General features: G+C 36.4%; 1 protein-coding gene across 4 annotated transcripts; it reads left to right on the forward strand.

The window, feature by feature from the left end:
• Nucleotides 1–21211: 21211 nt before the first annotated feature.
• LOC112624284 (UDP-glucuronosyltransferase 2B30) lies at nt 21212–36265 on the forward strand. Of its 4 annotated transcripts, XM_025384809.1 has the most exons (7): nt 21212–21562; nt 21914–21973; nt 24787–24935; nt 29291–29422; nt 32122–32209; nt 33373–33592; nt 35989–36265. In XM_025384809.1, exons 1-7 carry the CDS (start codon nt 21253–21255, stop codon nt 36263–36265), a joined length of 1236 nt encoding a protein of 411 aa, XP_025240594.1. In that variant the 5' UTR covers nt 21212–21252. The 4 variants fall into 4 exon arrangements, with proteins under 4 accessions (XP_025240594.1, XP_025240592.1, XP_025240593.1 ...); XM_025384807.1 differs by having other exon boundaries at nt 21212–21973; XM_025384808.1 differs by lacking the exon at nt 21914–21973 and having other exon boundaries at nt 21212–21721.
• Nucleotides 36266–72089: the final 35824 nt, after the last annotated feature.

The following is a 72089-nucleotide window of genomic DNA, read 5'->3' on the forward strand; positions in this document are numbered from 1 at the left end:
TGTGCTCAAATTTAGAGCTTCTATAGGTGGCCATCTTGAGTGAAGCTCTGGGAAACTTCCACCTCCACCTTCCTTTGTATCTGTGCCTATGACAGGACCAACAGACATAAAGACCTTTCTGGAAAGAGTAAAAAAATACAGTGCTGTCCATCTTCTTTAACTTGTGGCTCCAAGATTATTACTTTCAGATTTTAGAACAGTTTTACAAGAAATAATTAAGTAAGAAACTCTTTATTTTTAGCTTAAGCATCACAAAATAGAATAAAAAATGTCATATTTAGCATATCACATATATGTTTAGTATAGTAAGGTTTTATTTTAGAACATGTTGTAGCTCTTCTTGCTAAGGTGAGTATAATGTTTGTTTTAAGAGTTGAACAGCCAACTTTTCTGATACCAATAATAAACTGAAATATTCAGCATTAATACAGAGATTTAACTTGGTTGTTTCTTTAATTAGTCTACTGAGTACAACACAGAGCATTGAGAATTACTGATTGTTACTCTCAATTTTACTCCATTTCTATTAAAATAAGATGGTCACCATTCTTATATCTGTCATAAATTTTGGAAGAATTTTCAGATAATCCTTTCTTGATACTTTTATTATTGCTGGCTATATTGAAATATTTCCCAGGATGCTTTATACTTCTTGGGGGACTGCTAAACAAAAACTTTAGAAAATATTAGAAAACTCTAAAAGACTTTGGTTCTAGAGGAGCAAAATATAGTAGAATATTTACTTCACTGATGTACACATTTTTCTTCTTTATAATTATTTTCCAATTCAGGTGAAAATGATTTTGGTTTTCCCCACAGAACACATACATAACGGGAGAAAATTTTTGAAATCTATCCATCTGACAAAGGTCTAATAGTCACAATCTATAAGGAATTTAAAGCAATTATGAAGAAAAAACAAACAACTCCATTAGAAATTTGGCAAAGGACATGAACAGATATTTCTGTAATGAAGACATACAGCTAACAAAAATACGTTAAAAAGAAAGCCTTTGGGAGCCCAAGGCACCACTGCTCTTGCTCCTAACCTGAGGTCAGGAGTTCGAAACCAGCCTGGCCAACATGGTGAAACCCCATCTCTACTAAAAATACAAAAAATTGCCAGGCATGGTGGTGGGTACCTGTACTCCCAGCTACTCAGGGAGGCTGAGACACGAGAATCCCCTGAACCTAAGATGTGGGGGTAGCAGTGAGCCGAGATCACCCCACTGCACTCCAGCCTCGGTGACAGAACAAGACCCAATCTTAAATAAATACATAAATAAATAAGTAAATATGAACTGTCCACATCATTGACCATTAGGGAAATGCAAATCAAAACTACAATGAGACACCATCTCACACCAGTCAGAATGGCAATTATTAAAAAGTCAAAAAAACAGGAGTTGCTGGCAAGGGTGCAGAGAAAAAGGAACACTTCTACACTGCTGGTGGGAATGTAAATTAGTTCAACTCTTGTGGAAGACAGTAAGGCAATTCCTCAAAGACATGAAACCAGAAATACCACTTGACTCAGCATTTCCATTACTGGGTATATACCCAAAGGGATGCATATGATTTTATTACAAAGATACATGCCCATGTATGTTCACTGCAGTACTATTCATAATGGCGAAACATGGATGTTCATCAATGGTAGACTGCATAAAGAAAATGTAGTACATACACACCATGGAATACTGTGAAGCCATAAACAGGAACAAGATCATGTCATTTTCAGGGATATGGATGCAGCTGGAAGCCCTTACCCTCAGCAAACTAATGTTGGAACAGAAAACCAAACACCACATGTTCTCGCTTATGAATGGGAGTTGAATGATGAGAAGACATATACATATGGCGAGGAACAACACACACTGGGACCTGAAGGAGAAGCAGGGGGAGGGAGAGCATCAGAAAAAAAATAGCTAATGAATTCTGGGCTCAATACCTAGGTGATAGGTTGATCTGTGCAGCAAATCATCATGGCACATGTTTACCTATGTAACAAACCTGCACATAATGCACTTGTACCCCATGTTTTAAATTATCTCCAGTAATAATAGTGGTTTATTTGTTTGGTTCTTTTGTTTTTAATTTTTTAAATTCTTTCTATTTTCTTCTTTATTAGTCTAGCTAGTGGTGTATCTATTTTATTAGGTTTTTCAAAAAATGAGCTCCTGAATTCATTGAAGTTTGACGTGTGTTTTGATATCTGTATCTCCTTCAGTTCAGTTCTAACCTTAGTTATTTATTGTTTTTTGAGCGTTGGGGTTTGTTTTGCTTTTGGTTCTCCAGTTCTTTTAGTTGAGATGTTAGATTATGAACTTGAGATTTTTCTAGCTTTCTGGTGTGGGCATTTAGTGCTATAAATTTCCCTCTTCACACTGCTTTAGCTGTGTCCCAGATTCCGGTGCATTACCCCTTTGTTCTCATTAAAGAACTTACTAATTTCTGCCTTAATTTTATTGTTTACCAAAAAGTCATTCAGGAGCAGGTTCTTCAGTTTCCATATGTGGATGTGGCTTTTAGTGAATTTCCTAATATTTAGTTTTAATTTGTGTGTGCTGTGATCTAAGAGACTGTTTGTCATGAATTCAGTTTTTGTGTTTGCTGAGGATTGTTTTACTTCTGATTATGGATCAATTTTAGAGAAAGTGCCATGCGGTGATAAGAATGTATATTCTGTTAAATTTGGTAAAGAGTTCTGCAGATATCTATCAGGTTCACTTGATCCAAAGCTAAGTTAAGGCCCTTAATACATTTGTTAATTTTCTGTCCCAATGATCTTCTAATACTGTCAGTAGGGTGTTAAAGTGTCCTACTATTATCGTGTGGGAATCTGAGACTCTCTGTAGGTCTCTAAACACTTGCGTTATTAATCCGCGTGCTCCTATGTTGGATGAATATGTATTTAGGATAGATAGATCTTCTTGTTGAATTGAACCCTTCCCCATTAAGTAATGCCTTTCTTTTTCCTTAACGATCTTTGTTGGTGTAAACTAGAATTGTAACCCTTGCTTTTTTTCTGGTTTTCGTTTGTTTCTAGATTTTCTTCCATCCCTTTGCTTTAAGCTTATATGTGTCTTTGCATGTGAGATGTGTCTGTGGGTTTGGTTCAACATATGCAAATCAATAAATGTGATTCATCACATAAACAGAAATTAAGACAAAACCACATGTTTAACTGAATAAATCCAGAAAAGACCTTCACTAAATTTCAACACTTATTCATGTTAAAAACTTTCAATAAAACAAGTATTGAGGGAACCTTTCTCAAAATAAGAAGAGACATATATGACAAACCCACAGCCAACATCATACTGAATGGGTGAAAACTGGAAGTCTTTCCATTGAAAACCAGCACAAGACAAGGATGCCCTCTCTCACCATTCCTATACAACATAGTATTGGCAGTTCTGGCCACGGCAATCAGAGGATAGAAAGAAATAAAAGGTATTCCAATAGGAAGAGAGGAAGTCATATGTTTACACATGACATAATTCTATATCTATAAAACCCCATCATCGCAGCCCCAAAACTTCTTAAGCTGATGAGTAAATTCAGCAGTCTCAGGATATGAAATCAATGTGCAAAAATTGCTGGCATTCTTATACATCAACAGCAGGGAAGCAGAGAGTCACATTATTAATGAACTCCCATTCACAATTGCCACAAAAAAGAATAAAATACCTAGCAATATAGTTAACTAGGAGAGCAAAGGAACTCTTCAAGGAGAACTACAAACCACTGCTTCAAATAAATCAGAGAGGAAACAAACAAATAGAAAAACATTCCATGCTCATGGATAGGAAGAATCAGTATTTTGGAAAAGGCCATATTGCCCAAAGTAATTTAGAGATTCAATGCTATTTGCATTAAACTGTCATTTGTACTGTACACAGAACTAGAAAAAAACCTATTTTGAAATTTATATGAAAAGGAAAAAGAGACCAAAGCAATCTTAAGCCCAAAGAGCAAAGCTGGAGGCATCACACTACCTGACTTCAAACTATACTACAATGCTACAGTAACCAACACAGCATTGTACTGGTACAAGAACAGACACATAGACCAATAGAACAGAATAGAGAAGTCAGAAATAAGACTACACACCTACAACCAACTGATCTTCAACAAACTTGACAAAATAAAATAACAAAGAAGGGACTCCCTATTTAATAAGTGGTGTGGGGAGTGCTGGCTAGCCATAAGTAGAAAATTCAGACTGGACACCTTCTTTACATCATTTACAAAAATCAACTGAAGATGAATTAAAGATTTAAATATAAAACCCCAAATCGCAAAATCCCTAGAAGAAAATCTAGGGAATACCACTCAAGAAACAGGCACATGCAAAGATTTTATGGCCAAAACACCCAAAGCAATTGCAACAAAAGCAAAAACTGGCAAATGGAATCTAATTAAACTAAATATCTTTTGCACAGCAAAAGAAACTACCATCAGAGTGAACACACAACCTACAGAATGGGAGAAATTTTTTGCAACCTATCCCTCTGACAAAGGTCTAATATACAGATTCTACAAGGAACTTAAACAAATTTACAAGAAAAAATCAAACAACCCCAGTAAGAAGTGGGCAAAGAACATGAACAGACACTTTCAAAAGAAGATATATATAGGGCCAACAAACATGAAAAAAGATCAACTTCGCTAATCATTAAAGAAATACAAATTAAAACCACAATGAGACATCATTTCATACCAGTCCAAATGGCTACCATTTGAAATTCAAAACAAAACAAAAAACAAACCAACAAATAAACAAAAACAGATGCTGGTGAAGCTGCAGAGATAAAGAAATGGTTTTACACTGTTGAGTCAGCAATTTCCTTACTGGGTATATACATGTTAAGTAATAAAACAAATGTTAATGAATTTAAGATTGAAATCATATCAACCATGTTTTCTAGACATCTGGAATAAAACTCAAAGTCAATAGTGGAAACAAAAATAGAATAGTCAAACTTATTTAAAAAATTAACAACACACTGTGGAATAAGCAATACATAAAAGAGAAAGTGAAAAAGAAAATTAGATAAAAAATTTGAGACAAGTGAAAATAAAAATACAACCTACCAAAATGTACGGGATGCAGCAAAAGCACCCCTAAGAGGGAAGTTTATAGTAATCACGACTATATTAAAAAAGAATGTCCAAATTACCAGGCTAACATTACACATAAAAGAGCTAAGAAAGAACAAACTAAGCCCAACGTTCACAGAAAAAAAAAACAAAATATATTTGAGCTGAAATACATGTAATTAAGAATGGAAAAATGGAAAATAAATCAGCAAATCTAAGATATGAGTTTTTTTGAAAAGATAAATTGTCAAATAGCTAGACTAAAACTAAAAATAGAATAATCAAATAAAATAAAGAAATGAAAGTGGCATTGCAAGTAATGCCTCAGAATAGAAAAGATTATAAGAACCTACTATGAACAATTATTAACCAACAAATTGGACAACTTAGAAGAAATTTATAAATTCATAAGATCATAAAACCTACTAATATATTTTTAGAACCTAACAATAATGAATAAGGAGATCGAATTAGTAATCAAACTTCCCAATAAAGAAAAGCCAGCATCAGATGGCTTCATTACCAAACACTTGAAAAATAATTAATGCCTTTTCTTTACAATCCTTTCCAAAAATCTGAAAAGGAAAAGACACTTTCAAACTCATTTTATGAGGACAGCATTTTACTGATAACAAACCCAGACAAACACATGACAGAAATAGAAGAATAAGGAGAAGAAGAAGAAGAAGAAAAAAAAGTCCAATATTGTTAATAAACATAGATGAAAAATTCCTCAACAGAAAATTGGAAAGCTTAATTCCGCAGCATATTAAGAGGTTCATTCGTCATGACTAAACGAAATGTATCCCTAGAATGATGGATTGTTGAAATTACAAAAATCAACAAATGTGATACACAGTAACAGAATGATGAATGAAGACCACACCAACATCTCAGTAGATGCAGATAGAGCATTTGACACAGTTGAAAAATTGTTTATGAATAAAAGAGAAAAAAGTCTCTCAACGAAATAGAAATAGAAGTAAATTACCTTAAAATAAGAAATAACAGGCTGAGCGTGGTGGCTCACAGCTGTAATCCCAGCCCTTTAGGAAGCCTAGGCGGGTGGATCACCTCAGTTCAGGAGTTCAAGACCAGCCTGGCCAAGATGGTGAAACCCCATCTCTACTAAAACACAAAAATTAGCTGGCGTGGTGGCATGCACTTGTAATACCAGCTACTCGGGAGGGTAAAGGAGGAGAATTGCTTGAACCTGGGAGGCAGAGGTTGCAGTGAGCCAACCTAGTCCATGCCACTGCACACCAGCCTGGAAGACAGAGCAAGACTCGTTTCAAAAAAAATAAAAGAAACGAAAGAACACTTATGAAAAGCCCACAGCTTATCATATTCAATGGTAAACAATAACAACAAAAACAAACTGAAATGTTCTTATCAGGACAAGGCAAGGACCCCACTCTTGCTACTTCTATTCCACATAGTACTGGAGTACCAACTGAAACCATTAGACAATAAAAATAAATAAAAGTCTATAACACAGAGAGGAAAATCACCTCTGTTTGAAGATAACATGATACTGTATGTGAAAAACCCTAAATACTCCCCAAAATACTCTTAAAACTAATAATTCAGTAAATTTGCAGAATATGAAATCAACATACAAAATTCAGTTATCTTTCTGTATACTAACAAAAAACAATTAGAAAAAGAAATTGAGAAAACATATCCTATAGAGAAACAATACATGGAAATAAACAAGTAGGTGAAAGTGTTGTGTATCAAAAACTACAAAACATTGATGAATGCAATTAAAGAATACATTATTTTGGAAAGATATGTTGACTGAAAAACAATACTGTTTAAACACTTGTGCCATCTAAAGCAATTCATGGATTTAATATAATTCCTATTAAAGACCCATGACATTTTTTTATAAAAGTAGACATTATTTTTAAATTCATAATGAGCCATGAATGCTCATTAAAGACTCATGAAGGAGGCAAAACAATGTTGAGGAGAAAGTCTAACAAAGCTGGAGGCATCACATTTTCTTATTTCAGAATATATTAAACGCTACAGTAATTAAAATAGTCTGTTTTTAGAGCCCAAAAATAAAGCCACAAATATATAATCAACTGATCTTCAACAAGGGTGCCAAGTACATTCAATGAAGAAAAGTCAGCCTCTTAAATAAATGGTACTATGAACACTGGATATCCACAAACAGAAAAATAAAGTTTTATCCTTACTATTTACTACACAAAAAATCTACTCAAAATGGGTACAAGTCTTAATCATAGGACTTGAAACTATAGAATTCCCAGAAGAAAATATAAAGCAAAAGCTTCATAACATTGGTCTGGACAATATTTTTGAATATGACCTGAAAAGCACAGACAAGAAAGAAAATACAAGGAGTTGGAATTGTATGAAACAAACAAACAAAAATATTCTACACAGCAAAGAAAATAATCAATAGTGTATAAAGGTAATTATATGAAACAGGAGACATACTCTCAAGATATGTATCTGATAAGGGGTTAAAAACTAAAATATTTATGTAACTGTGAAAACTTAATAACAAGAAGCAAAAATATAAAATAAAATAAGATAAAGAAACTCTGATTACTAAATGAAAAAATAAATGGAAAAATACTTGAAAAAAACATTTCTCCAAAGAAGTTATACACATGGCCATCAGCTGTATGATGAAATGCTCAATATAATTAATCATCAGAAAAATCAGAACCATAATGATATGTCAATTCACAACTCTTAGGATGTATTTATTAGCACAGATGCACACAAGCAAACACACACACAGCAATTGTTGGCTTGGATGTGGAGAAATTGAAACTCTCGTACACTGTAGGTGAGAATATAAAATATTGCAGACACTATGGAAACAATGTAGAGGTTCTTAAGAAATTAAAAACAGAACTTCCACATGGTGAACCCCACCTCTACTAAAAATATACAAATTAGCCAGGCAGTAGTGGCATGAGCCTGTAATCCCAGCTACTCAGGCGGCTGAGACAGGAGAATCGTTTCAGCCTGGGAGACGGAGGTTGCGGTGAGCCGAGATCCTGGCACTGCATGGCAGTCTAGGAAAGAGTGAGACTCTGTCTCAAAAAATAATAATAATAATAAATTTATACACACGCACACACACACACACACACACACACACACACACACACATACATCTTCTGTATGACCTAACAATCCTGGCATATGTGACAACATAGAAAAACCTTTAGAAAATAATATGAAGTGAAATAACACAGAAGCAAACACTTCACACTTCCACTTCTGTAAGGCATCTAAAACAGTCAGATTCATAGAATCAGAGAGTAGCATGGTGGCTCCTAGAGACTAGGGAAAGAGAGAAATTGGGAGTTGCTGTTCAACGGGTATAAAGTTTTAATGAAACAAGATGCATAAGTTCTAGAGATCTGCTGCAGAGTGTTGTGGCTCTAGTTAACAGTATTGTATTTTACACTTAAAAATGTGTTTTTTATTTTAAGTTCAGGGGTGCATGTACAAGTTTATATAGGTAAACTTATGTCATGGGGGTTTGCTGTGCAGAATATTTTATCACTCAGGTGTTAAGCCTAGTGCTCTGTAGCTATTTCTTCTGATCTTCTCCTTCCTCCCACTCTTCAGCTTCAAATAGACCCCAGTGTCTTTTGTTCCCCTGTATGTGTCCATGTGTTCTCATCATTTAGCTCCTACTTACAAATAAGGACCTGCAGTATTTGGTTGTCTGTTCCTGTGTTAGTTTGCTAAGAATAATGACATCCAGCTCCATCCATGTCCCTGCAAAGGACATAATCTCATTCTTTTTTTTTCTGGCTTCATTGAATTCTATAGTGTATAGGTACTACATATTCTTTATCCAATCTATCACTGATGGGCATTTACATTGATTCCATGTCTTTGCTATTGTGAACAGTGCCGCAATGAACATATGTATGCATGTTTCTTTGTAATAGAATTGTTTACATTTCTTTGGCTATATACTTAGTAATGAGATTGCTGGGTCAAATGGTATTTCTGTATTTAGGCCTTTGAGGAATCACCACACTGTCTTCCATGATGACTGAATTAATTTATACTCCCCAAAGTATATAAGTGTTCCTTTTTCTCCCCAACCTCTCCAACATCTGTTTTTTAAATTTATTTTTTATTTTTTAATAATAGTCATTCTAACTGGTGTGAGATGGTATCTCATTGTGGTATAAATTTGCATTTGTCTAATAATCAGTGATGCTCAGCTATTTTTTCAAGTGACTGATGGATGCATGTATATCTTCTTTTGAAAAGTGCCTGTTTATATCCTTTGACCACTTTTTCATTTTTTTCCTTGTAAATTTGTTTAAGTATCTTATAGGTGATGAATGTTAGACTTTAGCCAGATGCATGGCTTGCAAAATAATTTTCTTCCACTCTGTAGGTTGTTTAATCTGTTGATATTTTCTTTTGCTGTGCAAAGGTTCTTTAGTTTAGTTAGATGTCATCTGTCAATTTTTGCTTTTATTGCAATTGCATTTGGCGTTTCGTCGTGAAATATTTGCCCATGTCTATGTTCTGAATGCTGTTGCAGAGTCTGTCTTCCAGGGTTTTGATAGTTTTGGGTTTTGCATTTAAGTCTTTAATGCATCTTGATTTTTGTATATGGTGTAAGGACGGGATCCAGTTCTAGTCTTCTGCATACGGCTTTGTACAGTATGGCCATCTTAACAAGATTGACTTCCTATTCATAAGCATGGAATGTTTTTCCATTTGTTTGTGTCATCTCTAATTTCTTTGGGCAGTAGTTGTTTTTTGTTTGTTTGTTTTTTTGCTTTTGGAGATCTTTCACCTATTTGTATTCCTTTGTATTTCATTCTTTTTATGGCAATTGTGAATAAGAGTTTGTTTCTGATTTGGATCTTGGCTTGGCTCTTGCTGGTGTATAGAAACGCGACTGATTTCTGCCCATTGAATTTTCATCCTGAGACTTTGCTCAAATTGTCACCTTAAGAAGCTTTTGCCCCGAGACGCTGGAGTTTTCTAGATATAGGATTATGTCATCTGCAAATAAAGATAATTTTATTTCCTCTCTTCCCATTTGAATGCACTTTATTTCTTTCTCCTGCCTGATAGCCCTGACCAGAACTTCCAATACTATGTTGGCTGGGAGTGATAAGAGGGCATCCTTGTCTTGTGTAGGTTTTCAAGGGAAATCTTTTCAGCTTTTGCCCATTCAGTAAGATGTTGACTGTGGGTTTGTCATAGATGTCTCTTATTTTGAAGTGTGTTCCTTCAATACCTAGTTCATTGAGAGTTTTTAGCAAAAATTAATGCTGAATTTTATCGAAGGCCTCTTCTGCATCTATTGAGATAATCATGTAGTTTTTGTATTTAGTTCTGTTTATATGAAGAGTCACATTTATTTATCTCCATAGGCTGAGCCAACCTTGTATCCTGGGGATAATGCCTACTTGATCAAGGTGGCTAAGCTTTTTGATATGCTGCTGCATTCAGTTTGTCAGTGTGTTGTTGAGGATATTTGCTTTGAGGTTTACCGAGGACATTGGCTTAAAGTTTTCATTTTTTGTCATATCTCTGACAGGTTTTGGTAGGATGATGCCAGCCTCATAAAATGACTTGGAGAGGAGTCCCTTTTCCACAATTCTTTGAAATAGGTTCAGTAGAAATAATACCAGGTCTTCTTTTTTATGTCAGGCACAATTTAGCTGTGAATCTATCTGGTCCCAGGATTTGTTTGGGTAGTAGGCTACTTATTACCGCCTCCATTTTAGAACTTGTTATGGGTCTGTTCAGCAATTCAATTTCTTCTGGGTTTAGTCTTGGGAGGGTGTAAAATTCCAAGAATCATTTCTTCTACAGTTTGTAGTTCTTGTGCATACAGGTGTTCATAATATTCTCTGATGGTTGTTTTTATTTATGTCAAGTCTGTAGTAATCTCCTCCTTGTCATTTCTGATTGTGTTTATTTGAATCTTCTCTCTCTTTTTTATTTATTATTCCAGCTAGGAGTCTATTTTATTTTTTCAAAAAAAAACACAAAACTCAGATTCTTGATTTATTGTTCTTTTGAATGTTTTTATTGTGTCTGTATCTCTTTCAGTTCACCTTTGATTTTCATTATTTCTTGTCTTCTGCTAGCTTTGGAATTGTTTTTGCTCTTGGTTCTCTTGTTCTATTGTTGTTATAATAATAATAATTATTATTATTATTATATAATTATTATTATTAAATAAAATAAATATTATTTTGAGCCAGAATCTGGCTCTGTTGCCAGGCTGCAGTGCAGTGGCATGATCTTGGCTCACTGCAAGCTCTGCCTCCCCGGGTTCATGGCATTCTCCTGCCTCAGCCTCCCGAGTAGCTGGGACTACAGGCACCAGACACCACGCCCAGCTAATTTGTTGTATTTTTAGTAGGGACAGGGTTTATCCACGTTAGCCAGGCTGTTCTGGATCTCTGGACCTCATGATCTGCCCACCTTGGCCTCACAAAGTGCTGGGATTACAGGCATTAACCACCGCGCCCAGCCCTCTTGTTTTTTTAGTTATGATTTTCAGGTTGCTAACTTGAGATTTTTCTAGCTTTCTGAAGTAGGCATTTAGTCCTATACATTTTCCTCTTAACACTACCTGAATTTATCCCAGAGATTTTGGTATGTTGTATCTTTTCTCATTAGTCTGAATGATCTTCTTGAGTTCTGTCTTAATTTCATTATTTGCCCAAAAGTCATTCAGGAGCAGTCATTATTTGCCCAAAAGTCATTCAATGTAATTGTATGGTTTTGAGTAAATTTCTTAGTCTTGATTTCTAATTTGATTGGACTGTAGTCCAAGAGATTATTTGTTACACTTTCAATTCTCTTGTATTTGCTAAAGAGGGTTTCACTTCTGATTATGTAATCAATTAAAGAGAAAGTGTCCTGTGGCAGTGAGAAAAATGTATATTATTCTGTTTGTGGTGGAGAGTTCTGTAGATATCTATCAGGTTTATTTGATGTAGTGCTGAGTCCATTTCCTAAATAATTGCTAATTTTCTGTCTTGATGATAGGTTTAATATTATCACTGGGGTATTAAAGTGTCCCACTATTATTGTGTGGGAGTCTAAGTCTCTTTGCAGGTCTCTAAGTACTTGCTTTATGAATCTGGATGCTCCTGTGTTGGGTGCATTTATATTTAGGATAATTAGATCTTCTTGTTGAATTAAACTCTTTACCATTATGCAGTGTTCTTCTCTGTCTTTTTTATTTTTTGTTTAAATTCTGTTTTGTCAGAAAGTAAGATTGAAACATGTTTTTTTCTGTTTTCTATATGTTCGGTAGATTTTTCTCCATTCATTTATTTTGGGCCTATGTATGCCGTTGCAGGTGAGATTGGTTTCTTAAATACAACATACCAATGGGTCTCGGTTCTTTAACCAGCTTATGCCTCTGTATTTTTTGACTAGGGCATTTAGCCCATATGCATTTAAGGTTAATATTGATATGTGTGGATTTGATCCTGCCATCATGATGTTAGCTGGTTATTTTGCAGACTTGTCTATGTGGTTGATTTATAGTGTCATTGGTATGTATACTTTAGTGTGCTTTTGTAATGGCTGGAATTTTTTTCTTTTCCTTACATATTTAGTGTTTCCTTAAGAAGCTTTTGTAAGGCAAGTGTGGTGGTAACAAATTTCCTCAGCCTTTGCTTGTCTAAAAAATATTTTTCCTTTTTGTATAAAGCTCAGTTTGGCCATATGTTAAATATTGGCCCCCAATCTCTTCTGGTTTGTAGGGTTTCAGCGGAGAGGTACACTGTTAGTTTTATGGGCTTCCCTTTGTAGGTAACCTGTTTTTTTCCATTTTTTTTTTTTAATGGTTTTTTTTTTTTTTTTTTTTTTTTCGTTTCTACCAAGAAGAACCTGATAATCATGTGTCTTGATGATAATCTTCTCATGGAGTACCTTCCTGGGGTTCTCTGTATTATCCAAATTTGAATGTTGGCCTCTCTAGCTAGGTAGGGGAAGTTCTCAGAGTTGATACCTGAAATATGGTTTCCAAGTTGATTCCATTGTCCCCATATCTTTCAGGTACTCCAGTTAGTTGTAGATGCAGTCTCTTTACAAAATCTCGTATTTTTTGGAGGTTTCGTTCGTTCATTTTCATTCTTTCTTTTTCTATTTTTGTCGGCCTGTCTTAATTCAGACCGGCATTCTTCAAACTCTGAGATTCTTTTCTTTCCTTGGTCTATTCTGCTATTAATACTTGTGATTTCATTATGAAATTCATGTGGTATAATTTCCAGCTCTATTAGATTGTTTACTTTCCTCTTTATACTGGTTACTATGTAAAGTAGAGTTCTTTATACTATATTTTGCTCCTATCATAATTTATTATCATTTTTAGCTTTCTTGCTTTTGGGTTATAATGAACTTGTTTAGCTTAGTGAACTTCATTTCTGTCCACATTCTGAATTTTACTTCTGTCATGTCAGACATCTTAGCCTCAGCCTGGTTCTGAACCCTTGCTGGAGAGGTGAAGTGGTCATTTGGATGAGAGAAGGCACTGTGACTTTTTGAGTTTTCAGTATTCTTACAATAATTTTTTTATCTTTTTGGGCCTATGTATCTTAAATTTTTGAGGTTGCTGACCTTTGCTTGTGTTTTTCTTTATCTTATTTAATTACCTTGAGGGTTCATGGTGATATAAGGTGAATTCAGCCAACTGACTTTGTTTCTGGAAGAGTTTGGGGGGCCAACTTACTGTTCCCAAGTCCTGTACCACGTGCTTTAACTCCAGTGGACTTCTATTGGGTCCCAACTTTGTTCTCTGGCTCCTCAAGGTTTTGAGTCTTCTGAGCTGAGGTGATTGAGGTGCAGCAGCTGCAGCAGAGTGCTAGTGAATGCAGAGGTGTCTGCCTCACTATGGTTGTTCATCACGAAGGCTGAAGCGAGGCAACTGGAGGGGGAGTGGAGAGCCCCTGCTGGAGACTGTGTGCTGTTACCATGGAGATGGTGTTGGATTAGGGTGGGTTGCTGGGCAGCATAGTTCTGGGTCTCTTCTCTGTGCCCCACCAGCAAAAGTGATCACTCAGGGTATGGGAGGATTTCCTGTTCTCTGTGCAGCTTTAGCACAAGGTTGGGGGACTGGCAGGGGCAGGGCTTTCTGATTCTGTGCCCGCCAAGGCTATGTCTGCAAAGGCTGTCGGCAGGGAGGAGCGGTGCGGTGGGAGATTGTACTGCACTCCTGTGTGCTGCTGGGGCAAGCAAAGCAAAACCCACTCATGCAGACTTGCACCAGAACAGCGGTGTGGGGAGTTACTGTGGGCTAAAAGGAAGCTGCAGTATTGAGAGAGAACATGTAGACTGGTGCATGGCTATGGGGGCCATCTCACTGGAGCTCCCCAGTCAGGCACAGTCCTCTGTTGCAGAAGCTACGATGTGTGATCCCAGGGCACCAAAGACTACCGTGTAAGTAGTCATGGCCAGGCTGGGGCCCTGGAAGAGGGCGGAAGTCCAAGGAATGCTCCAGTCAGACCAGCCTCATCTGATGTGCAGAATTGCCCTGCAAAGACCAGGTCCGACAATTCCCCTAGGGCTAATGTGAGCAAATTGAGCCTAGAGAGATTGCCGTTGATGGCTTTCCTACAGATGCTTCTACACCAACCGCTCTGGGCTCCACATCAACCCCTCCGGGCTCCACATCAGCTGACTTACTGCTCCACCACTTTGCTTGTCTCCTGAAGGAGCTATACCAGAGAGATGCTGGTCAGCAATCACTCATTGCAATAATCCCAGGATGGAGAGGCTGTTCAGGGGGTCTAAGCCAGGGGCTCCCCATTTGGTGACTAGCAGTGTGATGTGTAGAATCCATGGGAGATAAACTGGCCTCCTTTTCTTGAATCAACTGGAGATTGTTGGAGCTGTGGATATGGCATTTAGGGTCTTTGCTCCTGTGGTAGTCTGAGGGTAGCAAGCTAAGTTCGACTGCAGAGGCTGTGGCAGAGAGGCTTTCATGTGCCCCTGGAGGCTCTATCCAGGGAGTTTCCAAGTTGTTACTAGATCAATAGTTCTGGCAGGGGGTGGCTAGAGGGCCAGGTTTGGGAGATCTGCCTGGTGAGAAGATATGGGAACAGGTACCCACATGACAATCTGGCCACTTTTCTGTAGGGCTGCTGCAGTATGCTGGGGGCCCACTCCAGTCTCTAGTTACCTCAGATTTTCCAGTAACTGAAGGTATCACCAGTTAAGTCTGAGAAACAACAAACATGGCAGCCTGCTCTTTTTTCTAATAGCTCTGTACCAGTGAGGTACAGACCTGTTGCTGGCCCAAACACATCTCTAGAAGGTGTCTGGAGACCTCAGTTGCGAGTTCTAACACAGTCAGAAGGAACGGGATCAGAGTGCTGCTTCAAAAAGTGATATGACCACATTTTCATAGAGCAGATGTACTGTGCTGCGGGTATACATCCAGCCTCTGGTCACCTTGGAACCTCCAAAGCTCAAAGGCAGGAATGGTTAGGTTGTCCAAACAGCAAATATGGTAGCCTGCCCCTTCCCCTGGAAGCTCTGTACTAGGGAGACCTGAAAATTCTGTCAGTTGAGGAACACCAGTGGCAGTACCCAAAAATCCCAGTTGAGAGACTCCGCCCAGTGCTGAAGAAAAGGATCAGGGACCCACTTTAAAAAGCAGTCTGGTCACATATTTTTGTAGGACTGCTTTGCTGTGCTGGGCCATCACTTTCACCCTAGTCATCTTGGATTCTTCAAAACCTCCAAGCTGGAATTGTTAAGTCGCCCAAACAGCAAAGAAGGCAGCCCACAACTCCTGGGTGCTCCCTCCCAGGGTGTTTTCAAATCTCTATTGGTGGGAGAGCACTGGGTAGGGTGGCTAGAAGCCCCTCTTTGGAGGTCCCACCCAATGGGGAGGAACAGGATCTGGGACCTGCTTAAAGAAGCAGTCTGGCCAAGTTCAGGTAGAACAGATTTGCAACAGCTGAGGGTTTCCTTCCATCCCTCTAGTCCATTTGGACTCTCGGAAGCTAAAAATGCAGTACAGCTAAGTTGCCCAAAAAGCAAAATTGGCAACCCGCCTTGCTCACTTCCCCTCCGCACCCAACTCCAGCTTCATCTTGGGTAGGCACAACACTGCTACCATGCTTGTCTGGAATTCCAAGTCAGTGGATCTTATCCTGTGATGTGCTGTGAACGTGGTGCCTGCAGACTGTCACCGCTTGGCCTCCCGAATTAAGCCTCTTTGCTAGGAGTATATATTCATTCCTAACCTCCCACTTTGCCAGAGCTACATCTAGTTTTGCCAGGAAGCCCAGAAAGCTGGGGTATCTAAAACTCCCAGATCTCTACACATGCCTGAGCTGCTGCTCTGCCTAGACTCCATGTAGCTCTGTGCGTCACATTTAAGGCTCTGGTGGAGTGGTTTCATGAGGGGATTTCCTGATCCGAGGGTTGCAGAGATCTGTGGGAGAAGAATGTTACCTGGGGTTGCACATTCACTCTTCACTTCCCTGGGTCAGGGAGGCTCACTTGTCTCTGCATTGCTCCTGGGTGGGACATCATCCTGATTCATTTCTTTCTTTCTTCCTTCCTTCCTTCCTTCCTTCCTTCCTTCTTTCCTTCCTTCCTTCCTTCCTTCCTCCCTCCCTCCCTCCCTCCTTTCTTTCTTCTTTCTTTCTCTCTTTCTCTCTTTCTTTCTCTCTTTCTTTCCCTTTCTTTCTTTCTCTCTTTCTTTCTTTCTTTCTTTCTTTCTTTCTTTCTTTCTTTCTTTCTTTCTTTCTTTCTTTCATTTTTCTTTCTTTTCTTTCTTTCTTTTCTTTCTTCTTTCTTAGTTCAGATGTCATTTATTCATAATTTATTTTTGTTGCTCTTCATTGTATTTATTTTACTTTAAGTTCCAGGATACATGTCCAGGATGTGCAGATTTGTTACATAGGTAAATATTTGTCATTGTGGTTTGCTGCAGCTATCAAGTTGTCACTGAGATATTAAGCCCCGAATGCATGAGCTGTTTATCCTGATGCCCTCCCTTCCCTAGCCCAACAGGCTCCATTGTGTTTTCTTCCCCTCCATGTGTCCATGTGTTCTTGTTGTTCGGTTCCCACTTATAAGTGAAAACATGTGGTGTTTGGTTTTCTGTTTCTGCATTAGTTTGCTGAGGTAATGGCTTCTAGCTGCATCCATGTCCCTGCAAACAGCATGATCTTATTCCTGTTTATGTCTTCATAGTATTCCACAGTGTATATGTACCACATTTTCCTTATCCAGTCTATCATTGATGGGCTTTTGGGTTGATTCTATCTCTTTGCTATTGTGAATAGTGCAGCAATGAACATATGTGTGCATGTATCTTTAAAATATAATAATTTATATTCTTTGGGTATATACTCAGTAATGGGATTATACCAATATTAACCTTAAGTGTAAATGGGCTAAATGCCACAATTAAAAAATATAGAATGGCAAGCTGAATGAAGAGTCAGGACCCATCAACACGTTGTATGCAAGAGACCCATCTCATGTGCAAAGACACACATAGGCTCAAAATAAATGGATGGAGGAAAATTTATCAAGCAAACAGAAAGCAGAAAAAAGCATGTCTTGCTATCCTAGTTTCTGACAAAACAGACTTTAAACCAAAAGATCAGGAAAGATAAAGAAGGCCATTACATAAGCATAAAGGGTTCAATTAAACAAGAAGAGCTAACTATCCTAAATATATATGCACCCAATACAGAAAACACCCAGACTTATAAAAGCAAGTTCTTAAAGACTTACAAAGAGAGTTAGACTCCCACGCAATAATAGTGGGGTATTTTAACACCCCACTGTCAATATTAGACAGATCATTGAAGCAGAAAATTCAGAAAATTAACAACAATGTTCAGGACTTGAACTCAGCTCTGGATTAAGTGGACTTGACAGATATACATAATTCTCCACCCAGAAAACCAAGGAATATACATTATTCTCGGCACAACATGGCAGTTGCTCTAAAATCAATCACAGAATTGGAAGTAAAACACTCCTGAGAAAATACAAAAGAACTGAAATTATGCTAAGCAGTGTCTCAGACCACAGCACAATCAAATCAGAACTCAAGATTAAGAATCTCACTTAAAACCCCACAACTACAGGGAAATTGAACAACCTGCTCTTGAATGATTCTTGGGTAAGTAATGAAATTAAGGCAGAAATCAAGAAGTTGTTTCAAACCAATGAGAACAAATAGACAATGTAGCAGAATCTCTGGGATGCAGCTAAAATATCGTTAAGAGGGAAATTTAAAGGACTAAATCCCCACATCAAAGAGCTCCAAAGTCCTCAAATTGATGCAAGCATCACAACTAAAATATCTGGAGAACCAAGTACAAACAAACTCCAAAGCTAGCAGAAGACAAGAAATAACCAAGATCAGAGTGGTGCTGAAGGAGATAGAGACATGAAAAATTACTCGAAAAATTACTCAAAAATCAACAAATCCAGGAGCTGTTTCTTGAAAAAGTGAAATAAAATAGACAGCTGTCTAGACTAATAAAAAAGGAAAAGAGAGAAGAATCAAATAGACACAATAAAAATGATAAAGGAGATATCACCACTGACTCCATAGAAATACCAACCATCATTAGATAATACTATAAAGACCTCTGTGCAAATAAATTAGAAAATCTAGAAGAAGTGGATAAATTCCTTTACACATGCACTCTCCCAAGGATGAACCGAGAATAAGATGAGATCAATAACAATTATGAAATGGAGGCAGTAATAAATACCCTACAAACCAACCAGAAAAAAAAAAAAAAGCCCAGGATCAGATGGATTCACAGCTGCCTTTTATTTCTCCATTCTCTGTGGATCAGTTGCTTCCTTGATTAGTCCCAGTGTAAGTACCTGGATGTTTCAACTGAAGGTGCTGTATTTACTCACTCCATCTGTTTCTCTCCATGACAGGCATGCATATTAGCTGCTTCTAGTTGGCCATCTTGGCCTCTCCCCACTTGTAATAAGTTTCAAGAGTGTATCTCATATTAAGTGATTTTGCTAATACAAAATATGCTTCTGAGATGTTGCAGATTTGGTTCCAGACTACTACAATAAAACAAAACATGCAATACAGTGAGTCACACCATTTGCTTTAGTTTCTCTGGCACAGAAAACTTATGTTTACACAATGCTGCAGTCCATTAATTCTGCAGTAGTATTAAGATTCAAAAAAAGTACATGCCTTAATTAAAAACACTTCATTGCTAGAAAGTGGTAACACTCATCTGAGCCTTCAGTGAGTTGTAAATTTTTTGCTGGTGGAGAGTCTTTATTGCATCAATGTTGATGGCTGCTAACTCATCAGAGTAGTGGCTGCTAGTAGTTGGCATGGCTGTGGCACTTTCTTAAAAGTAAGAAAACAACAGCAGGTGCCACATCCACTAACCCTTCTTTTTCACAAAATATTTCTGTTTAATATGCATTGTTGTTTGATAGCAATTTTCTCATGGTGGTTCTTCTTTCAAAATTGAAATCAAACATCTGAAAGTGTAATGCTGCTTTATTAACTAAGTTTAAGTCATATTCTAAATTCATTGTTATCATTTCAACAATGTTTACATGTTCTTCACCAGTAGTAGATCCATATCAAGAAACAACTTTCTTTGCTCTTCCATAGGAAGCAACTCCTCATGTATTTGTTTTATCACGGGATTGCAGCAATGTAGTTACATCTTCAAGTTGAGTTATCTTTCTATTTCCACCATATTTGCCATTATTTCCTCCACTGGATTCTTTGTTATAGGGCCGACAGGTTCACATGCCCACTCTGCAATAATAGACCAATTACACTGAGACATTACGTCTTGCAGCAAAGAAAGAGTTTAATAATTACAGGGCACTGAGCAGGAAGATAGGTGGAGACCCTAAAACTCATCTCCCTAAGGAGTTCTGGGCTGGATTTTTTAAGGGGATAATGGAGAGTGATGGACTGAAAAGTTGGGGTCACAGATTAGTCAGGATAGTGGCTAAAATCATCAGGAGTTGGAAACTGCAGTCTTTGGTGAGTCAGCTCCTCGTGGTGTCCTTGAGACCAGCTGGCATCAGTGAAGTCCTTTAGACCAGCTGAGTCAGTGGTTTCATCAGTATGTAGGAACTGAAGGTGAGAAAACAACATTTCAAAATGTTTAAGTTATTATCTATAGAACAGTTAAGATGAACTATAATCTTGTAACAGTGTCTGCATAATTATATAATAATAACCAAAAAACTATGAAGAAGTGAGTCAGAGAGCAAACTAACCGAAAGCTGTCTGCTGAATGTACTGCAGGCCTGGTTTACTTTTATATCTTCCCCTCCCTTTATCCTTGATGAATTCAACAAAGTCTACAGGAATAGTGTCATCTTGAAACTCTCTAAATCATTCCTGATGGTAGTAAGAATCAACATATAAATGTTCTATCATAAATGAACCTTTAAAATATACTAAGTAAAATAGGCCAGTCATAAAGGATCACATATTGTATGATTCCATGTATTAAAAAATGTCCAGAACAGGCAAATCTATAGAGATGGAAATTCAATTAGCATTTGTCCAAGATAGGACAAATGCAAAAATTAGGGGTAGGGAGTAAAAGGATAAAGAGTATAGGCTTTAGTTTTAGGAGATAAGAGTTTTCTAAAACTGACTGTTATGGTAGATGCACAATTCTGTGAATATACTATGACACATTAAATTTTATGCAATAAGTGATAATTTGTATGGTATCTGAATTATATTTCAACAAATTTACAGAAGTTTTTGAACCATGTTTAGCTATTTTATCTTTAGTTCTGTGTCAAAGACACTGCAGGAATATGAACCTTTCACAGCTACTCTTATGGACACTATTCTAAAATATATTACATGAGTCAGGTGATGTGTCCATCCAAGATCACTGATATTAGCTGAATTATAGCACTTAAAAATATGAAAAGGAAAATAAACCCACTTGTATAAACAGGTCTTCTACCGTTTATTTGTCTCCTTGTTATCCACGTGCTCAGACTGCTAATATAATGTGTTTACTTTGACGTGTAAAAGTTACATTTTAACTTCTTGAGTGATTTATACTTGGATGTCACTATGAGAAATGACAGAAAGGAGCGGCAACTGGAAAACAAGCATTGCATTGCATCAGGATGTCTATGAAATGGACTTCAGCTCTTCTGCTGATACAGCTCAGCTGTTACTTGAGCTCTGGGAATTGTGGAAAGGTCCTGGTGTGGCCCACAGAATTCAGCCATTGGATGAATATAAAGACAATCCTGGATGAGCTTGTCCAGAGAGGTCATGAGGTGACTGTACTGGCATATTCACCTTCCATTCTTCCTGATCCCAACAACCCATCCGCTCTTAAATTTGAAATTTGTCCGACATCTTTAACTGAAACTGAGTTTGAGGATAGCGTCACACAACTGGTTAAGAGATGGTCAGACATTCCAAAAGACACATTTTGGCCACATTTTTTACACGTACAAGAAATGATGTGGACATATGGTGACATGATTAGAAAGTTCTGTAAAGATGTGGTTTCTAATAAGAAACTTATGAAGAAACTACAGGAGTCAAGATTTGATGTTGTTCTTGCAGATGCTATTTCCCCCTGTGGTGAGCTACTGGCTGAGCTACTTAAAATACCTTTTGTGTACAGCCTCCGCTTCTCTCCTGGCTACGCCCTTGAAAAGCATGGTGGAGGATTTCTCTTCCCTCCTTCCTATGTACCTGTTGTTATGTCAGAATTTAGTGATCAAATGAGTTTCATGGAGAGAGTAAAAAATATGATCTATATGATTTATTTTGACTTTTGGTTTCAAGCATGGGATATGAAGAAGTGGGATCAGTTTTACAGTGAAGTTCTAGGTAAGTAATTTTTTCATTTGGTAGCATGGAGATCTAACTTTCTTGTACCTTTGAAGTTGAGCTTGTATAAAGCCATAAAGTCAGGGTAGTGGGAGCTTTTTGCAAGTGAATTTATCAAATGAAAGAAAAAGATTATCAAACTCACAAACACTATAGAAAAGGTAAATCACAGAATCTGTTAAAACCCTGTGGCCATCAACCATACAGAACACTCCAGGAAGTCATAAACCTGTATATTAGTGCACCTTAGATTTCTTTAAACAATCACACATCTGTTGTATTATAATTTTTTTGTCTTAAAAAAAGTCAGACTCATCAAGAAACATCTTGCTGGATGTATACTGGTAGATTGAGTAGTTACACATTTTTCTAGAACTATCTGTTTAACATTGCAGAAATTGTTTTTATCTTGTATACCTCAGTCTCCTTATTTAGTAATTGTAATATGTACCCATGTTACCAGGAGGTTTCCTCCACAGTTGAGAGAAATAATGTCTCCATTTCAGAAACAGAAACCAATGCATATAATTTAAAGTTTCCAATGCTTCTATTCTCCTTCACTTAAGGATTGGAAACTATTCATTTTAAGGCCAGTCATCTTGTCAAAGTGTGAACATTAAGTTGTAACTGTACATATCCTTTGCCCACTTTTTGATGGGGCTGTTTGTGTGTTTCTTGTAAATTTGTTTGAGTTCTTTGTAGGTTCTGAATATTAGCCCTTTGTCAGATGAGTAGATTGCAAAAATTTTCTCCCATTCTGTAGGTTGCCTGTTCACTCTGATGGTAGTTTCTTTTGCAGTGCAGAAGCTCTTTAGTTTAATTAGATCCCATTTGTCCATTTTGGCTTTTGTTGCCATTGCTTTTGGTGTTTTAGACATGAAGTCCTTGCCCTTGCCTATGTCCTGAATGGTATTACCTAGGTTTTCTTCTAGGGTTTTTATGGTATTAGGTCTAACATTTAAGTCTCTAATTCATCTTGAATTAATTTTCGTATAAGGAGTAAGGAAAAGATCCAGTTTCATCTTTCTACTTATGGCTAGCCAATTTTCCCAGCACCATTTATTAAATAGGGAATCCTTTCCCCATTTCCTGTTAAAAAAAAAAAAAGTCAAAATTGACAAATGGGATCTAATTAAACTAAAGAGCTTCTGCACAGCAAAAGAAACTACCATCAGAGTGAACAGGCAACCTACAAAATGGGAGAAAATTTTTGCAATCTACTCATCTGACCAAGGGCTAATATCCAGAACCTACAAAGAACTCAAACAAATTTACAAGAAAAAAACAAACAACCCCATCAAAAAGTGGGCAAAGGATATGAACAGACATTTCTCAAAAGAAGACATGCATACAGCCAACAGACACATGAAAAAATGCTCGTCATCACTGGCCATCAGAGATATGCAAATCAAAACCACAATGAGATACCATCTCACACCGGTTAGAATGGCGATCATTAAAAAGTCAGGAAACAACAGGTGCTGGAGAGGATGTGGAGAAATAGGAACACTTTTACACTGTTGGTGGGATTATAAACTAGATCAACCATTATGGAAAACAGTATGGCGATTCCTCAAAGATCTAGAACTAGAAGTACCATATGACCCAGCCATCCCATTACTGGGTATATATCCAAAGGATTATAAATCATGCTGCTATAAAGGCACATGCACATGTATGTTCATTGCGGCACAGTTCACAATAGCAAAGACTTGGAATCAACCCAAATGTCCATCAGTGACAGACTGGATTAAGAAAATGTGGCACATATACACCATGGAATACTATGCAGCCATGTAAAAGGATGAGTTTGTGTCCTTTGTAGGGACATGGATGCAGCTGGAAACCATCATTCTCAGCAACCTATCTCAAGAACAGAAAACCAAACACCGCATGTTCTCATTCATAGGTGGGAACTGAACAATGAGATCACTTGGACTCGGGAAGGGGAACATCAGACACTGGGGCCTATTATGGGGGGGGGATTGCAGTGGGAGTTATACCTGATGTAAATGACGTCATGGGTGCTGATGAGTTGATGGGTTCGACACACCAATATGGCACAAGTATACATATGTAACAAACCTGCACGTTGTGCACATGGATCCTAGAACTTAAAGTATAGTAATAATTTTTAAAAAGTTATAACTGTATAGTTTTTTGAAACTATGCATCTTTATTTAAAATATGAGCCAAATTAATATTGAACACACATTTCTATTTTAATAATTTCTCAAAGCTTTCTAGCTGTAATTTGCAAATATATTTACTTACAAACTAATATTGTTAAGATCTTAGCATGAATCAAAAGCAATCGCAGGTACAAGGATTTCAGCCATAATTTCAAAATAATCAACAGTTCACTTGAAGATCCAAAGATAAAAGGACTAGATTAATGAATTATGGAAATGAGAGTATTTCTTAGAAAATTATTTTCATGGGTACAGTAGAATTCATTGATAATGGAGCTCCAGGAGTGACTTTTATGTATATTTGTTACTATGAAGGTTTAAAAAATAAAGAAATGGTGATTAATTCTCCATGGCTTGTTTATGGTTGTGAATATACTGATGTGGCATAACGGATGTAGTTTTCCCTCATGATCCTCTCACCACCTTGTCTTTCTTGTAAATACACAGGGGCAAAATATATAATACATAAAAATTAAATTATGCCTATATATGAATATATGTATATATATTTCAAAGCACAAACACTTCACTTGCATTTTTGCCTACATTATTCTAACTTCTTTCAGAAAATTACCAAATGATCTGTGTCATCTACCTTTTCTTGTTTTATTTTCCCATCAGGAAGACCTACTACATTATTCGAGACAATGGCAAAAGCTGAAATATGGCTTATTCGAAACTACTGGGATTTTCAATTTCCTCACCCACTCTTACCACATGTTGAGTTAGTTGGAGGACTCCACTGCAAACCTGCCAAACCCCTACCTAAGGTAAACTATTACTGTTTGTTTGTCTGCTTTGAATTTTCAGTGCAAATGGTTCTACATTCATTCAGAGTGTTTGACTTAGACTGGAAGAAACATGGGTAGTGGGAAGGTAAAGCACATACCAATTAAAAACTCACATACATGTTAATACCGTCACAAGTTTGTGAATTTCATCATTATTACAGATAAAGAGGGATACTAAGGAGACTTTGACAATAGGGTGGGTAAATTAAAGCTTTGATTATGCAACACATAAGAAGGTACTGGCTGTTCATTAAAAGAATATTTATAAAAGAGATTAGCACACACCACAGGTAAGTGTGTTGGACACAGTTTCTGTCCCAACACACCTTATATTTACTTTGAAAGATACAATATATGCAAGTAATAGAAACTGTGCAAAAACTATTATCTCCAGGGAGAACCCAATGCTAAGGAAGCATTCAGTGTAGACAATAGAGTATCCTGGAGTCACTGATATTAATAATTTAGATGAGAGCCGAACAATATGCGGGAATAGATGAAACAAAGAGAGAAAAAAGCACAAAAAGAAAAGCAGGCAAAATGTTCAGGGCAGTTCTCAAGACTCAAAGTTTAGTTTGCAAGGGAGATACTGAGTAAGAATCAGATGACGCTGACAGAGCCAGATACTCCTTAGGAACTGAAATATGTATTAAGTACATTCAGGAACTACTAAAAAGAGTTAAGAAAAGAAAATATGTGATAAGATTATATTTTAAAAAATATTCCAAGATGTTCAATGAATTAAATTGCAGAAGGGCCAGACTGGGAAGATCCGATCGTTCAGAAAATTTTGTATGAATTCAGGTAGCAGATGATGGAAAAGTGAACTAGAAAGTGGATAGAATTAATTATGCCTACTTTTGCAGTAATAGTGCTAACCTCATATTGTGTTGTGTGGAAAAAAGTTATACAAATAAACCACTTAAAATGTCTCTAGCATATAGTTAGTGATTCAGAAATGTTATTAATTTTGCAATTATGGCTGTTGTTATTACGAATACTACTAATTACTTAACATGTGTAAGTCACTTGAGATATCATTTCACATTTAATAGAAACTAATTATTCAGTGCTTCAAGATTGCATGCTCTAACAAAGTCCTACCTGTCTTCTATATGACAGTTACCTTGTGGACTTGATTAAAAGAAGACATGTCAGTTCTGACAGTAAGATGAACGAGCTGAAATTGTAAAATTCTACCATAAATGATAAGGATCTTCACCAGTATTCTAACTTACAAGAAAATAATTCCTTAAGAATATAAATGTGTTATTCTAATAATATTTGAAGCACGACCCAGTGTTCACTTGATTTTATTCAAATATTTAAATCATTCTGCATTGAGATTCCAGAGGTTTACATCTTAGCATAAACATACCCTATTACAGCAGGTGTTTTCTGCCTTAAAACAAGCAACTCAGTAAAGCTTCCTGGGGTAACTTGTGTCTCAACATCATAGCTGCCTGATAGAGAAGCACAGAAAAAATGAACAATGCATGTATAATAAATACCCAATAATTTCTACCACTTGTATCTGGATAGTGCCCTTAGTTTACAATAACAAAAGAATTCTGTCATCATGTAACGTTATAATCTTTATGAAGAAACATAAGAACCTCATATACTTTAAATTGATATCACAGTTCTAAGAAGTAGGTAGAAAGTAAGCATTGTTTATCGCATTATTTTGTAATCTCTTAAGAGATCATTTTTTTCTACCTCCTTATTAGCAGCAACATGGTGCTGATATTTTATTCCATAGTTAAAATTTAATATCTATGTTAAATTCAAATTGTATGGGCTTTATATTGGTAACTTTCTAAAGAGACAAAAGCTGAAGTGAGACTATTGGAAATTCTGTGCCACCCTATCCTACTCTTGAAAGATTTCCCCACTCACATTTAGGGAAACCGATAGTGCCAGTAGGAGGAGCAAGAAAGTAGGAGGTGTAGAAGGACAAGAAAAAGGATGACTAGTAGTATAACAGTGATAGTTACTAATACTAGCTGTCGTTAATTACTTATACTACCTGTTGTTATTAACTTGAAGAAAGCTTTGAATGCAAGTCAGTGGTTGTGAAACCCATTTTCTAATTGTTTATTATGCAAAATAATTGTAAACCCAAGTTGCTTTCTATTCAATTAAATATTAGATTCTCAGATAATTTACGTATATTTTAATAGAAAAGGACACTTGGCAAATGTATCAAGTGTTAAAAATGCATATAGCCATTGGTTTTATAAGAAATTTACATGAATTCATACAGAGAAAAAAATCAAGATATACATATTTAATATTTATGGAAAATATTCATAAAATATACACTGGAAGTAATCAAACATCTTAAATGAAGGAATAATTAAAACCTTATATTAGATGCATACTGTAACATTATAATAATTTTATCAATACAATATTCAATTACAGTCAGCTATAATAAAAGTAAAGCGAAGTAGAAAATAATAAATATTACAAGATGACACGTTTTTTGTAGGAGGAAAAGCACATACAATAAGAACAAAATTGTCTAAGTAAATGTCACAAGTGTACATTGAGCTATAAAAATAGAACAAAAGCCATGTTGAAAACATACATAGTTTACCATGATAACATCTCTAGACAGCAATTTTATTTAAAAATTTATTTTCTTTTTAGAACTTTTAATACTTTTATAAAATTCCTTACATAAATAGTGTTGTTTTTTTTTAAGTTGTCACAGAATGGGAAACAATTAGTCCACATCAATAATGAATCTTTAAACCGTGGTTATATTTTTTTAACACTCGGTGGATGAAGAAAGCTCTGAGCATCAAGCCACTGAGACAAAACACTGAACATAAGTTACATCAAATGTGGCTATAGGTCACTGCAATCACACACGATACCTGGGTATCCCATGTATTATCTGGAACAGTACTACAATAACTCTGATATCCTTAACACTAATTTCTTAAGATTAGAAGTCATATTTTAAAAAATACTCAGCCATATGTGGTCTGCAAATAAACATTTGGATTTTTGCTCTTTGTTTTGTAAAGAACACTTAAGAGAAAGTTTTATCCCAATGATTACATCTGAAATTATTTAACTTTAAAAATTGGCATAGATTGGGGAACACAAGTCAGAATGATTCTCAATAAATTCCAGCCAAGTACGTTTTCACCAAGATTTGTATGTGGTGTGAGCGAGCTACTCAAGAAGGTGACCAAATCCCTCTGCAGAAAGGCCTGGCAGTCTCTTCCATTCTGGTGCAAGTGCTGCTGCCTCTGAGACACAGCAAAGAGATGATGAGAGTTCCTCACATGCAGTTGAAGATAGCACATCAATTTAACAGTGTGATTTCAGGGCGATAGGTGTTCCACCTAAACAATCAGCTGAAAACTATGATCATTCAACTGTCTAACTATATACTGTACAATTCTGTATTATAAATGAGACTCTTAGAATTAATTCATAGAAACTCCAAACCGGCCGGGCGCGGTGGCTCAAGCCTGTAATCCCAGCACTTTGGGAGGCCGAGATGGGCGGATCACGAGGTCAGGAGATCGAGACCATCCTGGCGAACACAGTGAAACCCCGTCTCTACTAAGAAATACAAAAAATAGCCGGGCGAGATGGCGGGCGCCTGCACTCCAGCCTGGGCTACAGAGCGAGACTCCGTCTCAAAAAAAAAAAAAAAAAAGAAACTCCAAACCACAATAGCAGACTCCAGAATGTCAGTGATTCTTAACCACCACTTTTTACAGTTACTTTTTTTTCTTTTTTGGAAAAAGACTGGAAAACTCTGACAAACTTTAAGTGATGTGTAAAGGATTACAGTAAGATAAATGTAGATTTACATAATCCCAGCTGTGAGTAACTTTTCCTCAGTGCTCAGAGTCAGGGAAGTCAACCACTAATGACTTCCAAGTAAAATAATTCTGCAGAAAACCTGCGTAAAATAAACATATGTGATTTAGCAGAACAACAATATAGCATTAAAGCCAAATGGTGCCACTTTAAGGAGCCTACATTAGTACTTATAATATTATAAATGAAGAGTTCGGGTATCTCTCCATATACTATGTAATAGCTCTGTTTCATTTCTCTCTTTCACACACACACACACGCACATATATACACATATTTACACAAATACTCTTAACAGAGGCAACCAATGTCATAGTATATATCTTGCAAAAAAAAACTGAATAATTGAGTCAGTGAAAAACATCCTTTATTACAATTATTCCTGATAGTAGTTGATTTTCTCTTTTTAGTTTGTATACCAATTGTTTCACAGTGCTTGCTGTGCTGATAATCTATTATGATGGAACACATTCTTTTTTTCACAGGAAATGGAAGAGTTTGTCCAGAGCTCTGGAGACAATGGTGTTGTGGTGTTTTCTCTGGGGTCGATGATCAGTAACATGTCAGAAGAAAGGGCCAACGTAATTGCATCAGCACTCGCCAAGATCCCACAAAAGGTTAGATAAAATGTCTTAATGTTGTGAAAAACTGCTGAAAGAGGCTGTTAAAGTTTGTAAAGAATCCAACTGTAGAAACTTCCTGCCTATAAATTCAGCTGTTGGGAAAGCACTAATTATCTCAGATATTAACTCAAAATCAAAAATATATAGGGAAGATGCTAAAATAATACAGAGGGTGTTTTTCATTAGTAATTAATTTGGCATTAATATTGTGATCAGGAATAAATATAATTAAGAGTTGCAGGTAAAGTTTTGATATCATGACATTGGGGTCAGGTAAGAGCTATCACCAAATTCTGCCCCTGTGATTTGATCCTTCTGTTTAAGATTTCCTGAGGGCACTGTACACCCTACAGATGTTAGAAAACATTACATTTTAGTAACTTCACTAGAACAATAACAATAGCAGGTATTTAAAAAGTCTGACATGCATCATGCAGTTTAGTGTTGCCATGTTACCCAGCCTCGTGTACTTCCGGTACAATTTGGAGTAGGCCTATTTGAGTGATGTTCAGGGTACTATTCAGAGAAAGGACGGCCTAGGCTGTCAGACAACTAATATAAAGACCTACATGGCCAGGCAAATTTGGAGAAAGAGAAAAAGCAGCCTGCCTTGCTGGACCAGACCCAGCCAATGTCTGAAGTAGGAAGATGAAAGAAAAAGGATGGAGATGGATCCTGCTCTGAGGATGGACCTTGTGTAGTATAATATGTGGCCCCACAAGGATGCTGCACTGTGAGATTAACAACTCCTCCCAGTGGAGGCAGCAGAAGGAAATACAGGAAGGACTCAAGCAGAAGGAAGCCAGGCAGGGGAACAGGTTCAGATGCTGCCTCCATATAACATAGTAGGAACATATTTTCTTTGATATAGAATAAAATGCGTAGATCACTTTTTAGTTCCCTGTCTGCCATAGCCTTCTTGTAATGGCCTATGCTAATATTTTGCCAAAATCTCAAAGTTATTTTAACATGGATGTAACAAATAGAACTTAAACACTGTAAATTTTTTTTTAATTTATAAGGATTCCTTGGGAGTTCCAAAATTAGTAACATAAACATAAAAATGTCTTGGTTACAGCAGAACATATGAATCTCTGTTGTCAAAATTTTGTAGCACATTGTCTAAGTGTTAGCAATCAGTTGACCAAAATTCAGCAAAATACAATTTTAAATTTATTCTAGAGTTGTATTTTTAATTGTGGTACCTATAGGTTCCTCATTTCTATGTTGAAAAAATATCCAAAATTAGCAATAATGAGAATACTCTGAATTTGTGTCAAAAACTATCACTTGAAATTTTTCTTGGAAGTAGTGCTTGATCATTTGTAATTTCAAAGAAGTTATATATGCTACCTTTGAGGCATTAATTGACTTCTTCCAGGTGGCTTATTTTATAGACTTGCATTTTTATCAAAGACATCAAACTCTATTAAAATAAATTATAGACAAGTAGATATAAGTGAACTACTTCCCATATTATGCAAAATATGAATAAATTAATATTAAATTTGGTAGATGAAAACTCATAAAATACATAACACAAAATAAGCATATAGGTCATTAGTAAGTTGTTACAGATTTTCCACACTAGAATGATGACTACCTAAAATTTTCAATGCATATAATTATTAAAATTGTTTATCTTTTTAAAATTAAATTCCATTTGTTAATTTTTAATTTCATTGTAAATGGGGATGTTTGTTACATAGGTAAATTTATGCCTTGGGGATTTGTTGTACAGACTGTTTCGTCATGCAAGTAGTAAGCTAGTACCTTTTAGTTATTTTTCCTGATCCTTTCTCTCCTCCCAACCCCCACCCTCCAATAAGTCCCAGCGTATGTTGTTCCTCTCTATATGTTCATGCATTCTCATCTTTTAGCTTCCACTTGTAAGTGAAGGCATGCAGTATTTGGATTTCTGTTCCTGTGTTTGTTTGTGAAGGATAATGGTCTGCAGTTCACTTATGTTCCTGCAAAAGATATGAACTTGTTCTGTTTTTGGCTACATAATATTTCACTGTGTACATATACCACATTTTCTTTATCCAATCCATCGTTGAAGGGCATTTAGATTGATTTAATGTCTTTGTGAAGATGAATAGTGCTGTAATGAACGTATGTGGGCATATTCTAATTTATAGTCCTTTGGATACATACCCAGTAATGGGAGTGCTGGGTTGAATAGTATTTCTGCCTATAGGATTTTGAGGAATCACCACCCTGTCTTCCACAGTGGTTGAACTTACACTCCCTCCTACAGAGTACAAGCATTTCTTTTTCTATACAACATCACTAGCATCTGTTATTTTTTGAGTTTTTAATAATGGCCATTCTGACTGATGTGAGATGGTATCTCTTTGTGGTTTTGACCAGTGATGTTAAGCTTTTTTTCATATAGAGGTTTGCCCCATATAGGTTTTCTTTTGAAAAGTGTAACAACTTTTTTGAATACTTGAACTTTTCATTGGTAATCTTATTTGTCTAAGCTACTATTTTGAAAAATCATGATTTCCTTATATACCTAACTAATTATAAAAATAAGGAAATGAAATGTGAGTATTCTATTTACATCAGTCTGAGTAGTTCTTGTTACTTAACATCCCTTGTTCTCATTGTTAATCTCTTTAGAGTTCTAGCATTCTATAACTTTTGAGCTCCTCTCATAGAATAAGATATTTTCTTCTCTGTAACAGGTTTTGTGGAGATTTGATGGGAATAAACCAGATACCTTAGGACTCAATACTCAGCTGTACAAGTGGCTACCCCAGAATGATCTTCTTGGTAAGTCTCTGGAGAACAAATATTGAATATATTAGTAACAGATTATTAGAGTATTAATAGTCATCATAAAACAAACCTATTGAAGATTTGTTATGGAAAAACTTAAAAATAAAATGAAACTTCTGTATATTTACTTTCCAGTCCTAGGGTGAAAAGAATAAACAATAATTGTTGGCATTTTATGATAGGCACCCACATTCTTTATGATCAGAGTATCTTTATTTCAGGTGTTATTTCCTCTCACAGAATTTTTCTGGCACTTCCTGGGTTGTCTTCCTTTCTCATATTTCTACAACTTTACTTTCCTCTTCTGTAGGGTTATTTCAAATGTCACTAAAAATAACAACTCTTCTGCTACCACCATGGACACTGCATTTTCTGTAGGATTAAATCCCCAATCTTAATCAAAAAGTGTTGACACATTTCATAATGAAGTGTGACCTGTCCTTCCTCAATTCTAGCACCACCACCACCTCACTGCCTGCTGCCTTGCACACCCCACATATCACATTCCATGACTGTACTTAAGAGAACACATTCCGACCAAACAAGGTGGCTCACACCTGTAATCCTAACACTTTGGGAGGCTGACATGGGCGGATTGACTGAGCTCAGGAGTTCAAGACCATCCTAGGCAACATGGTGAAACTCAGTCTCCATTAAAATACCAAAAATTAACCGGGCATGGCAGTTTGCCCCTGTAGTCCCAGCTACTCAGAAGGCTGAGTAGGAGAATTGCTTGAACGCAGGAGATGGAGGTTGCAGTGAGCCAAGATTGCACCACTGCTCTGCACCCTGGCGACAGAGGGAGATTCTGTCTCCATTAAAACAAAACAAAACAAAAAACAAGAACACATTCTTACATGCCCATCCCTTTTCTGTGCTTTTTCCTTTTTGCACATTGTGTTTCCTTATCTAAATTGCACTTTTTTGTTAGTCCAACTGGTAATCTTGTATTATTTTTTTGGTCTGAAGTTGAACACACTACATAGCCTTCACTTACATCTCCAGCAGAAGTAGGTACCCCTTCCTCTGAAGTCTGAAAACAATTTTATTTCAGTTCAGTGTGTTATCTAGGAAACACTGCCACATTCAGATTCTTCTATCATGCATTTCTCATTTTATTCCTATGAATAATTTTGCTAAAATTCATCCAATCCTAGGTCATCCAAAAACCAGAGCTTTTATAACTCATGGTGGAGCCAATGGCATCTACGAGGCGATCTACCATGGAATTCCCATGGTGGGCGTTCCATTGTTTGCAGATCAGCTTGATAACATTGCACACATGAAGGCCAAGGGCGCAGCTGTTAGTCTGGACTTCAACACAATGTCGAGTACAGACTTACTCCATGCACTGAAAACTGTAATTAATGACCCTTTGTGAGTATCACTTTTTCTTTACTCGGTGGTATTTATAGATAGGTTCTCTTGTCAATAGTGAGTAAGGCTCTTATCCTTTTTATAAGAGACTGATTTTGAAAGAATTTAAATGATTTAAACAATCTGAAATCTGCTTTTATTTTTGAGTTGTTATTTAAAAATTTTATTTGAACCACATACATTTAATGAATAACCAATTATTGAAATAATTTTCTACACAAAAAAATTTAAAGTAATATACATAATAAGACATTTTAAAATAATTTGACATAATCAATCCACAATAGAAAGGAAGGATAAACTTGAAATCATAGAATAAAATATTTTAACTCAATATCTAAAATGCCTCAAAGTATATCTTTTTCTCACTAAAACATTTATTTTTACTATCGTTATTGTAACAGATTTGATAATTTAACTTCCATAGCATAAAACCCACCTACTTAAAGTATAAAATCCTAATGTATTTAGTACACTTACAGTCATGAAGCCATCACTATTATATAATTTTAGAACATTTTGATCAACATAAAAGAAACCATAATGGTATAGAAGTCACTTCCCATGACCCCTTAGCCCTAGGCTAACACCAATTTGCTTTCCTTCTCTGTCGATTATTCTATCTACATATTTCATACAAATTGAATCATACAACTTATGATGTTTCTTTCACCAATTACAATTTTTGTTGTTTTTATGGTTTTTGACTTTATTTATGTTGTGTGTATTAACATTTCATTTCTTTTTACAGCAACATATTTTATAATATGGGTATGCCACATTTTATTTGTCTCTATCATGATCTGAGAGATAGGTAAATTGGTGTTTTCATTTCACAATAATGTTTAAGATGATCTTACCTTTTTGAGCTGTCTCACGTAGCGTGTGTACATTTATTTTATGTGTTTTATGCATAAATATGTATTTTAGAAGCCATAAATGTGTTTTAAGATTCTAGGCCTCAAATAATTTAAAAATAAACACAAAAAATAGAGGAAATCCTAGGTATTCTATCATAGTGTGGCCAGGAAAAGCCTCTCTTATCAGTAACATTTAGAGGGTTGCCTCAAAAAGAGATAGAAGCATGCCTTGGGTTGTTGCAAGAAAGAATACTCCAACCGTGGGTAGAGGGGACACAATGTGTAAGGTGCTAAGATAGGAGCTTAAAGAAAAATATAAGGCCAACGTCCACAGAAGACCTAGTGTGTATGGGAAAGTTTCTGGAGGAGAGCTTACTAGTGTCTGATATTGGAGGATCCTGAGGACCAAATAATTTTTTGGATTTTATTCTTGATATGATGAAAGTTCAGGCAAAAGTCTTAATCAAGGCAGTGTCATAATCTGAATTTTATTTCAAAAAAAAATCATTCTTGCTACTGGGTGAGAAACAGTAGGACACAAAAGATTAGAATAGAAGCAGAGCTCCTGGCTATGAGGCATTTCACCCATATAACACAATTCATCTTTAGAAACTTAAGGATGATAATTCTCAATTTGTATTTTAACTATATATCTTTCTCCACTTAAAATGGCTCATGATGTTGAGCATGATTTTATATGCCTGTTTGAGACCTAGAGTAGTGTAATTGTATATTTCATAAGACAAAGGATAAATGCCTAAGCGATGAGTACCCTTTTCTTCATGATGTGATTATTTCACATTGCAGCCTGTATCAGAACATCTCATGTACCTCATGAATATATACACCTACTATGTACTCAAAGAAACTAAACATTAAAAGAAATAAAATTGCTCATATGTTCTCCACCTCAAATAATTAACTTTCTCACCTGAACTTCCATTTTTACCTTAAAAATATTTGTCAATTATGAAATCCAATTTAAAATCCAAACTTTCTATGATGACTCAAGTTAAAATACACAAATTCTATGTCAATTCTATTACATTTACTTTGAATCATATGATACTTGAAAAACCTTTCATTGACGATATGCTCAGGCAAATTAAGTTACTTTTTTTTTTTTTTTTTTTTTTTGAGAGGGGTCTCACTCTGTCACCAGGCTGGAGTGGAGTGCAGTGGTGTGATCTTGCTTCACTGCAACCTCCCCGTCTTGGGTTCAAGTGATCCTCCTGTCTCTGCCTCCCAAGTAGCTGGGACTACAGGTGTGTGCCACCATGCCTGGGTAATTTTTTTTTTTTTTTTTTTTTAAACTAGAGACAGGGTTACACCATGTTAGCCAGGGTGGCCTTGATCTCCTGACCTTGTGATCCACCTTCCTCGGCCTCCCAAATTACTGGGATACAGGTGTGAGCCATCATGCCTGGCCTAATTAACTTACTTTCTTTTTTTATTATTTTTTAAATTTATTATTATTATTATACTTTAAGTTCTAGGGTACATGTCAATGTTGATACCTTTATACTTATCATTTAGATATAAAGAGAATGCTATGAAATTATCAAGCATTCATCATGATCAACCAGTGAAGCCCCTGGACCGAGCAGTCTTCTGGATTGAATTTGTCATGCGCCATAAAGGAGCCAAACACCTTCGGGTTGCTGCCTACGACCTCACCTGGTTCCAGTACCACTCTTTGGATGTGATTGGATTCCTGCTGGCCTGTGTGGCAACTGTGATATTCATCATCACAAAATGTCTGTTTTGTGTCTGGAAGTTTGTTAGAACAGGAAAGAAGGGAAAAATAGATTAATTATGTCTGAGGTTGGAAGCTGCAAAATCCGATAAATGAGACTCCTTCAGTTTATTATAACAAGAAGAGGTCGTGATACAAGATTCCTTTCTTCTTGTCATAAAACATCTTTCAAAATTTACCTTTTGAAGTCTAAATTTCTTTTTTAGAGATTTAGTACCTATTTAACTATTAGAAATATTTCACTTTAAGGAGGAAAACATTACGGAAAATAAAAATCACATAAAGTCATATGAACTTATATTGAAATTTATTGAGCTTATATTGAAATTTATTGTTTTACTTCACAGTTTATATGAAAAAATGTACTAAACATAATTACATATCACACACTGTACATGGAAACAAGAACATTAAGAAGTGCACTGACAGTATCAATACTGTTTTGCACATACTCAGCATATTTTGGATTCATTTCATGCAGGATTGTTTCGTTTTAACTGTCTCTGAGGAAAGTATTAAATAATTAGATTGCATAAAAAGTCTCTCTCTTCCTCTTGATATTTTGAGATGAGTGGTGCTGCTTGGCTTTTATTGTGCATCCAGCTTCAGCGTCGCTTTTTTTCCTAAAAGGTGTGATAAAAATGCTTACCATTTTAGAGCTTCAGACATTTCCCAGTGGAAAGTGTGTGGAATTAGAAATACAGCTACTCATACCTGGTTTCTACTACAAAATAAACTAATTTTACAATGTGTTTGGTTTTTTGAGCCAATTCTATTTTTCTGGTCATTTAAAAACATTCATCTGTTTTTTAATTTTTTTTTTTAGTTATTTCAATAGTTTTTGGGTGACAGTTGGTTTTTCATTAGATGGATAAGCTCTTTAGTGGTGATTTTTCAGATTCTGGTGCACCCATTACTCAAGCAATATACACTGTACTCAATGTGTAGTGTTTTATCCCTCAGCCCCCTCCTACACTTCCTTCTGAGTTCCGAGAGTCCATTATATCATTCTTATGCCTTTGTGTCCTAATAGCTTCGGTTCCACTTATAAGTGAGAGCATATATTGTTTGATTTTATATTCCAGAATTAATTCTCTTAGAATAATGGTGTCCAACTGCATCCAGGTTTATTTTGTCTCTTTTGATGGCTGAGTAGTATTCATATGTGTGTGTGTGTGTGTGTGTGTGTGTGTGTGTTTGTGTGTATTCATCCCCCGATGAGGGGATAAAGTAAAGGTGATACACACACACACACACACACACACACTCATATGTATATACACACAATATATACATAGTATATATATATGTATGTGTATACAAACACACACATATTTGTGTGTGTGTGTGTGTGTGTATATATATATCACATTTTCTTTATCCACCCATTGGTTGATGGGAATCTAGGCTGGTTCCACAGTTTTGCAATTGTGGATTGTGCTGCTATAAACATGTGTGAATATGGGTTTTTTCACATACTGACTTATTTTCCTCTGGATAGATGTCCAGCAGTGGAATTGCTGGATCAAATGACAGTTCTACTTTTAGTTATTTAAGGGATATCCATATTGTTTGCCATAGTGGTTTTACTAGGTTGTATTCCCATCAGCTCTCTAAATGTGTTCTCTTATTAGCACCATGCCAACATCTATTATTTTTGGATTTTTAAACTATGGACATTCGCCATTTGTATATCTTCTTTTGAAAATTATCTATTCATGTTCTTAGGTCACTTTTTGAGAGATTACTAATTTTTCTCTTGCTGATTTGCTTAAGTACTTGGTAGATTGTGGATATTAGTCTTTTGTGGGATGTGCAGTTTGTGAAGATTTTCTCTAACTCTGTGAGTTGCCTGTTTACTTTGCTGATTATTTCTTTTGCTGTTCAGAAGCTTTTTAGTGTAAATAAGTTCCATCTATTTGTCTTTGCTTTTGTTGTCTTTGCTTTTGGGTTCCTGGTCATGAAGTCTTTGCCTAAGCCAATGTCTAGAATAGTTTTTCCAATGTTATTGTCTACAATTTTTACACTTCCAGGTCTTAGATTTAATTATATGATTCATCTTGAGTTGATCTCCATACAAGGTGAGAGATGAATATCCAGTTTCATTCTTCTACATATGGCTTGTGAATTATCCCAGCACCATTTGTTGAATAGGGTGTCCTTTCCTCACCTTATGTTCTTGTTTGCTTTGTCAAAGACTAGTTGGCTCTAAGTATTTAGTTTTATTTCTGAATTCTCTGGTCTGTTTCATTGGTCTACATGCCTGTTTTTATACCAGTACCATGCTGTTTTGTTAACTATAGGCTTGTAGTATAGTTTGAAGTAGGGTAATGTGACACCTCCAGATTTTTTTTTCTTAGTCTTGCTTTGACTATGTGGGCATCAAAGCTGAGAATCAAATCAAAACCTCCACCACTATTACAACATCTGCAATAATAATAATAATAAAATAAAATACTTAGAAATATACCTAACCAAGAAGGTGAAAGTTCTCCACAAAGAAGATCACAAAACTCTTCTAATATAAATCATAGATGTTGCAAACAAATGGAAACACATCCCGTGTTCATTGATGGCCTGAATAAATATTGTGAATATGACCATACTGCCAAGTACAATCTATAAATTCATTGCATTTTCCACTAAAATACCATCATCATTATTCACAGAACTAAAAAAAAAAAAAAAAAAATTCTAAATTTTATATGTGTTCTATTCTCATTTTTGACCTTTAATGACAAATGTAAGTTCTTATTTTTTGGTTGTTATAATATAGGAATTTTATTATAAAGGGATTAAGTGTATTGTTAATCTTGCTAAACTTACATGTACATATACATGTCTATTTATTTTAAAATGAGACACTGCATCACTTAGTTACCTAATAGATATGTGGTGAAATTCAATGTGTTTATTGATGACAGTTTGAAATAATAATTATTATTCCACATACTATACTTCAAATAATCATGTCAAATTTTTCTCTTTTTCCAAGGGTCTTTAGATCCATTTCCTCTCCAAATATAAAATAGAAACACGAAATCCTTTAGCATGACAAAAGTGTGCAAAGTATACAATGACTTTACAAATGTGCAAAACGGCTAAATCAAGCTATAAACCTTCTTTAATGTACACATCAGGGAAACACTTTATGATAAATGTGGTCCAGATGGACAGAAACCTAGTTGTCTTTGTTGTTAAGAATCATTACTATTTACTAATTATCACACAAGTATTCTCCAGCCTAGGGAATGATTTAAATATAAATTTATATATATATATATATATATATATAATCTCACTACATATGTATATATTTTATATATGTTTATATAAATCATGACTATACACACACACACAGTATAACATTGATACTAGAGAAATTATAAGAAGAGTTTGTAACAGAATATTTCATACAAATCATCCAGGAACTGATACATATACAAAGAAACACAGAACTAATACAGTGCCAAAGGTTAATAATGTTGTTTTATCATGCTTATAAACCTGTGTTTATTTACATTAAACTTATCCTACAACACATGTAACAATTGATTGGTATTCATTGTTTAGTAACAACTACAGAACAACAACCAAAAAAGACAAACGATCTAATATAAAAGTTATTGAAAGTATGAATAGATAATTCAAAGTAAAAATGGCAAATAACATATAAAAGATGATAAAGTTACTGATGCTCCAATAAATGGAAATAATGCCAATAAATTATTGCTATAAAAATCCCAAATAGAAGAGTCAGCATAACATGGTTGTTAAAAGCTGGCAGTTTGAATTCAGGTCACGTTGATTCAAATTTCTGAGAAACCACTACATAATGATGTGTGTTGGACAAGGTATTTAAACCTTATTTCCCTCAGCTTTCTCATCAATGAAATGGCACTGGTGGTCACAGTATTATCTACCTCATGGGGTTGCTGAAAGAAGGAATTCACTAATATTTCAAAGCACTAGAAACAGTTTTGTATACATCAGAATAAAATTTGCACTCATAATTAAACAAATCAAAAAATTTCCACAACAATTTTACTGTTGATAATATTGCATAGTACATGCCAGGCATGGTGGCTCATATCTGTAATCCCAGCCCTTTGGGAGGCCAAGGTGGATGGATCATGAGCTCAAGAGATCGAGACCATCCTGGCCAACATAGTGAAACCCTGTCTGTGCTAAAAATATGAAAACTAGCTGGGCATAGTGGAGTGTGCCTGTAGTCCCAGGTACTTGGGAGGCTGAGGCAACAGAATCGCTTGAACCCCAGGAGGCAGAGGTTGCAGTGAACTGAGGTCACTGCACTCCAGCCTGCTGACAGAGTGAGACTCTGTCTCAAAAAAAAAAAAGCATAGTATATTTCAAAAACATGATGTGTTTGTAACGTAAATTATAAAAATGACAATTTACTATTTACTATTTCAAACATATGGGAATTAAATTTGTAGCATAAAGCAATGGCTAACAAACTTTGGTCTTTTAGTCAAATCTGGCCATCCACTTGTGTTTTTCTTTTTAAACAACTGAGTAAAAAATTTTATGCCAAAAATTAAACATTTTAATCATTTAATGTGTACTATCCATTGGCATTTAATACATTTGCAATATTTTGCCACTACCACCACTATCTAGATTCAAAGTATTTTTTCACGTCAAAAGGAAGCTTTATACCCATTAGAGAGTCATCTCGCATTCTCCCATCCTCCATCTCCTGCAACCTGGCATTATCTGTTGGCATCGTTCTATAGCCTAGTAGATAATACTTTTTTAAAGGCAAATAGGTACACAACTTCAACAAAAGTGTTTTGTTTTACCTTATTTTTACATCTCTTATTTGTTCATAAATGAAAATTCTGTGATGTATTATAATAAGTTTTAATTTCCTAATTAAATACATTCAGCAGTGTTGTGATTTATATTGTTATAATTTCTGTTGAATTTTGTATTGAAGTCTGTCTCATGAGAATTGCAGTAAACCAAGACCCTGGAAAGCTCTGATGGAGGTGAGGAAGTGGGATTCAGACTTGTGTGTTAGGTAAAACACAATGAAATGAGAAACCCAAACCAAAATGCATAAAATAGAAGAAATGTATTACTCACAGTTCTTAGAGATGTTAGGGATAATGACAGAAAACTGACAGAAAGTTCAGAAGTGGCAGAGTGCTCAACCAGCCTCCTGGAAGTGGTAGAGAGAATCCCTGTGCAGGGGGCTGTGGAGGTGCTTTTCTTAAGGTCTATGGGCATTATTTGCTAGTCTTGTCTGCAGGAGTTTTGGAGTGGCTATCTTAAGAAAACACACATGAAGTGGGAAAATTATTATTTGATTCTGGTATTGATCATTAGGTTATCTTAGGGTAATCAGCTCTGTGGTATGTTGCATTTCTAGGTCAGTGGGATGAGAAACAAGTGGACTCTGTCACAAACAACTACACAAGGAAGAGAAGTTTTCACAAAGCCAAAAGTGACAGGCTATGACTAGCTCTTAAACAACTCAAGTTTAGCCTAAAAATGGATGCTGCGGCAGTGACTATATTCAACAAATGTATGACAAGAAGCTAGAAAAGGAATTAATCTGGCAGAACCCAGGAGACAGCCCAAACACAGTGAGTGCTCCAACTGTGAAAATGGGAAAGGGAGATCATCCGCCTTGGAATACACACCCTTACTGGGAAACATAAAGTTTTAGACCACAGGAATTGACCTGATCTGAAGCTGAGTAAATTGGAGAGCTGAGTGAAATACAGGGGTACAGTAGCAGTGGGAAAAGCCCAGTGGATTCTCTGGGTTTCCAGGGAAGCCATTTCTATCTTTGTGGAATCTCTGAGTTTCTGGGGAAGCCATTTCTGTCTTGTCTCACAGGGGTCCTTGGGGAGGGCTGGCAGAGGAACTGGGAAAAGACCACAGGGAGAAGGAAATCTGCAGTTGAACTTTGCAACAATTCCAACAGAATGCAAAGTCTCCTGGTCAGAACTCCGGAGAGTATGTGAATTGGTGTGTAGATTCAACAGGTGGGGAGGTGTGAAAGCCCTGCTTGCTTTCTCAGCTGGGAGGCTGGTAGCCTGGAGCAAGTTCTCAGCCCTGCTCACTCATTGACTGGAAATAAACTTGGTGCTGTTGGGAAGTGCATGGTGATAGTGAGACTGGCCTTTTGGGTTGCATGGGTGCGGTGTGAGGCCTGTAACTGTCAGCTTTCTTCCACTTTCCTGACAACTTGCATGACACAGCAGAGGCAGCCATAATCCTTCTGGGATTCTAACTCTATTGACCTGGGAACCACACCCCCATCCCCCACAGCAGTTGCTACATCAAAAGAACACCCTATGGGACAAAATAATCTGAATAGCAGCCTTGAGCCCCAGATCTTCCATCTGACGTAGCCTACCCAAAAGAGAAGAAACCAGAAAAACAATTCTGGTAATATAACAAAACAAGATTCTTTACCACCCCCCAAAATCACACTAACTCACCAGCAATGGATATAAACCAAAAAGAAATCCCACCTGCTGTATTAGTGTGGCCTGGAACTGAGACATGGAGTTAAAGGAGATTATTTTGGAGGTTTAAAATTTAATGACTGCCCTGCAGGGTTTCACACCTGCATGGGGCCTGTAGTTTCTTTGTTTTGGCAATTTTCTCCCTTTTGGAACAGCAGCATTTATGCAATGGAAGTACTCTAATGACATCTTGGAATTAACTAAATTGGTTTTAATTTTACATGCTTATAAGTGGAAGTGCCTTATTTTGTCTCAGATGAGACTTTGGACTGTTGACTTTTGAGTTAATGCTGAAATGAGTTAAGACTGGGGGTTGTTTAGAAGGCATGATGGTATTTTGTAATATGAGAAGAACATGAGATTTGGGAGGGGACAGGGGCAGACTATTACGGTTTGGATTTTTGTTCCCACCCAAAATGCATGTCGAATTAAAGGAGGGGCCTGGTGGGAGGTGATTGGATCATGGGAGATGATTTCTCCCTTGCTGATCCCATGATAGTGAATAAGTTCTCATGAGATATAACAGTTTAAAACTGTGTGGCTCTTACCCTTTCACTCCCACTTTCCTGACACCATGAGAAGATGGTTCTAGTTTCTCCTTTGCTTTCCGTCATGATTGTAAGTTTCCTGCGGCCTCCCAGTCATGCTTCCTGTTAAGCTTGCACTCCTGTGAGTCAATTAAACCTTCTTCCTTCATAAGTTATACAGTCTCCAGTAGTTCTTTAAAGCAGTGTGAAAACAGGGTAATACAAAGAGTATCTATAGAAAGGAAAAAAAAGCTAATGGCACACTTAACAGAGAAAGCCTAAGTGATATTTTTTTTCTAAGGTAAAGAACAGGAGAAAGAAGTCAACTCTTCACTTTTATTCAAAATTGATTTGGAGCTTTTTGGCAACACTATGTCAAAAACATGAAATAAATCAAATCCATATTGGAAAGGAAAACAATAAAACTGTCTTTATTGGTATATGGCACGATCTTATATAGAGAACATCTTTATGAATTCACTATAAAAATATTTGCTCAAAAAACAAAAATTTTAAGACATAAGATCAATATATAAGAATTATTTGTATTTCCACATAATTGCAATAATGCAATAAACTATTCTATATGATATTAAGAATACAATTTTACATACAATACCATCAGAAAGAATAAAATACTTCAGATAAGTTTAACAAAAGAAATACAAAATGTAAATTTTGAAAATTACTAAAATTTGTGGAAAGAAATTAATTATCTAAATGAATGAAAACACATCTCATATTCCTCATTTGAAAAACATTATAGTAGCATTGCCTTTATTTGCCAACTTGATACATAGACTGAACCTATCGAGACCCTATCAAGGCCCTATTAAGACTTCAGTTGGTTTCTCAGCATACACTGACAAGCTGATTCTAAAATTCATATAGAAATATAAGAAATCTAAATATAATGAATGTAATCTTGGAAAAAAGGAACAAAACTAGAAAACATATAACAAATCTACATTAATCAAGATGGTATGGTACAGGTATACAGTGAGACATATGCACCATTTGAATAGACTTCGGAATCCAAAAATACAGCCACACATAGGGTCAACTGGTTTTTGACAAGAATGTCATTGTATAGACAATGATGAAAGTATAACCTCTTTAACAAATGCCAATGAGCAAACTGATTGTTTATATGCAACAGAATGAAATTGAACATCTTCCCTCAAACCATATACAAAAATGAACTCAAACTATATCAAAACCTAAACATAAAACTATAACTATAAACATTTTAGCAGAAAGAATACAAGTATAACTTTGTAATCTCGAATGTGTCAAGGTTTTTAGATATGACACCAAAAACAGAAGAAATAAAATCAAAATTGATAAATTGGACTACATCAAAATCAAACTTTTACACATCAAATAACACTATCAATACAGTCAAGAGAGAAACTGGAGATTTGAGAATATATTTGCAAGTTACATATCTTATAGGTGATTTTTATGAAACATCTGTAAAGAAATCTTACAGGTCAATTATAAAGAGACAAATAACCTAATCAAAAATGTGCAAAATACCTAAACAGAAATTTTACGGAGGTATATGTAAATGTACAATAAGAACATAAAAAATGTTCAACATCATTATGCTCAATATTATTATAGAAAAATGTAATTCAAAACTAAAATGAGATGTCACTTCCCCCTCACTAGCATGACTATTATCAAAAGGACAAATAATTGAAAATGTTGGCAAAGATGTGAAGTAATTGGAGTCCTCACACACTGTTCACATGAGTGAAAAATATTTCAAGCCCTTTGATGCAACTTGCCAGTTTATCAAAGGTTAAACACAGAGTTACCATCGGACTCAGGAATTCTGCCTCTAGTAATACATGCAAGAGAAATGAAAACATGTCCACACAAAATTAATACATGAGTGTTAAGAAACAATATATTCATTGTAGCCAAAATTGGATGAAAAACTAGAGTTTATCACTGATGAATGCATAAAGCAAATGTGATATATCCATATTGCAGAACATTATTGGGCCATAAAAATAATACAGTCTTGACACATGCTATGCCATGGATGACTCTTTCTAAAACACTATGCTAATTACAGATGCCAAAAACAAAAGATCACATATTGTGTAATTGCCTTAATATGAAAATCCCAAAATAGGCCAATGTATAGAGACAGAAGACAGAAAGTAGGTTAGCAGTTGCCTAGATTGGAGTACAAGAAATAGCTAAAGAAACTGTTTCTTTTTTGTTTTTCTCTTTTTCTTTCTTTCTTTTTTTTTTTTTTTTTTTGGAGATGGAGTCACCCTGTCACCCAGACTGGAGTGCAATAGCGTGATCTTGGCTCATTGCAACCTCCGCCTCCCAGGTTCAAGCAATTCTCCTGCTTCCACCTCCCAAGTAGCTGGGATTACAGGTGAGTGCCGCCATGCCTGGCTAATTTTTTGTATCTTTAGTAGAGACGGGGTTTCACCATGTTGGCCAGACTGGTCTCTAACTCGTGACCTCATGATCTGCCCACCTCGGCCTCTCAAAGTGCTGGGATTACAGATGTGAGCCACCGTACCTGATGGGATAGTATTTCTTTTATGGTTGAGAACATGCTCTAAATCTTATTGTTCTGGTCGTTCCACAATTCTCTAAATATATGACGAACCATTTAATTGTAGAGGCTTTTTTTTTTTTTTTTTTTTTTTTTTTGAGACAGGGTCTCGCTCTGTCACACAGGCTAAAGCACAGTGGCACAATCTCTGCTTATTGCAGACTAGCCCTCCTGGGATCAAGGAATCCTCAGCTTCCCAAGTAGCTGGGACTACAGCCGCTCACCACCATACATGGCTAATTTTTTTTTTTTTCTGTAGAAACAGGATTACACCATGTTTCCCAGGATGCTTTTGAACCCCTGGGGTCAAGTAATCTGCCTGCCTTAGCTTCCCAAAGTACTGAGACTATGGATATGAACCACCGTGCCCCTCCATTGAATTGTCACTTTCAATATGTAAATTGTAATTATATATGTATAATAATACATACATAATATGTAAATTGTATGTGTACAATTTTTTTACACACAAAATGAATCAAACCATGATATCTAATTAATGTTGATTCAGCTGTATAATTACTTTATTTCCAGTTCCGTGTAAAGAAGACTGCAGGCAAGGAAGTCGCACACTTGCCACTGGGCTTGCCACTTAAAATCCTCTTACATGACTTAGGTTTCTAGCATATGCAAATTTAACTTCTACTGGGGGGTAAACCACTTTTAATAATTTAAGAGACATTAACATGCTTTTGTAAGCATGAGGCCATCCACCTTTTCTTTATCCACTTGCCACGCAAAAACTGTGATTGTTCACATAATGTATTTACTTTGACATTGCTATGGTTTGAATATAGTCTTTCCAAAGTGCAGGTGTTGCCAATGTGACAGATTAAGACTAGGGGCCTCAGAGAAGTGATATTGCATTCTTTGTAAATGTTAATGACAGTCCTTATAAAAGAGGCTTCATGGCAGGGCGCGGTGGCTTACATCTGTAATCCCAGCATTTTGGGGGTGAGTTGATCACCCGAGGTCAGGAGTTCAAGACCAGTATGGCCAACATGGTGAAACCTGGTCTCTACTAAAAATAAAAAACATTGCTGGGCATGGTGGTGGTTGTCTGTAATCCCAGCTACTCAGAAGACTGAGGCAAGAGAATCACTTGAACCTTGGAGGTGGAGTTTGCAGTGAACCAAGATCACATCATTGCACTCCAACCTGGACAAGAAAAGCAAAACTACATCACACACACACACACATACACACACACAAAAGTGTTCATGCAACATTCAGTGGACTTGCTATTCTGCTTTTCCATCATGTGAGGCTGAAGTGTTGGTTACTTTTGCCCTTCCACTTTCCACCATGTTTGGGTGCAGCAAGAAGGCCCTCTGTAGATACCAGTACCTTGATCTTGCTTTTCTCCGCGTCTAGAAATGTGAGAGATCAATTTCTGTTCTTTGTAAATTATCCAGACTCAAGTATCTTGTTATACCCAGAAAAACTGTTGAATACAGATGTGAAAAAGTTTTATTTTAAATTCTTGATGATTTCTCCTTAGATATAAACAACAGCAATGGCACAGAGAAGAGTAATTCAAAAAGATACATTGCATTTAACCAGAGTGTCTATGAAATGGACTTTGGTTTTGCTCCCCCTACAGCTGAGTTGTTACTTTAGCTAGTGGAGTTGTGGAAAGATGCTGGTGGAACACAAACATTGGTCAATGTGAAGTAAGCACTGGAGGAATTTGTCCAGAAACGTCATGAGTTGACTGTTCTAGAGCTTTATCTTTCATTTTCCTTGATCTCAACAAACCACATAGTATTAAATTTTGGCTTTTTTCCTGCATACTGCACTACTAAAGTTAAATTGTAGAATGTTTTTAAAGGATCAATCAATGCACAGATAAAAGATGTGCCCAAAGATACATTTGAACGTATTTTCCACTATTGAGGAAAAACTTATGGGCATATGCTTGATTAAAAACAAACAAAACAAAACAATGGAAAAAATCCAACACATATAGCCAAAAAAAAAAAAAAAGAAAAAAAGAAAAAAAAACCTCAGTTGAATTAAATGTAAAGGAGTTTAGTTGAACAATAAATGATTCACAATTCAGGCAGCCCCCAGATTCACAGCAGATTCACAGAGACTCCAGAACAGCCACATCATGGAAAAAATATTTATAGATTAAAAAAGGAAATTACGTACAGAAATTGGAAGTCAGGTACAGAAGAGCTGGACTGGTTAAAGGTTGAACACTCAGCAGTGTATGAATGATTGAAGCATGGCCTCTGGGATTGACAAGACTCAGCTATTTTTATAGGTACATATTCCTTAGTTAGGTTTTTTATCTTGTCTACATGTTAAGCTAGGTTGCAGTTTGTTCACAAGGACTCAAATATAAAAGCATGGAGTCCTTCTCAGTCCATATTTAGTTCACTTTAATATTTTCCCTTTTTGGTCATTTTCTTAATTGTGAGAGATTGACCAAAACTTTAGTTATTGATGTCACTTTTACCATTGTAAATGTACTTATTTGGTCTTGAAACTCACTGGGAAACAGTAGAACAGTAAGTTACTCAAAGTTAGAAAAAAGGAATGAGTAGAGGGTACATTTTTATTCTGGAACATCCTGCTTAAAGGAGAAAAAGAAAACATGGTCTGTTCTAGGATCTCTGTTTCCTTAAAGTCTTAGTTTAATTATATCACATTTAGCACAGGTGACTCTCCATTTCAGTTTGGTTTGGTCTGTTGGGGCCTAGGACAAGAGCTTCATTCAAAATAATGGCCTCCTATAATTTTGTTAAAAAAAAATTCCCCCTTTTTGTTCAGGTTGTCTCTTAGTTGAGAGTGTGACCAAAACAGGCCTTAGCACACTTTCTACCATCATTTTGGGTTTCTGGTCTCAGTACGATATTCAAAAGTTACGATATCCTCATGGTTGGACATTTCTTTTGGCTCTTGTCATTCCAGTTGAAGAGATACCAGACTAAACTTCCAATATTTCCTGCTTTTAAACTTTACCTAAAGTAACCTTATAGGTTCCCTGAAAAAGAAAAAATTAAGAAGATTTGTGGAAGAAAAGAAAATTAAAAGTGGCAAAGGTCATCCAAATGTCAATCAGAAAGGCTCACCCCCTAAGCTAGGGATTAAACCCTGAACCTAGGCTGCCATTGTGAATAGAGAAAGCATGGCCACGTGGTTACAAGGTCAAGCTCCCAAGGACGTAACTGACAAGTGTGCTGGGCCATCTTGCACAGCAGGCTTACAAGGTTTTAGGCACACATTAGGAAAAGGCAGACCTTTTCCTAAGGTACTCCTCTTTATGATAGAACAATACACAAAGACACAAAAAGCACACCAGATTCACTACAGCTTAAGATCAATCTCAAATTTTTTTTTTGTATTAATTAAAACATCACAGAGGAGATAAACAGTGATGTTTACCATTCATTTAACCAGTTTGCACAGCAAAAAAGAGGGAGACAAGCCAGAAATCTGACTGGTAATAAATTAATATTACCGTTTTGGCAGTGATACAGGAGTTATTAAGAAATAATTTTCAGGCAGATAGTAAGGGTAAAGATTCTCAGTGAAAACTTTCTTTTAATAAGAAACAACTCCCAGGCAAGGCATGGTGGCTCACGCCTGTAATTCCAGCACTTTGGAAGCCCTAGGCGGGTGGATCACAAGGTCACATTTTCGAGACTAACCTGGCCAATATGGTGAAACCCTGTCTCTACCCAAAATACAGAAATTAGTAGTATGGTGGTGGGTGCCTATAGTCCCAGGTACTATTAAGGCTGAGGCAGGAGAATCTCTCGAACCTAGGAGGCAGAAGTTGCAATGAGCCGAGATCAGGCCACTGCACTACTCCACCTTGGGAGACAGAGCGGGAAAAAAAAAAGAAAAAAAAAGAAAAAAACTAGAAACAACTCCCAAACTATCTCTTTTCTTCTTTTCCTTTTTTTTTTTTTGTTTTCGTTTTTTTTTTTTTTTTTTGACATAGCATCTCACTCTGTCACCCAGGATGGAGTGCAGTAGCACTATCTCCACCTCTCGGTTCAAGCGATTCTCCTGTCATAGCCACCTAAGTAGCTGGGACTACAAGTACATGCTGCCACGCCTGCCTAATTTTTTTATATTTAGTAGAGACAATGTTTCATTATCTTGGCCAGGTTGGTCTCAAAATCCTGACCTTGTGATCTGTCATCTTCAGCCTCCCAAAGTGCTGGGATTACAGGCATGAGCCACCTCATTAGACCAAACCATCTCTTTTCTAACAGAAAAAGTGCCTTCAAGGGCTGGGCCTGCAAGCTTTGATATACAAATGCCAACCATTAGAAAATAGATTCACTCAACATGGTGATTTTCATAGTCTTTTTCTTGTCACCAGGTGTAACAAGTGTCATGGCCACCTCCAGATAGCACCGTGTTTTTCAAACATCATGGCGAACTGCATTTGCATATTAAAGTCCTAAGGTGGGAGGACCAGGTTTTTCACAGGCTACATAAATGAATACATGGTCAAACCAATCCCCGGGGCAGTATGGAAAACAGACACCGCCTCTCCAGCATCCCAATATAAGTAGCCACATTTCTGCCTCACACGAGATTTTCTCTTTGTTCAAATTGCCCCTCCCTCTGTCTCTGAACAGGGGAGCTCTTTTCCTCTTCCTCCTTTTTTTCTTACCTATTAAATTTTTCAGTCCTTATAACCACTCCACATTTGTCCGTGTGTTTTTACCTAAACTAGCACAATACCAAGGACCCTGGTGTTTCTCCAGTCATCAAAGCTGTGTCACCAGTATACCAGACTTCTAGATTTTCTTTCCCTGAGTGGCCCTAGTGACTCAACTTGCCACACCATCACCCTGGGGGCCAAGCTGCACCATAAAGGAAAATTACCTTTTTTCATTCTGGTCAAAGCAAAATATATGTGATAAAACATAGACATTAGCCACTCTGCTTATCACCCAATATCAAACTGTCAAGACTTAAATTTGCCCCCAGATGAGCCCTTTTATCTTTAATCCAACCTCTGACTAGGAGTTTCAACAAGTAGTCTCTTGGCAAGAGGGTTGCCCTAAGTAATAGAAAATATAGGAAAGGAAAAGTATTGCTAGTGGCAGGGTGGGAAGGTAAAGAGTTCAAAGAAGCCACAGCTAGACCCACCCATTGCAGCTGACACTGAATCAAAAGTTTAGGCAGCTGCTCTTTTGTCATGAGGGGATTTTTTCCAGTGGTTCTGAGAGGTGAAGCCAACCGGACTGCCTGGGATGAGTGGGGACTCCAAGAACTTAATTCTGTCTAGCTAAAGGATCACAAACACAGCAATCAGCACTCTGTGTCTAGCTAAAGGTTTGTAAATGCACCAATCAGCACTCTGTAAAAATGCACCAGTGAGTACTCTGTGTCTAACTGAAGGTTTGTAATGCACCAATCAGCACTCTGTAAAATGGACCAATCAGCAGGACGTGGGTGGAGCCAAATAAGGGAAGAAAAGCTGGCCACTTGTGCCAGCAAGGACAATGTGGTCTTGTCCGCTTCCACGCTGTGGAAGCTTCGTTCTTCCGCTCTTCACAATAAATCTTGCTGCTGCTCACTGTTTGGGCCCACACGACCTTTATGAGCTGTAACACTCACTGGAAAGGTCTGCGGCTTCACTCCTAAGTCAGGTGAGACCATGGACCCACCAGAAGGAAGAAACTCTGGAAACATCTGAACATCTGAAGGAACAAACTCCAGACATACCATCTTTAAGAACTGTAACACTCACCGTGAGGGGCTGTGGCTTCACTCTTGAAGTCAGCAAGACCAAGAACCCACTGGAAGGAACCAATTCTGGACCCAGTTCCATCAGCTATCAAGTTTCCCCTTTTGGGGAGGAAAAAGCTCCCCATGTCCCATGGTCTTCTACATGCCTAATCCTGTCACCCACAGCAGTCAGCAATAAGTGTAAGACAGATTAACCCCCAAAAAATAGAAGTTAACTTTGCATAGTGTCAAACCAGTTCTTAGCCAAAAGGGACTTTATTCAGAGCCCTCATTTTTAAATGTACTTCAAGGCATTTTTGTTCATTCAGAACGTTCCACTGTCAGTTACCTTTAGTAAGATTTTGTCATTTCTGGAAGACTTTACTGCCTTCCAGTCCTCAGGCACAAGAAGGAAGAAACTAAAAGATCCCATTTTTACCTAAAATGTTGGCTTTACTCTCAAATTCTCTTGATTAATTTAAGCAGTGATTTTTTTCCTACCTAAACATGCAAGAAAAATAATACAAAGTGTGGAACACAAAAATCTGTGTAAATTTTATAAAGCCAAATTTTGTAATCCCTGCCATATAAACGCTTAACTAGTTGCTTTCTGCCCCAGTCAGATATAAGAGGCCTCTAATTGTATCTAAGCCAGTTAATTCCCAGATCAAATCCATTTCTGAACCCAGCCCAGTTTCTGTCACAACTTCCAAACCCAGTTAGGAGCAGAAATTTGCTCAATGAAACGTGGAGAGAACAAAACACAAATCTGTGGGTTTCTGAAATCCTAGAGAGTTTAACCACAATCCCCAGCCACTCTGGAGATCAATGGACACAAGCGGGTCCTGCAAGTACTTTGCCTGTTCACTAAGAGCTCCTGGGGGTCGCTAGAAGCTCCACTTTGGATCCTGCTTCTGACATCATCTGATAAACTAAAAACTTCAGCCAAATTACATTTAAAGAAGTTTAACTGAGCAATGAATGATTCACGAATTTGGCAGCCCCTAGAATCACAGCAGATTCATGGAGACTTCAGCACAGCCACGTGGTGGAAGAAGATTTATAGACAAAAAAGGAAAATGATGTACAGAAATAGGAAGTTAGGTGCGCAACAGCTGGATTGATTACAGGTTGGCATTTGCCTTATTTGAACACTCAACAGTGTATGAATGATTGAAGTATGGCCACTGAGATTGGCCAAGACTCAATTATTGTTACAGGCACATACTCCTAAGCTAGGTTTTCAGTTTTGTCTACCTATTAAGATAGGTGGCAATTCATCCCAAAGCACTCAAATATAAAAGTACAAAGTCCTCAGACCATATTTAGTTCGTTTTAGCATGCTGATTGTTATGAAAATCTTTGTAAAAAATTGGTTTTGGTTTTGAACAAGAAACTTATGAAAAAACTATAAAAGTCATTGTTCTATGTACTTCTTGCACATGCCATTGGTCCCTGTGGTGAGCTACTTAAATCATTCTTTGTTTACAGTTTCCGTTTCTTTCCTGGTTACATACTGGAGAAGTATAGTTGAGGACTGCAATTCCCTCCTTTTCACATACGTGTTCTTCTGTCAGAATTAGGTAACCAAATGTGACATATACGGAGAACGCAAAATATATATGTAATTTATTTTGACTTTTGGTTTCAAACATTTAATGAGAAGAAGTGGGATCAATTTATAATGAAGAACTATGTATGTTCTTACTTGATAGTATAAAGTCCTAACTTTCCCTATGCCTTTGAAGATACGTTTATGTAAATATAAAATCAGAAAATTGTGTTTTGTAGGTGAAATGATGAAATAAAAAGACAAAATGATTATTTTACAGACATTATGGGAAGGCTGATGTTATAGGGTCTGTTAGAATCCTGTGGCCATCACTCACACAGGACACTCTAGAAAGTTATACAGCTATGAATTGAATCAACAGGGATGTCTGTGAGCAATTACATATACACTTTACTATACATTTATTTTCATATTATAAAAATTCAGCACACATCTTCCTAATTTTTTGATAAAGTTATAAATTCATGAGAGACACGTATATTTGTAGCACTTCCATCTATGTAGCACCGAGGAAATTGTTTTACCTTGTGTACCTCAGTCTCTTTATTGAAAATGAAAATATATATTTCATATTCGTTAATGGATTCTTTCACTGGTAAATAGTATATTGTCTCTTTCGGATACTCAAAAACCTCTAATAATAATAGTACAATTTGAGGTTTGTAATAGTTACACATTTTTTATTAAGTCCTAATAAATCCATTGCAAAAATAACAGGTGTAAATGTAAACAATTATATTAGCTCTAGAATCAAGTAATCTTAACATCAGGAAACAGCTTTTCCAGGAGTACTCAGTCTATGTTTCTACTATTTAGCAAACACATCTTTGAATCTTGGTTTTCCAAGGTACCAGATATTCAGACATTCTCTCAGAAACATTTCATTCCCTTAGAAAACCAAAGTTCAAAGACGTGCTGATATTATTACATTATAATTAAAAATTAATATAAAATATTAATTTTTTAATCAAAGAAATGTCATTTGGCAAATTGCATCAAGAGTGTAAAAATCCTTATACCTTTTGGATATATAAGATACCATATAAAACTATACAGAGAAAAATGAGAGAGAAGCAAAATTAACAGAGCAGTTATTTGCAAAAGTAAACATTGAAGTATCCTAAAGGCCCAATATTAAGAAACAATAAATAACATATACATATCACAATATTACAATTGTTTTATCAAAGAATCTTTGATAACACTAAAACAACTATTATAGATGTTTAATTGGAAACATAGTAGCAAAGAAAATAAATATAATATCACCTTGTTCTCATAGAATAATACAATAAATATATGGTGGATTTACAATTTTCCAAATATACATAAAATAATATACATTTAGTTATAGGAATAAAGACTAGAATAAAAGCATAAAGTATTAAACAGGATATCTGTGTATGGAGTGACTTTACTCCCTTTTTCATTATTTTTCAATTTTCTTACAAAGTTCTTGTATAATGTTCATAAGGATATCACAGAAAGAGAATGAACTGTCCATGTTAGTTATTAACCTATAAACAGAAATCACATACTGCAACACTATAAGATCCACCCCTAAAAGATTTTAGGCAGGAAACCATTGAGATGAAACGTTGAGCACAAGTTACTTTAAATATTGCCACAAGTAACTGGAATCATACAGAATAATTGGATGTTTTATGTGGGTGATATAATTAGCATAGTGACCTTCATTTTGAAACCAATGTCATAAGGTTAAAATCACACTTCTGAAGAATGCTCTGGACAATACATAGTTGGCACAGTGAAAGGTTGAATCGTTGTTCCTTTTATCTTTTTTCTGTGAAACATTGTTTTTAAAGTAAGCTTTATTTAAATCCATGATTTATATCAGAGAATACACTTTTTTATTTTCAAAGGGTTTGATCATTATTTTACAGAAAGAAAAGATCAAATGATGAATGTAAAACACAAGAAATAACAAAAAATAAGCATACAATTTTGACAAGGAAACTTTGACTCTTCCATATTTCTTTTTTGGAGGGAAAATACATCAAGTAACATGGGAATTACTCTTTTACAGAAAGAAATTGAACTTCAAAACTGGTATGTAGCAGGGATCACAAGTAAGAATAATTCTCAAACAAATCCAGGAAAATTAGTCTTTAGGAGGAGTTTTCTGAAGTGTAAAGTGAGCTGCTCAAGAGAGTAACTAGATCTTTTCTGGAGAAAAGCCTGGTGGACCTCTCCCACTGAAGTGTGTATCCTCCCCATAGAACATAGCGAGGTGATGATGAGAGTCTCTTGAAACCAGTTGCACATAACACATTCCATAAGGATGTCAATTTTGCAGTAAGATATCAGAGTAACAGGTGTCACCCATAAACAAATGCAGAAATATGCAACTATACAGGTTTACTTCTGGATTATCAACAGGATTTTGAGGACAATTTCACAGAAATTCTAAACCATGCACCAGACTTCAGGATGTCAGTAATTCTTACCTTATGTGATGAAGGAGTGATTTAGAAGGATGGTTTGGGAAATTCTGACAAATTTCAAGACAGGTTATAAATAATTATACAGTTGACAGAAATATATAATGTCTTCCCAATCATAAGTAACTTTTCCTCAGTGGCATAGTCAGGGAAATAAAATTATAATGACTACACTAAAGTAATGATTTAGAAAACCTCCATGAAATAAACACAAGTCATTTAAGAGAACAATAACAATATAAAATTAAAGATTAGTAAACAGTGGTAGTCTTCCTAAGATTCTATATTAGTGATTACATTATTATAAATTAAGAACATGGCTCCCATTTTTTTAACAGTATCTTTCCTGCACTATTGTTTAAAGATACCAATTTATTTCTTACTATATAATATACTTAATACACACACACACACACACACGTACATGCACAAACTTACATAACTATAGATTAATAATAGAGAAAATTGATGGTGTATAACATAGCTCTTTCCAAAGGAACTGAGTGATGTCGTCATTGAGAAACTGACACCACTACAAAACAGTATGGAGGTTTCTCAAAAAATATTAACTGTATAATTAATATGTGATACAGCAATTCCATTTCTGAATTATATTAATAAGAATGAAAATCAGGATCTCAAAGAGATATTTGCACATCTATGTCCATAACAGCACTATTACAAAAGCTAAGAGCTGGAAACAACCCCAGTGTCTATCGAGGAATGAATATATAACAACTATGTGGTATATACATGAAATAAAATTGTATTCAGCCTTAATAAAAGGAATTGTGATACATACTGCAATGTAGATGAAACTCGATGTCATTAGACTAAGTGAATAAATCAAAAAGACAAGCAATGTAATCCCCTCATATATGGTATTTAAGCTACCAAATTCATAGAAAAAGAAAGTGACTACCAGGTGAAAAGGAGAGCATAAAATGGAAAGTTGTTGTATATTGGGTATAGAGTTTTCGTTTTAGAAGAAAAAAAGTTCTGAAAGTTGATTGCATAACATTGTGAATATATCTAGCATTCTCTGAGTACTTAGAAATGGTTGCGATGATAAATTTCATGTGTGTTTTACCATAGCCACTCCGCTAACAATTCTGGCTGATACTTGATTTTTTCTCCTTAGTTTCTTGCAGCAATTCTTTCAATAATATTTGCTGTGTTATTGCTCTTTTGTGATAGAGCAAATTATTTCTTCATAGGAAATGAAAACTTTCCCAGAGACCTAGAGAAAATAGCATTGCAGTTTTGTCTCTGGTGTCAATGGTCAATAACATTACAGAAGAAAGGGTCAATGTGATTGCAACAGCCCTTGTGCACTTCTCACCAAAGGTTAGATAAATTTCTGTAGTGATGGAAAACTACTGAAAAGAGTCTTAAACTATGCAAAGGGTTAAAGGATGAAAATGTCCTGCCTGAAAAGTTAGTTTTTAGGATAACTTTAATTCACTTCAGATGTCAATTTAAAAACAATGTATATGATAGATGATAAAATGGTAAAAAGAGTGTTTTTAATTAACAATAGTTTGGCATGACCATTATGATCAGATAGGACATATAATGAAGAAGTGCAGTGTGGCATTCTGGTATTATTATAGTATTTGAGGCAGGTAACAGACATCAACAAATTCTGCCCTGTCATTTGATCCCTTTGTTTACAGGATTCCTGAGGTCACTCTACACACTACAAATGTTATCAGAAAGGAGTTATATATGGATGGGTAACTACACTAGCACAATAACAATAAGTAGGTATTGAAAAAAAATCTGAAATGTCTTATGGAGTTTAGACTTCCCAAGTAATCTGAGCCTCTTTACTTTCCTTAATTTTGAAATAGGCCTATTCAGTATGTTGTTCAGGGGACTATTCAGAGAAAGAAAGCCCAAGGCTCATCCACCTTGAGTCTAGGTACACACTCAGCCAGGTAGATTTAGAGAAATAGAAAAACTAACCTGGCTTGATAGACTAGACCTTGCCAATGTCTGAAAGGAAGGTGTTACACAAAGGAAACGGATTGAATCCTGCCCTTAAGGTGGACCATGTCCAGTATAAAATGTTCCCCCAAAAGACTCCACTTCTAACCCATGTATTTACACTATCACCGACTTGAAGAAAAAGAGGATATAAGAAAGAGTTAAGGCCAGGTGTGCTGGCTCATGCCTGTAATCCCAAGACTTGAGAAGCTGAAGTCAGGGCATTCCTTGAGCCCAGGAGTTTGAGACCAGCCTGGGCAACATACAGAGCTCCTGTCTCTACAAAAAGTAGTAATAATAATAATAATAGATAGAAATTTGCAGAGGTGCATGCCTGTAGTCTTAGCTATTCTCAAGGCTGAGGCAGGAGGGCTGATGGAGCCTAGGAGTTTAAGGTTGCAGTGAGCTATGAACAGACTTCTGCACTCCAGCCTGAAAGGCAGAGTGAGACTGTTTCAAATTAAAAAAAAAAAAAAAAAAAAAAGGAAGAAGAAGGAGATGAAATATCAAGCAAGGAGAGAAGTTCACATGTCCCAACCCCTAAAATGTAGTAATAACTAACTTTCTAATATGTAAACACAACTATGATCTTTGAATACTTATGAAATACTCTTTATTTTTGTATTCTATGTAGCTTTTTGTAATTACCTATAATTTTTTTTTGGCTGCAAACCTGAAGTGACTTTTAACACTCACTTATAAAATACATTTTAAAAACTTGTAAATTATGCACTAGTTTATGAAGATTGCCTGGTAATTCCAAAATTAATACCTCATTATGGTAGTATGCATGTACCAAATGGCTTAGCTATAGACAACCATATTAAACACTGCTGTCAATGCTTTGGAGTGTGTCATCAAAGATTTAACAGTCTTTGAATAAAATTTAGCATCATTACATTTTAGAATTTTTTTCAACAGCACTATTATTTATAAGATGTCATTCTTTCCCACATCTAAAAATGTCTATGCTAACAAATGTAATAACATGATGAACCCTTCCTCTCATGAAGAGCATTCCAAAGTTTACCTGGAAAACTAGTCCAAGCATGATGGAAATGGGGGAAAGGGGGCATACTCCATTACAGACTCCTCCATTTTGTAATTCAGGAAAAGCTGACAGGACTACATCACCACAGAACAAAAGACTGATAGAATACATTCTTTGAGTTTGATAAAAAACATTTATAATCTATTGTCTCTGAAGCCTGTTACCTGGAGGCTTCATCTGCATGATAAAACCTTGCTACCCACAGCCCTTCATCTTAACGCAGAATTTTTTTTTAATTGATTCTAATGCTTTAGACAATAAGATAATTCTTTTAACAATTGCCAATCAGAAAATCTTTGAATCTAACTATGACATTCAGACTTCCACTTGCAGTTGCCCCACCTTTTCAGACCAAACCAATGTACCATTTATATGTATTGATTGATGTCTGATGTCTCTCTAAGTTGTATAAAACCAAGTTGTAGCCTCAGAACATTGGGTACATGTTCTAAAAATCTGAAAGGTGTGTCATGGGCCATCAGTCACTCATATTTGGGTCATAATAAATCTCTTTGAATATTTTACAGAGTTTGACTCATTTCTTCACAATAATTTGACACTTGAGCATGTGGGAATTCAGAGAAAACTCAGGACCCCCAAAACGTTGCCTGAACTTGAAGCTAAGGTACCATCAGGGGATCTTTGAACCCCTTTCTAACTTTAAACTCCCCTGATGGAACTAAAAATCACTCCCTGTCTCTGGTGTTTTTCTAGTTTCTCCTATAAGAATGACTTCTAGTATAAATTCCAGGACTCTATTACCTTCTTTAGGCACCAGGGCTCACCAATCAGACAGACATAATTTTTGCCCAAAGCTCCATCATAGGGGGAACTATCTGGAATTTTAGCATCCCTCCTCAGACAAGCAGACCTAACAAAAGCTATTCCAGAAGCTAGGATATGGGGAAACTCAGAAATTGTATCCTTCCTATTCATATAAGTGAGGACAAAAGACATCACTCTTCTAACACTGGAGATCTCTTCCCTCCCTCAGGGTATGGTCCTCCACTTCACTTTTGGGGCACAACATCCTTATAGGACACAGGTAAAGTCCCAAGACTAACAGGAGAATGCTTAGGACTCTAATAGACTTTTGAGAATGCATCAGCAAGGGACAGAAAATCCGACCTTCCTTGGTCCTCCTTGTTGTCTAGGAGAAAAACTAGTGTCTCTGCTGCTGTGTTGGTGAGCTGCTGCTGTGTTGGTGAGCACAACTATTCTGATCAGCAGGGTCCAAGGACCGTTGCAGGTGCTTGGGCAGGGGGAGAAACAAACAAACCAAAACCACAGGTGGTTTCGTCTTTCAGATGGGAAACACTTAAGCACCAACAGGCTCACCCTTGAAACGTATACTAAGCCATTGGGACCAATTTGACCCACAAACCCTGAAAAACAGGCAGCTCATTTTTTTCTGCACTACAGCCTGGCCCCAATATTCTCTCTCTGATGGGAAAAAATGGCCACCTGAGGGAAGTATAAATTACAATACTATCCTGAAGCTTGACCTTTTCTGTAAGATGGATGGCAAATGGAATGAAATACCTGGTGTCCAAGCTTTCTTTTCATTGAAGGATAATCCACAACTATGCACAGCTTGCAATTTACATCCCTCAAGAGGACCTCTCAGTTTACCCCCATATCGTAGCCTCCCTATGGCTCCCCTTCCTGTTAATGATAAGCCTCCTCTAATCTCCCCCACCCAGAAGGAAATAAGCAAACAAATCTCCAAAGGATCACAAAAACCCCCAGGCTATCAGTTGTGTCCCCTTCAAGCTGTAGGGGGAGGGGAATTTGGCCCAACCCAGGTACATGTCCCTTTCTCCCTCTCTGATTTGAAGCAGATCCGGGCAGAGCTGGAGAAGTTTTCAGATGATCCTGATAGGTACATAGATGTCCTACAGGGTCTAGGGCAAACCTTTTCTCACTTAGAGGGATGTCATGGTGTTATTAGATCAAACCCTGGCCTTTAATGAAAGGAATGCGGCTTTAGCTGCAGCCTGAGAGTTTGGAGATAGCTGGTATCTTAGTCAAGTAAATGATAGAATGACAGTTGAAGAAAGGGGCAAATTCGCTACCAGTCAACAAGCCATCACCAGTATGGATCCCCACCGGTACCTTGACTCAGATAAAGGGGACTGGAGTCACAAACATCCGTTGACCTGTGTTCTGGAAGGACTAATGAGAATTAGGAAAAAGGCCACGAATTACTCAATGACGTCTACTGCAACTGAGGGAAAGGAAGAAAATCCTTCTGCCTTCCTTGAGAAGCTATGGGAGACCTTAAGAAAATATATTCCCCTGTCACTCGACTCACTAGAGGGTCAATTGATTCTAAAAGGTAAGTTTATTACCCAATCACCCGCAGTTACCAGGAGAAAGCTCCAAAAGCAAGGCCTGGGCCCTGAACGAAATCTGAAGGCATTATTAAACATGGCAACCTTGGTGTTCTATAATAGGGATCAAGAGTAACAGGCCCAAAAGGAAAAGCAAGATCAAAGAAAGGCCACAGCCTTAGTCATGGCCCTCAAACAAACACATCTTGGTAGTTCAGAGAGGACAGAAAATGTAGCAGGTCAGCAACCTGATAGGGCTTGTTATCAGTGTGCTTTACAAGGACACTTTAAAAAAGATTGTCCAATGAGAAACAAGCCACCCCCTCGTCCATGTCTGCTATGCCGAGGCAATCACCGGAAGGTGCACTGTCCCAGAGTGCAATGGTTCTCTGGGACAGAAGCCCCCAACCAGATGATCCAGTAACAGAACTGAGGGTGCCTGGGGCAAGTGCCAGCTTGTGTCATCACCCCCACTGAGCCCCGGGTATGTCTAACCATTGAGGGTCAGGAAATTGACTTCCTCCTGGACACTGGCGCTGCCTTCTCAGTGTTAATCTCCTGTCCTGGATGACTGTCCTCAAGGTCCGTTACCATCCGAGGAATCCTGGGACAGCCTGTAACCTGGTATTTCTCCTACGTCCTCAGTTGCAATTGTGAGACTTTGCTCTTTTCACATGCCTTTCTTGTTATGCTTGAAAGTCCCACACCCTTATTAGGTAGGGATATATTAGCCAAAGCTGGAGCTATTATCTACATGAATATGGGGAATAAATTACCGATTTGTTGTCCCCTACTTGAGGAGGGAATCAACCCTGAAGTCTAGGCATTGAAAGGATAATTTGGAAGGGAAAAAAATGCCCACACAGTGTAAATTAAGCTAAAAGATCCAACCACTTTTCCTTATTAAAGGCAACATCCCTTAAGACCTGAAGCTCATAAAGGATTACAGGATATTGTTAAAAACTTAAAAGCACAAGGCTTAGTAAGGAAATGCAGCCATCCCTGTAACACCCCAATTTTAGGAGTACAAAAACCGTATGGTAAGAGGAGACTAGTACAAGATCTTGGATTCATCAATGAGGTAGTAATTCCTCTATATCCAATTGTACTCAACTCCTGTACCCTGCTCTCTCAAATACCAGAGGAAGCAAAATGGTTCACTGTTCTGGACCTCAAGGATGCCTTCTTCTGTATTCCCCTGCACTTTGACTCCCAGTTTCTCCTTGCCTTTGAGGATCCCACAGACCACACATCCCAATATACTTGGATAGCCTTGCCTCAAGGGTTTAGGATAGCCCTCATCTGTTTGGTCAGGCACTGGTCCAAGATCTAGGACACTTCTCAAGTCCAGGCACTCTGGTCCTTCATTTTCTAGTATGATGTATAACATAATCAATGGTAGATAAGCCTTTTAAAGCAGTAGTTCTTACAAAGGATCAGAGTAACCATTCTTAAAGACCTAAGCAAATCTGCCCTTGTAACTGTATTCATGTTCACTTCCACAGCTGCTCCTTTGACTTTCATGTGAGAGGTGTTATCAGGCTGATCACCAAACATGGGAGCTCCCACCATAGGGACTCCATGGTAAATAACTTCATAGATCCAATTTATAACACCAAGAGTGATAAAAGCTTTGGTTTGGGGATGATCTAGTTTGGGAACAGAGTGAGAAGTAAGGTTTTTATTATCATATCTTAAAGGAATTTCAGAGATACGTAGGGAAAAAGTCAATGAAGTGTCTCACTGAAGAGGGCAGAATTTTTCTACAAAAGTGAACAAAAAGGGCATTATTACATAAGAAATTTTCTATCTTAAAGAAAAGAGGCATTAATTTATTTCTATATTGCTTGAAACTCACTTTAAAAATAGAAAGTAAGAATCAAAAAAAATTAATGACCTATGAATTAATTATATATACTTTAAAATTAAAGGTAAAGTAACAAACTCTATATTTTAAATTTTTATTAAATTTATTAGGTGTTAAACTGTTATTCAGTGTTTACCTCATGAAATTCTTTATTTTTACTTTGTGATAACCTTACCATGAAGATCATTCTGCAGTATCTAAACATAAAGCTGAGTATTGGTCCCTAATGTAGTTGGTTTTGCACAACTGACTCCAGAGGAAACACAAAAACACTATCTTAATCGAGCTCCAGACAAATTATTCCATTCCCTACAGAGAACTGTCATCATTATAAAGATGCAATACCACATAGAGTAATATAGTTTATGTATACTTCTAAAATAAAATTTTGAAGTTGTCATATATATAGTTATATTGTCCCTATATTCTGGTGCATTTTAGAATAGAAATGAGAAAGTTTGTGTTCAAAACATATGGTTTCAGTACATAATAATTATTTGCTAGAAAAAGCACACAACCAGATAATTATACAGAACATCTAAGTGAGAAATGTCCAGCTCATTTAATATTTGGTAGACATCAAATTCTAAAAACATAATGTTTTGCACACTCATAAAACTATTTCAACAATATCAAGTGTCAATTTATTGACATTTTGTGATGTCAACAAAATGATAAAATTTTTAAAAACCAACATAAATCCCCCTACAAAAGCACAACTAGTAGCTATCAAAATACAAAAATGCCGCTCTGAATTCACCAGATCTCAATAGAGAAGGAGAAAACCCCAAGATTCACAGATGTGAGAAAATTTATGATTGGAAAGATAAAAATTTTTTTGACTGTACCAACCCCCTTCCACACACCAAAATGACACCACTGTGAGAGAACTTTGTTTTACCTGCAGTTATCAAAATGGGAGGAGGGAATTTCAAGTGGACATTCAGTTTCTTCCACATTTGTCCCACACCACAGGAGGTATTAAGAATGGTCAGGCCGGGCGCGGTGGCTCAAGCCAGTAATCCCAGCACTTTGGGAGGCCGAGACGGGCGGATAACGAGGTCAGGAGATCCAGACTATCCTGGCTAACACGGTGACACCCCATCTCTACTAAAAAATACAAAAAACTAGCTGGGCGAGGTGGTGGGCGCCTGTAGTCCCAGCTACTCGGGAGGTTGAGGCAGGAGAATGGCGTGAACCCGGGAGGCGGAGCTTGCAGTGAGCTGAGATCCGGCCACTGCATTCCAGCCTGGGCGACAGAGCGAGACTCCATCTCAAACAAACAAACAAACCAACAAACAAACAAAAGTGTTCAGAGGGCTGCACCACTTGTGGTAAATTGGAGACAAGAGTGACAGTAGTAATCACAGTGATTGGCAAACAGATCTTGGCATCTGCTTTATATTCCTAGCGACAGGGATGCCACACAGAGGAGTCTGACCAGAACCATAGCACTGCAGTGGGCAAGATCTAAAGGAAGGTCTGAATTTTTGACAAGATTTTTCACAATTCCCAGGTCATCATGTGGAGATTTTCCATGGCCGGGAAACAAGCATAAGGTTTGAAATTAAGTTCTAATGATTGTTTAAATCTCTCCCAGACCTAGAAATCACTGCAACTCTGGGTTTAAGTTCCAGTGCAGCATTTAAGTTCAGAGGCTCACAATAAGTCTCCCAAGACTGGAAAACAACATAAGAGCAAATATTGAGTTTTGGTATTTGCAGTCATGTCTCAAAATCACCAAAATATAAGCTGTTGAGTCAGTAAACAGAAGTCACTGTGCAACTAGCAAATTCATTATCTATTGACAATAGAAACAGAGTAAAATCATACAAATGTGTGAATTTAAATTTTTACAACTACTGAAACCTTTATTATGCACTATAAAATATTTATTCACAGATGATTTAAATATAAAATAGGTTTCCTATGAACAGGCCTCAAATTAATCATATGGCATAGAATACTGAGGTGATCATAAGTAGCTCAATTCTTTCCCATTTATTCTACTGCAGACACATCTACAAGAAAAAATGACATAGAACAACATATATAGCCTTGTATAAAATGATGGAAACCCCAGGCATGGTGACGCACACCTGTAATCTCAGCACTTCGGGAGGCCATGGTTGGCAGATCTCCTGAGGTCAGAAGTTCGAGACCAGCCTGGCCAAGATGGTGAAACCCAGTCTCTACTAAAAATACAAAAATTAGCCAGATGTGGTGGCAGGCACCTATAATCCCAGCTAGTTGGGAGGCTGAGGCATGAGAATTGCTGGAACTGCAAAGGCAGAGGTTGCAGTGAGACGAGATTGTGCCCCTGCACTCCAGATTGGACATTGAAGCAAAAAAAAAAAAAAAAAAAAAATGAAGGAAGGCTGTTTACCAATTGTTAAAATCGGAGGGAAATCTATGAATAGATGCTTGTACGACCTGTGACAAAGTGACTTTTTGGAGGAAAATTAATGAGACATAGTTTCTAGAATTAAGGAAAAAAAATTTACCCTACAGGGTTCAGTGATGTCCTGTTAAAAACTAAATAAGGAGAAAATGTATGGAACTAGAGGTCTCTCCAGACTGTAGCAGAGATAATTGAAAAAATTGTGAATGGATGCTCTTACAACACAGAATGTGAAGGATGTTGCAAAAAGCAACACCTGTTGAATATTTCCTCAAGAAAACGACATGAGGAACTAAGCAGTCATACACAATTGGAAGATTTGTACTCAAGGATTCTAGATAGAGGGGACAATCAGAATGAGATTTTGATTTTCGATTTTTATATTTGTTTTCTAAGGCATTGCTCTGTCATCCAGGTTGGAGTGCAGTGGTGTGATCATGGCTCACTTCAGCCTCAACCTACTAAGCTCAAGAGGTTCTCTCACCTCAGCCTCCGGAGTAGCTGGGACCACAGGTGCATGTTACCACACCCAACTGTTTTTTTTTTTTTTTTTTTTTTTTTTTTTTTTGTGGTGATGAGCTCTCATTGTGTTGTCCATGCTGATTTCAAACTCCTGGGCTCAAACAGTCCTCTCATTTCAGCATCCCAAAGTGTTGAGATTACAGATGTGAACCACTATCGCTTTACAAAGTGAGATTTTTAAATAAACGTGATTCAAATGTTCAGAATTGAAAGAGTCACTAACATAAAAGAAAAATGGGATGAGGTGAGAAGATTGAATAAAAAGTAATAAGATATTTTTGAAATCAGAAATGTGCTCCCTCATTATATGAAATGTTGGTTGACTACATAAAATAAAGTGGAAATGAATGATTGACTGATACAGCCCCCAAGAAGAATCACTTAATGCTCTAAAAACTGATTAAAATCCAAAAGTGTTGCTTTTTAACACCTTCCGTTAAAGCTTTCCTGATTAGTTTTTCTTCAAAAGCTCTCTTGCTTCTACTTGTTTTCTTGGTCTTAACTACCCATTATATGCTTTGTTATTTATGCCCTGATTGAATGTGATTGTCTAATTTTTTATTTCATTCTGTCCTACCCCTTGCAGCCTGCATGTCCTCATTATTATTGATCAATCCAACTGCAAAGTTCACCTTATTTGACTAAGGATTATTCATTAATTTTTACTTGTTTATCTGACCTTTATTAATTTTGTTTCTTTGCTAGTCACTCTGAACCATGGTCATGATGACTTAGGATTCTGGATCTCTTATGAGTAATAAATGTATCCTTAATAAAGTCTCTATACTAAAGAAGAAACTAGTGAAAAATATTACTTGGAAAAATGAGAGCAGTACATGAACAAAGTTCTGACTGGATCATAAACCCAAAAAGTGATTAGTCAGTTTAATAATTAGGGACTAACAATGCAATCAGTGATACATCTTCATATACTTTGAATTGGTAAAACTTAATATCCACCATATGTAAAGCACCACATAACTGGCGACTCCAGTGCTGGTTTGTTGGGAGTAAGAATAGAGTGGTGATAGGTGAAGGGCACATATGGACCAGCACTACAAGACTCCCTCTAACTAAGTCCAAGTTATCAACTACTGAAATCAAAAATCCAACCTGCTAGTATCGCAATTCTTTTTTTTTTTTTTTTTTTTTTTAGACGGAGTCTCGCTCGTCGCCCAGGCTGGAGTGCAGTGGCATGATCTCGGCTCACTGCAAGCTCCGCCTCCCAGGTTCACGCCATTCTCCTGCCTCAGCCTCCCAAGTAGCTGGGACTACAGGCGCCCACCACCAGCCTGGCTAATTTTTGTATTTTTTGTAGAGACAGAGTTTCACTGTGTTAGCCAGGATAGTCTGGATTTCCTGACCTTGTGATCTTCCCGCCTCAGCCTCCCAAAGTGCTGGGATTACAGGCATGAGCCACCACACCTGGCTTAGTATCACAATTCTTATTATACATTTGGACATTAGGCAAGTGACCACCAGTGGAACTGTGAAATCAGTAGGCCAACTCTAAGCTCACCTTTATCAGAACCTCTATATTCCCCACTTTCAAAAATGTTATTTTCAAAAGAAAGTCATGCCTCCTACTCATCCTAACTTTACCAAGGTTCAGTGCCCAAGGGTACAACTTTTAGAATAATAACAAATTAGATATTTGAAATTTTATCCTCACCAGTTTTCAATTTATTGTCCCTTGGTTCCAAATATAGCTTTATGATACTGAACCAGGATCCTGTAAGCATTCCTCCTTTGCCAGCTAATTGAATGTTAAGCTTCATCAACAGAGGACACCAGAATGATATTGAGGAGCTTGATTCAGGAAGGTACATCCCTTCCAAGGATCCACTCTTTAGTTATTCAGTAATGTTTATCATTAATGTTGGAGTTCAAGAATATGTATGTAAAAGAATATACTTAGGAATACTGAAGAATATACTTAAAGAATGTAAGGAGAAAACTTCTAATAGCACATTTGTTTAATCTTTTAAGAAATATTGCATTCTGCTTAGAAATTAATTCAGAAAATTCTGACATAAACCATTTGTCCTTGACATAGATAGATTCATCTTCATATGTTATCTTCAAGATTAAATTTACAATTATTTTATTTTCGTGTTCAACTTCTGTGGTGCTTGTATATCCCTGTTTTTAAGCAGCATATTCAAACCATATTTTTAGGTCAAAATGGGTCTTAATTTTTTTTTAATCAAAATTATCTCAATTTTTTCCACAATGGAATAAAACTAGAAATAAATACAAGAAAGAATATGGGAACATGTACAACTCTATGGAAATTAAATGTGTTCATAAACAACCATTGAATCTATAGAGAAATTATTTTAAAATATATGAGAAAAATAAAAATGGAAAAACAATATAACAAAACCTAGAAGATACAGAAAAAATAAGTTCTAAAACCACAAATATATACCAATAAATATCTTCATTAAAAATGCAGAACTGTCTTAAATAAGCAACCTATACCACCTCAAGAAACATGAAAAACAGAAACTAAACTAAAAAATAGTAGAAAAGTGGCTGGGTGCGGTGGCTCACGCCTGTAATTCCAGCACTTTGGGAGGCTGAGGGTGGATCACGAGGTCAGGAGATCGAGACCATACTGGCTAACACAGGTGAAACACAGTTTTCCTAACACTCCAGTTTTAGTTTTCTGCACATGGTTAGCCAGTTTTCCCAACACCATTTATTAAATAGGAAATCTTTCTCTAGAATTTAGTTTTATTGAATATGTTGACTGTTTTCCATGTTACAAGTCTTTTATCACTAATATACTTTATTGAGAATGTAAATGTGCAATACAACTGAAAGTATAAACCATTTGGGAACCATCAAAAATAGAAAACATAAAGGCCACTGTGCTTTTTATTAACATTTTATTAACATTTGACAATAAGGCATCCAAGAAAAGTCTGGAAGCCCAGTTCTTCCCATTTTTTTCAGCCCTCAGTAAAGATAACAGGAACAGTGATATATGACCATTTAGTATATTTTATGAATTAACATTTCAAGCAGAAATTTTAAAAAGTTGACTTTTTAAAATTGTTGTGTTAATGTTTAATGGATCAACATTAGAATGGTTTTGTTTATAGCTTAGAAAATAATTCCACCACATCTGGAAATAATTTTACTAACCTTTAAATGCAGGCTACATGAGTCCTCATTTCCAGTCTTCACTGTCTAATATATTTAATATATAGTCATAGTCATCTGTGAGAGTGAATAAATACCCATTAATGTCCATATCCAGATTCTTCTCCTTCCCTTGCTTAGTGCATTGGGACATACACCAATCTGACTAATTTAAGGTATGGTCTCTCACCTCATAAATTACCCTAACTGATTAGGAAGCTTTTACTCATGTCTTGTAGCAATGCTTTTGCATATGGTTAGCATCTTACTGTCTAAAGCTTTCTCAACCAGTTTCTCTATACACTTTCCTGAGTACCTTCTGCACCTGGTGCCATCATATGTATTCAAAATATATTCCCATAATCAATATGATTCTTTTAAAGTACATTATGAAACATATATTATTTTAATTCACATGCTAAGTAAATTTCCTCTTAATTTTTAGATATTCTTTGACAATATGACTTTCTGACTCTGACAACACTTTTCCTTCTTCAATATCACACACCTCTCCAGTTTTGCATCACTCAGCATAAGCAGAGACACTGGTGGCATAGAGAAAAAAAAAAAATTCAGGCTGGGTGCAGTGGCTCACACCTGTAATCCCAGCACTTTGGGAGGTTGAGGCGGGTGGATCTCCAGGTCATGAGTTCGAGACCAGCCTGGCCAACATGGTGAAACATTAGCGCTATTAAAAATACAAAAATCTGCAAGTCATGGTGATGCACACCTGTAATCCCAGCTACTCCAGAGGCTGAGGCAGGAGAATCGCTTAAACCCCGGAGGTGGTGGTTGCTGTGAGCCAACATTGCACCACTGCACTGCAGCCTGGGTGACAGAGCAAGACTCGGTCTCAGGAAAAATAAAGGAAAAAAAAATCATTAAAAACTATTTATTGCACTTTCTAAGCTCTCCTTTTTAGGGTATTGTTTTAAACATTTAAACATTATCTTTTAAAGCTCAGTTAGTGTCCCCAAATGTAATTATTACTACAATTTTGAAAACTGACGTGATCATAAAACCAAAGAACCAGAAGATGTGGAGAAATAGGAATGCTTTCACACTGTTGTTGGGAGTGTAAAGTAGTGGTATATTGCCATATGTGGAAAACTGAAATGGGACCCCTTCCTTACACCTTACAGAAAAATCAAATCAAGATGGATCAAAGACTTAAATGTAAGACCTAATACCATAAAAATCCTAGAAGGAAACCTGGGCAATACTATTCAGGACATAGGCATGGGCAAAGACTTCATGTCTAAAACACCAAAAGCAATTACAACAAAAGCCAAAATTGACAAATGAGATATAATTAAACTAAAGAGCTTCTGCATAGCGAAATAAACTATCATCTGAGTAAACAGGAAAACTACAGAATGGGAGAAAATTTTTGCAATCTATCCATCTGACAAAGGACTAATATCCTGAATCTACAAAGAACTTAAACAAATTTACAATTAAAAAAATCAAAAAGTGGGAAAAAGATATGCACTTCTCAAAAGAAGACATTTTTGCAGCCAACAGACGTATGAAAAAATGCTAATCATCACTGGTCATTAGAGAAATGCAAATCAAAACCATAATGAGATACCATCTCACACCAGTTAGAATGGCAATCATTAAAAAGTCAGGAAACAACAGATTCTGGAGAGGATGTGGAGAAATATGAATGCTCTTACACTGTTGGTGAGAGTGTAAATTAGTTCGACCATTGTGGAAGACAATGGCAATTCCTCAAGGATCTAGAACTAGAAATACCATTTGACCCAGCAATCCTACTCCTGGGTATATACCCTAAGGATTGTATATCATTCTACTATAAAAACACATACATACATGAGTTTATTGTGACACTATTCGCAATAGCAAAGACTTGGAACCAACTCAAATGTCCATCTATGATAGACTGGATTAAGAAAATGTGGCACATATACACTATGGAATACTATGCAGCCATAAAAAAGATGAGTTCATGTCCTTTGCAGGAACATGTATGAAGCTGGAAACCATCATTTTCAGAAAACTATCACAAGAACAGAAAAGCAAACACCATATGTTCTCCCTCATAACTGGGAGTTGAAACATGAGAACACATAGACACAAGGAGGGGAACATCATACAGGAGCCTATCGGGGGGTGAAAGGATAGGGAAGGGATAGCATTAGAAGACACATCTAATGTAGGTGACAGGTTGATGGGTGCAGGAAATTACCATGGCACATATATACCTATGTAACAAACATGCACATTCTGCACACGTACCCCATAACTTAAAGTATAATAAAAAAAGAAAAAAATAATAATAACACTGCAAAATTGATCTCTTCGGACATGCTGCATTCTGTGATAATAATTTTGATTTCATAACAATAATTTCTCAAGATTTGTTTGTTATTCTCTAGTATTGAGCTTTTAACATAATTTAACAATGGATTGCTTTTCAGGTAATATAAATACATCTAATAGAAAAGATTAAAATATTTTTGAAGCCAAAAAAATGAATTTCTAATTTTTAAATAAAATAATTTTAAAAATTGAGAGATACAATAAATTGTTACTTTTCAGTTTTTTCACCTTCTGTAGTAATATAGTGCTTTAAAGATATTTTAATACAAATTTCAAACGTCTTGTTAAAATGTTCAAGGTGTCATTTGTGGTAGTGGATCTTTCATAGAGTGCTTTGTGATTATGTATTTTTCCCTAGAAAAATAATTTTTCCTAGAAATAATCTTTTAAATAGTATTTTGGACCAGTGTTCAGAAAAAGTAGAATACCTACTTGACTTTATTGAAATATTAAAAGAGTAATAATTTTTTGACAAGTAAAAACATGATATATGTTGAAAGAACACATGTTGATAATAAGCATAATTTGAGATGATGAGTGCTGTAGATTTAAAAAAAAAAAAAAACTATGAAAAGGGGCATTTATTTATTCCTCAAAATTACTTGTGGAGATTAGATTTTCCTGAGAAAGAGAGGCTTCTACCTTGCTACGTAAATGATTTTTTAAATGTATTCAGTTATTTTCATTACATATTGACACATTTTAATTGTATATACTTACAGAGTATAAAGTGGTGTTATGACTTTATATACTTATATTTGGTATATAAAGAAAAAGAAAGTCTTTGAGATGAAATGCATTGGCCTAGATATTAATCTGCAGCATGAGTAGAAGACTAAATAATTCCAAATAATAAAAATTGTGTTC

Source organism: Theropithecus gelada, chromosome 5 (genome assembly GCF_003255815.1).
Source record: "Theropithecus gelada isolate Dixy chromosome 5, Tgel_1.0, whole genome shotgun sequence".
NCBI lineage: Eukaryota > Metazoa > Chordata > Mammalia > Primates > Cercopithecidae > Theropithecus > Theropithecus gelada.

Bases quoted from the DNA above. Each gene is read 5' to 3' on its own strand.
- LOC112624284 (XM_025384807.1), top strand. From the start codon at position 21,253: ATGTCTATGAAATGGACTTCAGCTCTTCTGCTGATACAGCTCAGCTGT. The intron at 29,423-32,121 runs GTTAGATAAAAT...TCTCTGTAACAG, and splicing joins TCGCCAAGATCCCACAAAAG to GTTTTGTGGAGATTTGATGG. The intron at 33,593-35,988 runs GTGAGTATCACT...CTTATCATTTAG, and splicing joins ACTGTAATTAATGACCCTTT to ATATAAAGAGAATGCTATGA.